The 60948-nt window shown below is 42.4% G+C and overlaps 1 protein-coding gene and 1 pseudogene across 2 annotated transcripts; both read right to left on the bottom strand.

The window, feature by feature from the left end:
* Positions 1 to 4697: 4697 nt before the first annotated feature.
* LOC311525662 (large ribosomal subunit protein uL11 pseudogene) lies at positions 4698 to 9741 on the bottom strand (annotated as a pseudogene). Its single transcript has 2 exons — positions 9703 to 9741; positions 4698 to 5072 (listed from the first exon to the last, which is right to left on the bottom strand). The product of its transcript is annotated as a large ribosomal subunit protein uL11 pseudogene (transcript).
* A 2735-nt stretch (positions 9742 to 12476) lies between these two features.
* On the bottom strand, positions 12477 to 33403 carry ADRA1B (adrenoceptor alpha 1B; the record flags this gene model as incomplete). Its single annotated transcript, XM_084636925.1, has 2 exons — positions 32042 to 33403; positions 12477 to 13042 (listed from the first exon to the last, which is right to left on the bottom strand). Exons 1-2 carry the CDS (start codon positions 33012 to 33014, stop codon positions 12477 to 12479), a joined length of 1539 nt encoding a protein of 512 aa, XP_084493051.1. The 5' UTR covers positions 33015 to 33403.
* Positions 33404 to 60948: the final 27545 nt, after the last annotated feature.

Below are 60948 nucleotides of genomic sequence, written 5' to 3'. Positions count from 1 at the left end.
AACAGATGGGAGGGGGAGCAAAAGTACAGAATGTGCTTGATGATCTTCTAAAAGGAAAAAACACTTATTGGATTAAAGGCAGCTAAAATACTTTGGTTATTTATGGTGATTATTCTGTGCAATCAGTTTCTGCAGAGATGTTATGCCATCATGCAGGGGAGGAAAGGCAGCGTGTACAACAAGGAATGAGGCAACCATCAGAAAATCTCTCTATTCAGATGTACCCCATGCTATGAAAATATTTGAACACCCCGATCTAGGCAATTGTGTAGTGTTGTATGGAGTGGGGTGAGAGCTCAGAGGCAGGGCAAACACACTTAAAATTCCAGCAGCAACAACCTTAAAGTCTGGCAGCCAATTCACAAGGAGAGAAGCCTCCTGCCCAAACCCCTCCAGAGCCTGCCAATGTTTCTCTACATTCTGTTTGTCTCATAACTTTCCCTCTGAGTTCTCAGTATATGCAAAAAATACTGAGAACCTTCATAAAAGGGGTGTTGGGGGGGAGGGGAAGAGGGGGTTGTCATGTGAAATACATGTCTTGGGGGTGAGCCTTCCATGAAGAGGACCCCAATGCCCTGCCATTCTTTGCTCCAGTGGTGTCCCTGGCAGGAAGCCTTCCTGAGCTACATAGGGGTTAATCCCCAGCTGTTCAGAGGCTGTTCAGGGAAGCCATCCTAGCTAGAAGCTAATTAGATGCAGTTGTATTTATTGAGGCTCACCAGCTTCAAAGAAGGATGTGTTCCTCTCAGAGGCTAAACTCATACCTACCCCTTACTTGTGCTTAGAAATCAGGGCAGCAAGCTGTGGGAAAAACGAACACAGGAAATACTCTTTATCACTTGTACTGGGGCTGGGCTGGGATGAGTTTACTGCTTATAAAATTACATGAATGGAATATGCAGCTAGAGGCTTTTGCGAAATTAGATTAACCATGAGATTTGATTACTCCTATTATTTGAGTTTACCTGTAACAATGATTGTTAGTGGTCATAAAATTATCTAGCCCATTAAAAAACAACAGCCACAGTTTTTACCTCAGTTCAGTTCTGCAGCTGAAAGTCCCATGGGCTGTTGTAAATTCCATTTGTGTACTCCCAAAAGCATTTTCAATTTGCAGAGATAGATTAGCACAACTATGATGACAGAGATCATGTTTCTCTTTTGTGTGGATTTCAGACCTGTGCCTATACTGGTACTGGCTGGGAAAGCTAAGTAGCTCAGATGTGCAAATGATTGTTATGGAATTCCCCAGCTCCAGGAATAAACTACCAATGTAAAGTTAACATGAGGCTGCTATTTCATTATGGTCAAAAGAAAACATTCATTAATGGATGAGCGGTAAAAATTAAAACTTCAATCACATTTTCTTTCAGCTAAAAGTTTTAATCAAACTGCACACCCAAGTGGAATGGACAGTTCCTGAGACTGGGAGCTTTTCAAGCAAAAGTCAATAAATTACAAGTGAACATAAATAAAATCTAGATCTACTCCCCTACAACAAAGGAGAACATAAAAAATGCAGGCAAATCTGCAAACACCACAGCAGCATAAGTTGACATAATGTCCTTGCTTTAGGCTACAAAGAGATCCAATGGTTATTACTAACCTCAGCATTGCAGGTAAACAATATCTAAAAATACACCCAAGCTAATGAATGATACTTTTTTCACAAGCACATTCATCAAAGTATCTGGCAAGGGTAATAAAAAACTTGATACATACAAATAAAAGTTTGAGGCAATTAATATCATTCTCAAATATCAGAGGGGTAGTGGTGTTACTCTGGATCTGTAAAAGCAGCAAAGAGTCCTGTGGCACCTGATAAGACTAACAGACGTATTGGAGCATAAGCTTTCGTGAGCGAATACCCACTTTGTCGGAGGCATGCAGTGGAAATTTCCAGAGGCAGGTATAAATATGCAAGCAAGAATCAGGCTAGGAATAACGAGGTTAGTTCAATCAGGGAGGATGAGGCCCTCTTCTAGCAGTTGAGGTATGAACACCAAGGGAGGAGAAACCGCTTTTGTAGTTGGCTAGCCATTCAGTCTTTGTTTAATCCTGAGCTGATGGTGTCAAATTTGCAAATGAACTGAAGCTCAGCAGTTTCTCTTTGAAGTCTGGTCCTGAAGTTTTTTTGCTGCAGGATGGCTACCTTTAAATCTGCTATTGTGTGTCCAGGGAGGTTGAAGTGTTCTCCTACAGGTTTTTGAGCAGATTTAAAGGTAGCCATCCTGCAGCAAAAAAACTTCAGGACCAGACTTCAAAGAGAAACTGCTGAGCTTCAGTTCATTTGCAAATTTGACACCATCAGCTCGGGATTAAACAAAGACTGAATGGCTAGCCAACTACAAAAACGGTTTCTCGTCCCTTGATGTTCACACCTCAACTGCTAGAAGAGGGCCTCATCCTCCCTGATTGAACTAACCTCGTTATCCCTAGCCTGATTCTTGCTTGCATATTTATACCTGCCTCTGGAAATTTCCACTACATGCATCTGACAAAGTGGGTAATGCTTGCTTATAACGAAAGCTTATGCTCCAATACATCTGTTAGTCTACAAAGTGCCACAGGACTCTTTGCCGCTAATATCATACTGTTGCTACAAGGGTGAATTCAACAGACAGAAAAATGAGGAGGTTAACTGATCTATATAATTCATACTCAGTCTTTATAGTCATCAATTCTGCAAACACATGCTTAATTTTATGCACTTGAGTAGTGTTGAAAATTAAACATGGTGTAAATGTTTGCAAGATCGGGGCCTGAATCTTCAAAGCACTCCACAAACATAAACTCATCGTTCCTCACAACAGCTTTGGGAGATAAATATTCTTCTCTCCATTTTTCAGATGAGGAGCTGACTCAGAGGTCAGAGCCAGGATTAGAGCTCAGTAAATTCCTAATGCCAAGACCTTGCTTGGACTAGCTTGATTATGACTTTTTCTTGTGTAGAACTCTCTCTCTCGTTCTCATAAAATATTACAATTACATATCTGCCCATAGATACCAAGACGATGGGTGCCTTTCAAAGGCCATACATGGCCCCAGCTGGTTGATGCAAGAGTTTCTATAGAGGCCAAAGGAAAAGACAAGGCCATAGATTTTCATCCTTATTGACAATAAAAGTCAAGATTATTATTTTTCCTGATTGCTGCACTTATACAGAGAAATTATTTCCCTGTTTCAGAGATGGGGTCAGAAATGGCAGATCCCCAGAGACTCATGGGTATTTTTAGATTTGTATGTACTGTATATGGAAACTTAAGCAAGTAAATAATAGCTAGAGAAAAACTTCAGTGGTTCAGAAAATATGTGCATAGCACCAAATCCATTCCTGTCTTACATATGTATGACATGCTGGCTGAAAAGTTGGCTGCAATGAGCTAGACTCTAGGTTCAAAACCAGCCGTGTGGTTTTGCTTTCTTATGTGAGTCTTTGGAAGTTTTCTCCCTTTCTTGACATACTTACTGAGTTCTCTAACAATGTATTCAACTGTTGTGGGGAAAGCATAACATAAATTAATTGACAAAGGAAAAAAAATATGTGTGGATAACTAAAGAAGCTTGTAGAGTACTGGTCTTAAGCCACCACATCAAACAGGAGAAAATGTGAGTTTCAGAGTTAATAAATCCATGAACCTTGGCTGCATGTATAGAAAAGAGACCCAAGACATGTGCTAACATCCACACATTCCACGGCAGAGTGGTGTAAGTAAGATTCCCAGGAAGCTTGACTCCTTTGAGAATTGCCTACAGGAGGCATTTGTGAGCAGACATTGTGGGGTCTATTCTGTTGATGAACACATGTAAGTCTTAGGCTACACTGGCAATTGAACGACTAAACTTTTGTCTTTCAGAGGTGTTAGCCCCCTACCCCTGAAAGACAAAAGTTTTGCCACAAGTGCCAGTGTGAACAGTACTTTGTTAGCAGGAGCGCTCTCCTGCCGACAGTGCAAACGGGGTTGTCGTCAGGAGAGCTGACAAACAGTGGCTACACTGTGCAACTTTTAGCAGCATGGCTGTAGCAACACAAAAGCTGTGTAGTGTAGATATAGCCTTAGTAATCTGCATGGGCTTCAGAGGAAGAAAACATACTGGAAATGTCCCATATATTCCATTACCTCAACTGCAGAAACACTTACTTTCAGTAGCATAGACCCAGATCCTCAAAACTATGTAGGTACTGTGATAGACCCAGGACAGTTGGGTACAGCAGAATAATTTTTTTTCCTCACAAGGAATACATATATTTATGATGGCAAGTTTTACGAGGGATAGGAGTTAAGCAAAGCCAGTTCAAGTACAGTGGCACTTTAAGTTCCACCTTGTAAGGTATAGTCTCCATTAGAATTAGAGGCAATCTCCACTTTTAACCTTTGTAACATTTATGTAGCATGTTTTCTCCATTCCAAAATGCAGGGGGGTCTCTCAAGGACAACCTGTTAGTGTAGCTAATAGATATTAGTTCAGTGTGTGACCAGAAAAAAATCGTGTAATCTTGATGTGGCAGAATAAAGATTGTCTGGAAGTAACCATGTGTTTAGATTCCAGCATTTGGCACCTTCAGATGACAACCTGGATCCTGTATTTAAACTACCAGACCATTCTCAGACAACTGCAGGTTTTACTGAGGGTTCGTAATTGTCACAAAAAATCTTAATCAGCTTTCATGTTGAGAGTTCTTCTTGACTTCTGTCTCAGCTAGCTGGGCACTCTACTGTGCCACTGTTGATGTCATCGATGACATCATGAGGATGTCTACCATCAGTATTGCAGCCAACAGACTGAGCTGTTCCTAGAATCTCCTTAATAGTTCCAGAGAGCTCCCGGGCCAAAGACCTGTGCCTCATCTGGTGTGCGATGTTTACTATCTCATCAAAGCTGACACTGCCACTGTATTTAATGTTCTTCTGCTTCTTCCTGTCACAGGGAGGCTCTTTGAGGGTTTTGATGATCAGGGCAGAGGCAGAAGGGACAACCTCCATCTGAGCTTGCCTGTTCTGGATAGTGAGTTTCACTGTGATCCTCAGCCCCTTCCAGTCACCTGTTGCCTTGGCGATGTCATCACCAACCTTTTTGGGAGACAAACAGATATACTGTCCACTGGATAAGCAGTTTTCTGTTCCCTGACTGACCAGAGCAGGAGCTGCTCCAGGCTAGGGTGGACTCCAATTAGCCTGCAAAGAGTCAGTTGAAGCCATTAGGCTAATGAGAACACCTGACTCCAATTAATGTGCAAAGAGTCAGGTGAGGCTGTTAAGCTAATGTGAACACCTAACTCTAATTAAGGCCCCTCTGATACTATAAAAGGGCTCACTCCAATCAGACTGAGGAGAGGAAGTGTGGCTGAAGGGCTGGGTAATGAAGACACCCTCAAGCCACTGGAAAGGGAGCCCTAAGATAAGGGTGAAGAAGGCGTTAAGAGAGAGAGAAGCGAGGGAGCTGTGGGGAAGTGGCCCAGGGAAATGTAGCAACTCTGGCAGTGAAAGGTCGGCTGCCAACAGCTACGGCCATAAGGGCTCTGGGCTGGAACCCAGAGTAGAGGGTGGGCCTGGGTTCCCCCCAACCCGCCACTACAGAAACACCTCCTGGGAGGGGAAGACAGGCCCCTTTCTGGACAGGAGGCTAACCTGCTTTGGAATAAGCCTGTAGGAACAACAGAGACTGTGGGAGTTCTATCACCAAACTCCTTGCTGGCTTATGATGAAAAGGGCTCAGTAAACTGTACCCTGGCCCCAGAGAGAGAAGGGCTACATGGAGGGTCACAGTGAGCCTCTGAAGCTAGCATAAACTGCCTGGAAGGGCGGGACCCATGAGGACAAGGTTGGAGCTCTGCCACAGTACCTAACTCCCACTGATTTCAGTGGGAGTTAGATGCCTAAATGCCTTTGAGAATCTGGGCCTTTTCCCTCCTGACTCAGGGCCATTCTTATCCTACTTACACTGGTGTAAATCAGCAGTAAATCCATTGAATGGCAGGATGTTGCCTTGTTTGGTACTCACTGCTACACCTCCACAGCATATATTTTAACTCTGGACTGAAATCTTGGCCAACAGTGATTTTTGCTCTGAACAAGCTTAACCTGGGTTACCTTCAATAAGTCTCTCACACATCACCATGGCTTTCTTTTTCCAAAACTGGCACTGGACACTTCATTATAGACACAGCTCCTCCTCCTGGCAAAAAATCCCCTTTGATTGCAAACCATCCACCATGTTAACTAAAGTACAAGTTGTACCATAAAAGAGAATCAAAGGACTAAATTTTGCCCTCATTTTATGCCTGTGCAACCCCACTGATGTCAATGAGAACTGTAAATGCATAGCTGAGGGCAGAATTAGGCTCAAAATCTTCCTGTTATGGGCCTTGGGAAAGGGATAGCCAGAGAGGAGGAGAGCAGGGAAGGAAATGAGATTTAATCTCTTGTCTCACAGGAGGTCAGAGATAGAGCAAACACACTTAAAATTCCAGCAGCAACAACCTTAAAGTCTGGTAGCCAATTCACAAGGAGAGGAGCCCCCTGTTCAAACCCTTCTAGAGGTTAAAGGTTCCCATGAACATTTTTTCTTGTTGCTCCACCCCTCAGCCTTCTGCAAAGATTTTTTTCTCTGTATTAGAGTGATTCTAAAAATGGCATGATGGGCCTTCAGGGTAGTTGAGGCATAAGTATATTCTCATCAAATCTGCTTTATTCAAAGGCTAAAACAACCTTTCTTCCTAACTGCTAGCCCTGCAAACTCAGCCTGGATTTGAAAGTTGAGTTGGGTTCTCTCTGTCTTGTGTGTTGTCACCACTAGGTCATCTCTGCCTCATTACATCTACCCAGCCCCATCATCTCCTGAGCAGTTTGGAACTAAGTGAGCAATTCTGTTGATGTACAAGCCAGCATAGAATCTAGCTCGCTCTCTCAGAGATAGTTGGTTCTGAGCTTCAGGAGCCGCTACCTCAGAACATTAATTTTGTAAGCAGTGTAATTTGATGCTCATTCACCCCAGATGAAGATCTACTCCAATGACTCTGAATGCACCCAGAGAGCATTGCTGTAAAGTAAGGAAGTGCTAGTTTCACATATCACTTTTCAGACTAGAACTTCACTTTTACAGTATTAATGTGCACTCCCTGCTTTCTCCCTTTCCCACCCCATTTGGAAAGATAACTGACAATTTAATTTCCCGAGAGTAAACAATGCACTACAACTCAGAGTTCCAATGGTATAATCTCATTCACTTGGATTGATTTTACCGTCACCTCTTGCTGAAATAAGAAGTACTCTTGTGATGGATGAAAAGGTTGACACCTAATGGGTTTAACGTAGGTACAGCTAAGCTATAACAATATACTATGAGCCATTACAGCTGTGCTCTTGACTGGATGGGTTTCTGCAGGCTTCTAGTTAGGAATTAGGCTCCATGCAGTAGCTTAACTTGGAGAAGTGTTTCACAAGTGTCTTCTGTGCTCAGTGGCAAAACCACCGAAATGTAAGCAAACCCATTTGGACACCGAGGCTTGTGTATGCCTACACTGCAATAAAAAACCCATGGCTGGTCTATGCCAGCTGACTAGAGCTCAGGCTAAGGGATTGTCTAATTGTGGTGTGGACATTCAGGACCCTGCGAGGGAGAAAGTAAGTAAGGAAGTGTTATTTACTTCTTCTCATAACACAAGAACTAGGGGTCACCAAATGAAAATAATAAGCAGCTGGTTTAAAACAAACAAAAGGAAGTATTTCTTCATACAACACACAGTCAACCTGTGGAATTCTTTGCCAGAGGATGTTGTGAAGGACAAGATTATAACAGGGTTCAAAAAAGAACTAGATAAATTCATGGAGGATAGGTCCATCAATGGCTATTAGCCAGTATGGGCAGGGATGGTGTCCCTAGCCTCCGTTTGCCAGAAGCTGGGAATGGGTGACAGGGAATGGATCATTGTTCTGTTCATTCCCTCTGGGGCACCTGTCATTGGCCACTGTTGAAAGACAGGATACTGGGCTAGATGGACCTTTGGTCTGACCCAGTATGGCCGTTCTTATGTCCCAGAGCTTGGGCTGAAGCCTGAACCCAAATGGCTACACCACAATTAAACAGCCCCATAGCACAGCCCCATGAGCTCGAGTTGGCTGGCATGGGCCAACTGTGGATGTCTAACTGTAGTGTAGACATACCCCTAGTTAGTTTATGAGAGAGGTTATTGGTGCTACAGGCAGAACTACGTGATGGGCTATAATTGCATCCTCCAGGACACCAGAACACGCCAATTGCTATTTTCCCATAGGCTACAGATATTCTATATGTAATCTATGTTCCTTCCTTAACAAAGGGGCTAAAAGGGACTGGTCCCACAAGGCTTGGTGATGATGCTCTACCTTGACTAATTTTTCACCAAAAGAAAGAAGCAGCAATGGAGGGAGGACTTATGGAGGGAAGATAGAGAGATGTGCAGGACCTCTTTTGGGCAGGACTTGACTGGAAGCAAACTTGGAAAAATTCTACTTGTAAAAGAGATTAAAATAAATTTCCTCTGAGAAAGCCAGATGGCCATGGAGGTGAATATGGAGCTTCTGGCCACTTGTTCAAACCCAACCCAAGGGAACAGTGACAGTAATGTAGTCCTGATAGATGTTCCTCCTGCAAGTCTCCCTACTTTCCTTCATAGGTGGCATGGATGGATGTTCTCAAGTCCATTTTGCAGTCTGAGTCCTTCATGCTGGTCTTTACATTGTGTTTGGTAATGGGGTCTCAGATATGTATTGACGCTATGATTAGAGATGAGGTGCTTCTCACTGGCAGTCAGTTCAAACTGTGGCTTGGCACCACTGTACAGAAACCTGTATGTGCAGGTTGCTTCCCAAAGATGCCAGAGTGTCACCGGAGCTCTGTGCAGAACCAAAACATGTGGCCCAAAATGAGACCCTCCAAAAAGCTGGACTTGCGGTTCTCAAGAGATGAAAGGCGGGGAGCCTACAAGTGGGAAGCAGGAAGCTAAGTTATGAAGAAGAGGATCATGAAATATCTAAAGGGAGGTCATAGGGAATCCAGAATGGCAGTGTGGCTGTAAAAAAAGAATTAGATATGAATTGCAAAGAGATGCGAGGAATCCCCACATTTTGTGGAGGAACAGAGTGCCAAATATAGGAACTATAGGATAACAAAAATGAATCAAGCTAATGAGATGTAACAATTTGTTGAAATCATGTCTTATTTACATGTCAAGTGTCACCTCACCTCATTGCTTCCATTGGCATTGTTTGCTTTCACACAGCTCTGCTAAAGCTGTGGGATCAATCACTCTGTAACGCATCTAATGTCGTGGCAATAAGAGGTGAAGCATTTGAACCACTTCTGAATGAGATGCTCCAGGCAAGGCCTGGCTTGCTGAATGCCTACAACGGACTGTAGAGGAAATGTTTTACTTAGGGCATGTCTACATGCCCAGTGCTGCAGTGGTGCAGCTGTACTGATGCAGCTGTGCCGCTGCAGTGCACCTAGTGAAGAGGTTAATAAAACCACCTCTGTGAACGGCAGAAGCTATGTCAGCAGGAGAAGCTCTGCCACCGACATAGTGCTGTGCACATGAGCACGTATGTCAATGTAACTTATGTCACTCATGGCGGTGGTTTATTCACACCCCTGAGCGGCATAAGTTATGCTGACATAAACTGTAGTGTAGACATAGCCATAGAAAGTACAGTATACATTTACTTTTGGCTGGCTGTAACTGTTTGACATTTTTACTACCATGCTGGGTAAGTTAACTTTTCTCTTGTTATCTGCCCAGGTGGCAGGGACTCTAAAACAGAACGTCTTCTGGATTTCTGTTCCTCTTGGAAGGTGGTATCCCCCAACCATCTCACCCGGCAAGCTGCCTCTGATGTGTTGGCTGTGATTATGAAATGGAGGTTTTGGGGAGGTACTGTACAAATGGTATGGACTAATGTGAAACTTAGTTATGGTTTCTTTGATCAGTCTGGGTTTCCTTCTCTGTCACTTGGAGAGAGATGGTTTTTCTGCACTCAAATGACCAAGATTCCCTTTTGTAAATTTGAAAAGCTAAATCAGCAGTGAGGAATCTTTTCTTTGGAAAGTTGTAAGGAGTATCCAATGTATAAAAATGACAAGTGCTTATAGGTCAAATTTCAAGGCTTGCCACAGGTGACTACAGAAATCTCGTTAAAATGAAATACAATTATTTAAGGAGCTTAAATGATTATCAGGGATCATGCAGCTTTTGTTAAGAACCAAAAGTAATAAAAAGAAATGCCAGTCTTTCAAAGCTGCTTTGTTAAAGGATTTAGAGGAGTGAAATGCTGGCTGTGCTGCACCTTCTACCATCAGCTCTGAAAAGTTCTCCAAAGTTGGTTGATGTTTTGGTTTGGGTTTACACTGCGTGAATCACCTGTTAAGCTAAACTTAGAAGGATACTATCACACAGTTAGGCCCAAAATTCTGATCTGTAATCAACAATAATTTACACAACCTAATGTGACTAGAAATGTTTTTATAACATTTTCCCCCAGTGGGTGCCCCTCCAAATATTAAAATGAAAACTTACGCAAAAGAACCCCACACAGTCATCTACACTGAGGGAAACTCAAAGAGAACAGGAATATGCTAGTGCAGCACAAGCGGAAAGCAAAATCATCCAGTCTAGCTTCCTTTTCTGAGCTGAGTAGAATACAAAAAATAAATCAGCGACAAAAAGAGTGGAAACATTTTAAAAATCCTTTCTATTTTAATAAGCAGTGTCCCTTTAAGAAGAAATTGCAACTCAGCAGGAGCAGGATTGGGCCATTGAAACACAACAGGAGATTTGCCAATGACTTCAATGGAATCAGGATCAGACCCAAGGTGCCGTACATTAAGTCTGTATATGTATGTATATGGCTCTCATCATTGTAGTATATGAACATGTGGTGACCTAGACACAAAACTTCCCTATCTTTGCTCACTGAGCTGGAGGATATTTGGCCCAACCACAGATCACATCCATCTTCATCAGCCTAATGAGGGAATATACATATGCAATGAAACCAAGGGAAATGCTCTCATGGGAGTCAACATTGTAAAAACATCTGTTAAGTGTTTTCTGCACATCTGTTCATGGTTCGGCCTCTGTTTCAGTATTCACAAAAACATTGCTAAAATTCCTAATAAGGGAAGCCTTGTGTCAGAGGAAGGAGTAAAGACCAGTTGCCATGGTTTGTACCACTTTATGTAAAACTTCAGTCGTAGTTTCATGATTCACACTTAATTGAAAGAGATGAAAACAACTTCCAAACATGGGTTAAAACATATGAGAAGATGTCCTCAGAGATCCCCTGGTTTAGGATACCATGTTACTGAGCTGAAGGATGCAAAGAAAAGTGGGACTCTCATATAACTGCATCCTTTTGACTTTTCCACTTCTGATTGCAGTGACAAAGAAAAAGTCATTAGAAATGCAATGTCACCTCCAAACACTGCCAAAAGCACCAAGTGGGTTTTACTGAAATCCAGCATATTTGCTCTCAGTCTGGGCTATGGGCTTCCAGCGGTCAGTGCTCTTTTTGCTATGTCTGCAATGCTGTTTATGAAGGATCTGGAGTGATTTATGGGTTTTGCTTTGAAAACCAGACCCTTTGGTTGCCTGTAAGCTTACAGGACAATTACTAATGTGCTGGAGCACGAATACTGAGCCCTGACCATTGCTGATGTTTTTAAGCTTTCAAAAAAATAACATGGTAAAAGATAGGGGAGTTTAGCCAAGTTAGTTCACTCCCATTTTTAACTCATCGCCAACCCATAGCGCTGCGCCAAAGGATATCAGTGGGTATGATGGGAGATACCACCCCAGTGTGTGCGCACATGCACAAATGGGACAGGGAGCAAGGAGGTTCTGCTGGAATGCCAACTGGATATTAATAAATAAAAGTGATGTATAAATGTGAAGTTACCTTAATCTCTGACATTGTTTGCGGTTTCTAAAGTGCTAGTGTTCAGTGAAGTACACCGACAGGTAAGGTTTTTATAGGCAAAACCAGAAGCAGCTGGTGGTACCCTGAAGAGGTACAAATAAAACCACACTTCCTCTTGAAGATACACTCTCTCTCTCTACTTATATTCTCTCTCTCTTTCTCTCTCTCTCTCTCTATAGTGTGTGTGTGTGTGTGTTTGGCTGCTCTACAGCCTTTCCATCGGAGCTGAATATTTGGCTGAGTTCACATCACTGTTTTCATAGGGCCCTGCCCTGCGCTGTGCACAAATTTCTGCAGCATCTCTGGCAATCAACTTGGTCTCCCTGCAATGGTGAGACTATGCCAATATTCTGATATTAGGCTGCCTGCTACTGCCATCCTGGCTGAATTCCCTCCCAGCGTCACGTCAAGCATGTCTAGATGGGGTGCAGGTTCATGTCTTCACCTGGGTTAAATACCAACCAACTTAATGTGTGCAGATGAGCCCAGAGACCAGGCCCTCCTGCATCCAGGGAACAGCGTTTAGAATTCGCTCATTTCAACAGCCATTCTGCAATCAGCTGTGCTGTTCAGGGTGTCACAGATGGTCCTGCAGCCCCCGTTGCTTGAGGCTTGGCTGCCAGCAGCGATATATCCGTTGTGCTCTGAGAGCTTGAAGGTGAAGAGGTGGCATGAGTCCTTTTGCCTGCTGCCTTTCTGTAGGGGGCTCAGGAAGGAGCTGGAGCTCTTCCACTCCTGGAACGTGTACATTTCCATGTGAGGGTGAGTGACTTTGCTCAGGTAGCTGGGGCTAGGGGTGGCTGAGGATAATGTCTTCTGACTGCCGCTTAGGAAGCTCCTGCTGTCTTCCAACGAGTCCTTGCGTGAGTGTTCGAAGGAGCCTTGGTTCCAATTCCTGTAGTTGTAGGCCCACCACCCCAGCCGCCTCTGCTGGTGGCATTGGCACTTCAGGATCCGTATAAAAGCTCTCTTGAACTCTTTGCTCGAGCAGGGATAGATGATTGGGTTCAAGCAGCTGTTGAAGTAGCCAAGCCAAAAAATTATCTTGAAGATGGTTTCAGGTGGCTTCAAAGCAGAAAACAGAGACCCTATCAGGGAAAAACAAGCAGAGAAATCATCTGAGATAACTGGTCCTGACTGCCTTTAATAAAGAGACTAAGGTGAACCCATGATGTTGATGGACGTTCCTGTGAGGATTCCTTTGTTAAAAAGTTCTATCACCCTTGCCGCTTCAGTTAAAGTCGACTTGACATTCTTGATATTTCTAAGGTACAAAACCCACCCTCCCAAAAGCTCTTTTGGATAAAGAAGCCTGATTTTCTTTTTTCATCATGCAGCTACAAAAAGGTGCATAAGCTCAATTTACGTGCGCCCCCCCCAAACCTCTGTATATTTATTTATATTGCAGTAGGGGATCAGGGCGCCCCATTGTTCTTGGCACCGTAAAAAACACACAGAGTTCCTACTGCAGAGAGCCATTTGTAGGTCACTTTCAATAGGGACAGATCTGTTTATATTCACAAGGTCCTTTTGTGCCTCTCATCCTGGTGCGTATCTGTGCTCAGACATAACTTGCCATTTCCACAAACTTGCTATGGCAACCCTAGGTTTGGACACTTGTTCTCTCCTGTCCCATCTAGGTTATCTAAGTCACCAATAGGAAATAATATTCAAAAGATACAAAATCTATTTAAGCCTGAAATCAGTTAAAGGTCACACAGGTCTGCATAGACCAGGGCTTCTCGGCATTTTTATAGCACAAGCAGAGGGATTAGCTCATGAACACTTCCCTTCCCATTCACTATCACATAATTTCCCTGAATCAACTATTGTGGTTGTTACATAGAAAACTAATATTAGCAAAGCATTTAATGTATTTATTAATTCATTAAAATGAAATTTAGCAAAATGGAACATTCTGAAAGAATGCCTGAAGGCTCTGAGTTAACATTATGGGCCCCTTGCACACATTTACTGTATATTTCTAGCTGGAGCAAGCTGAGTAGGTGGATTCAATATGGGAGCTTAATTTCAGGAATTGGAACTAGATTCTAGGTCTTTTGAAAATGGAGAGATGCAGCTGAACCACATGTCAAGGCTCTGAGAACAGAATCCTTTTACACTGGAGCAGTTTCAGATGATAAAAGCACCCGAGTCAGCAATAGCTATCAGACTGCCTTACTGTGGTGGGAGGGATGTGATTGAAGGCATATTTCCCCATCTATCCCAGCAATGCAAAGGCTGTGGACTAGGCCTGAAAGCTATGCAAAACCCTGTTTAATGGACACAGCTATGTGCTATTTAGTAGGGGAGCAGCTGTGTCATGCAGATAAGCATAGCTGCTGCTTTTCCAGTCAGCATGGTAGGCTTGATAGTAACTACAAGGGGCTGAGCAAGCTTAACTCCCATGGAAGCTAGGGAGAGATAAGCACATTCAATACAGCTTATGCCTCAGCCTGCCTTCCTCCATGCACCAACCAGCAGGGCTGAGCTGGTGCAGAGGGAGAAGTAATGTGCTATTAATACTGACAAACTGGAGATTACTTCCTGCCTCTGCCCAAAGCAAGAGGGAATGGTGGCTCCCAAAGTCACCATTCCTTCCCTAGACTGCTTATTGGGTGATGCAGCTAGGTGCTGGTTCTTTCTATTGCTTAGAAGTAAAGTGCCAATCTAGCTCTGAGGGTTTAGGTGGAATTTAAAAGGCGCATAGTGCTTTGTTCATGCCTTCTGCAGTGGACTGCATTTCAGTGCACAAACCAGTCTCTAACCATTGTGCTGCCCCTAATAGTCTGCAGGCCTCTCCCTCCCATCTGATGGAGATCCCAAGGCTCAGCCCTGATTTGGAACTGCAGGAAGTGATGAATGCAGCACAGAGTCTAACACTGGAGAAAAGTACCCAATAGGTTTCCAACGGACAAACCAAAATAATGCAAACACCTTGACTGCGTCTGCTTAGCATTAAGTATTTTTTAATGAAAGGTTCAACAAACATTCATGTGGTTCTAGGGAATAAATCATGAAAAGGATGTGAAACCCTTATACTGTCTTAGTGAAACTTGATCCAGGCTTATGACTTGAGCCAATATGGGCAAGATATGCCAAGTCCTCCCATACACTCAGTCGCAAACTCTTTCAGGATTCATTTTCTAAACAATAATTACAAATATTTTCCTTTGGATTTGAAGAAAAAAGTCTTGTGATTGTACTGCACAAATACAAAACCTGATTATATGGGGAAACTAGTCTGGGGCTTATCCTTTAAAGGGTCTCTATTTTGTTTTCCAGAACCAGCATAAAGTCTAGATGAACTCAAGATATTAAGGACCAGTAGGACTAATGAAGGAACTGAAGAGCACATATTGTTGTTATGCAAGTCCTACATAAACATTGGCTCTTGCCCCACAAGAGAATGGAATATATATATTTAATATTGGAAACATTTAGAATCTAGAAGAAATTCCTCCACTAGATTTTAATGTTTTGGGGCAGGACAAAATTTGAACATAATCCATTCGACAGTGTCTTTTTCTTTAAATAATAAGTAATAGTTAAAGAAGAAGGAAAGGTTGCTGGAAAGACTTTGCCTATGGGTAAGTAAAGCAAGAGGAGTTCCACAGAAGAAATGAGTGGCTATGCATATGGGGAAAGATAAATGGGATGCGTCTGTATGTGCTGTCTTGCATATAAACAGAATACAATACAACATACTGACATACAAAGATCAAAATCTAAAACAAAGCCGTGGAAAAGGTTAAAACAAAAGCCAAGTCATGAAAAATTGGGTAATATTTGAAAGAGCTAATGGAAATGTGTACAGTATACAGTTAAGAAAAGAAGGTAACAGGCATGTCTCTCTCGCACACTTTCAGGATAATCAAGTTTTCAGGTATTTACTGATGAAAATATCCAGTCAGTCAGTTTGAGTTCTTGTATGCAAAAGGGCAACTTCACAAGGGTGAAGAGAATTACTTCCTAACATCCCAGGCTGAGCGAGGTAGCATGTGCTCAGTTCTTATTCTTGAAATGTCACTGAGCCTTGGCAGATAATTTAAAAAAAACCTACAGAGCAACTACAGTACTGCAGTCCATCCATAATTGAGTGCTTAGCAGCAAAGATCTGAAGACATATCAGCTGGAAAGTGGTTTGGACTTAAAAATGATCTATATCTAGCAACATTTGAAGGAGAGTTTTGCATATTTCTCTATTGCTTTTTTAAAGTCGTATGGAAACAAGATTAAAGATAGGTATTTAAAACATTGGTGATTAATTGATTGTTTCCAAATTTATTTATTTTATTTCCCGCAGCTGCTGCAAAAATGAACAAAACCAGTTGTGATAAGACTTTTTAGACCTGTGGAGATAGCACACAAAGCCTAGAATTCATTACCTACACTACAGTGTCCAAGATTATGCTTTTCTGAACAAAGGGATACTAATTTGATAAGTGGATATCCTTCAAGCTATTAAATTATAGAAATGTATGGTAAAAGCTCTTTTTTAGGCAGTTATATAAAAACAGTGACTTCTTAGCTGAACAACGCAGGCCTTACAAATACATAAAAACAGCTCTGGAGGCTAGAGAATTTAATTTAGTATATAACGCAGGATTACTGCATAGTTTTAGGAACATATTAGATGTTAGGATAATTATTTTGAAGGTGAACTGGCAAACAGAGATGTTATCATACTGAAGGAGAATTAACAAATTTGTGAATAGAAACATAACTATTATGCTTTTACACAGCACTTTGCATCTGTAGGTCAACTCAAAGTGCTTTTACAAAGCATTATCATCCACATTTTACCAATGGGGAAATTAAGTCACAGAGAGGCAAACTGACTTGCTGAGCCAGGAATAGAACCCCACCTCTCATGAGTCCCAAAACCATTGTCTTGTCATTGTACCATACTGGGTAGCTGATAAGACTTTGCAATAATGACTCAGATAGGTCCTAATCCCACAAAGCAGAGTTGAGGACACCTGAAAGTAATGAAAATTGAGCACTTTGCTGAGTCATGCTTACCGTTGGCAGTGCAGAGGTCATGGACAAATACAGCAGTTATTCTGAGCTCAGCAAAAACCCACATGCTATCAGACAGAGAGGGAATATTGGCGAAAACTCAGCGATCTTCTGAATGATGATGCCTCTACCATAGAATCCCCCTCTAGCACTAGTCAGTTTGGATTATGAGCCCAAGACCTGGTTTGGGATCTGAAACCACATCCTTTGGCCCAGAAACTGAGCTTGCTATCAGCTTAGCCAGGTTAAACCTGCCACATTTTAATGCTTTATTTAGGTTCATATGGTCCCTGACCTTTGTGCAGGCACACAGGGTGATGAGAGTGCCAATACGTTCCTATGTGTCCCACACAAGGGCAAATAACAGCCTTAGTCCCCGAGCTCAAAGGAGCACTGACTGCTATTTTTGTGTGTCCCCAGAGGTGAATCTAATCCCAAGGAGGGCAAAGATGGAGGAGGAACTCTGCCAGGCAGAGCAGGCTGCACCATCCTTAAGTTCAGTGTACTCTACATTTCTGCTGCACTCCTGGCAGCTGTGGGAAGGATAAACCTTCCTTAAAGTCTCAGTGGAGTAGGGAGCTCCACAGCAGCCCCAAAGCATGACTGTAACGGTAGACACAATCTAACCCTCAGACACTCACTAATGGGACTGAGGCATTTGGTTAATTTACTGCTGAACTTGTAAAGACTGAACACAGTTTCTTCTCTTACTGTTGCCCAAGATCAAATGTAGCATCACTTTCCATTTAGTCCTCTGTGGGGAGCCTGGGGACTGTGTCCAGCTCCTGTGGGGACACACACAATGATCTAGGGCTTGTCTACCTCCTATGTTCCCAACACAGAACCACTGAGAATATTTAAATGGTGGGTTTTTTTGCAACCCAGCAAGTTGCAGGAATAGAGGCCCACTGGCAATCTGGCCCTCCGTAAATATATCCATTATTTAAGTGAGGATTGGTGTTAGAAAGACTGAATTCACTACACAATGAAGCTTCTCAGGACAATCCGTTGCCCTAGGCAAATCCTTAGTCAGCTGCCCCTTCCTGCCTCTGTAGAAAATTGGTGGCAGGCACTGAGTGCCTCCCCCACAGCTGTCATCTCCACCTCCAAACCTCGGGTAGTCAACTTGGAGGCTGACAGGGCAGACAATGGCCTCGGGAGGCAGAAGCTGCTGAGCCCCAGTGACAGATCCCATGGGAGGAGAGCAGTCTGACAGTCAGGCACTGGCCAGAGCAGCTCCCAACCAACTTTGTTCAAGTGCGGATGCCAAGGCCAAAGTGTCCCCTCCCTCTCCATGGCTGGCTGCTCCAGCGATGAGCCACCTGGCCTCTCTTCTGGTGCCACAGTGGGCTCTGGTGGGCAAACGGTATAATTTCAGCATCTCCCCAGCAGAATCTATTCTGCGGGGGGTAAAAAAATCTGCAGGGGACATGAATTCTGCGCTTATGTTTATTTTGTTAAAAAGTAGGGGGTTATGGCCTTCCCACTTTTAAAAGTGGGAAGCCATTGCCCTGACCCCCCCAGTTCCAGCACTGGTGCTCCCAGCCCATAGGGCCCTGGGTAACGGGTACTGCAGAACTCTACCCTGTACAAAGTAATCCGGGCTGGGGACAACAATCCCCCTCACACAGAGGCAGCAAGGTTCTTCTCACTGGACAGAGTGGGAGTCTCACCCCTGGCCTGGACCCACACAGCCAGTCCCTTGCCCAGCACCCACACACTGCACCACCTGCCTGTACCCCCCAGCCCATCCTAGCTCACACCATTTGCCCAGCCCCCCACAGACTCACACCTTCCCGTCTGTGTGCCTTGTTGTCGGGCTCATAGCCCGCACCTCAGCAGTGTCTCCAGAGCCTGGACACAGTGGTAGGGAAGTGATGATACCTGGGCTCAGAGACTGCCTGGGGGCAGTGGGAGACAGGTGTAGGTTGGCTGCCAACATGGACCTGTTCAGGTCATTGCACTTGTGGCCAAAGCCCCGCAGAGCTCAAGCAGCCCCGAGCTATGATGTTACCCATTCTGGGGGGTGGGGAGCATTTGCCTGGGAGCCCGGCTGAGGCTTCCTGCTCCTCGGAGCCCAGCCAGCCCAACAAGCCTTATCTTCTGCAGCTGCTTCCTAGGCATCTGCCAATAGCTAAGGCAGCCTTTAGGGTTACCACCTGACTGGTAGTTGCCTGGCCTGGCTGGTTTTTTAAATGGATTTGCCAGTTGCCAGAAAAATAATTTAATCTGCCGGGTTTTTTTTTTAACGTGGGTTTAAAGACTGGTATTATTATCACAATACACTGGGACATCTAATGTTAAAAGTTTCTGTGTCCAATGAAAAATGCTGTTGTGCTCCCATTTCCGCAGTTTAAGTGATAACAAATCAGTTGAATACACAGCAGCTGTCTGGCCACAAACACGCAAGCTCACCGCACGTGTGCGTGAGAGAGGGTTTGAGTCTTGCAAGAGTGAGGAGACGTGCTGTGTTATCAATCTTATCTCTATGTGTTATTTCTCCACATACTATAAGTGGCTGTTGAAGGGGGCATTGTGGAGTTGCCTTGTGGTGAGGGTTGTGGTTGTAGTGGGCTTGATTTGGGTGTGGAGGTGGATGCTGGTTGTTTTTCATTTCAAAGGTAGTTACTTGTGTGGCCTTTGAATAGGCAAATAGTGCCCTGTGCTCTTATGTTCCCTTCAGGACTTTAGAAAGTGTCTCAGGTTTCATATCCTCTCCCATTTCTGCATGTGGGACTTCCAAAGACATCAATAGATGAATTTCCCACAAAGATAGAAGGCCCTTTATTATTAGGAATTTTAGTTTGATAGGGGCCTCTGTATGAACCACCTCATTCTAAACGTGCAGACCTGGGCACAATTTGGCCACTGTTGCACAGAGCTCCTTTGACACTTATCCTACAGTAAAGATAGGAAAAATATATTTTGATTAGCTTGTATATTTTTAACATCACCTTTTTCGCTGCTCCTTCCTTGGTACTGACAATGCCTTTTATTTCATCATGCACACATACCTTACCTTGTAATTAACTTGCCAGGAGCAAACAACTGTGGGCTATTTTGGTACCTTGATAAAATAATAAAACTAATCCTACCAGGCACAGTCTCCAAACAACAAACTAATATTTCCTACTCTAATCTCTAGCTATTTTCCCATCACAGTCTGATAAACAGATTAAATATTTCCCAGTCCTGATTTAGATTGCCTTTCAGAATAGCTGAAAAAATGTCGCCTATAATTATCTCGTCAGTGATTTATTCCTGATGGGGAAGCCAGAATAACTCCCCCACTCTAAACTATCTGTTTCCTGGCACTTCGTGTTCAATAACTTCCCAGCCAGGGAATGTATTTTTTCTTCTCTTTTTTTTATTTTATTTATTTATATTTATTTATGATGGTTTACATTGTGATTCACTAAATATAGCACTGCATATGGTTTACCTCTGTCTGCAGCCTTGACACCTTTCTCTTCTAGCCATTTTGCAAATCCCCTTATCCAGTAATAATGCAGAACAGTAAATATACCAGGAACTCAATCAGTCTAGTAGTTTTTTATGGCATTTTGAAAAAAAAAATCCCTATCATTACCAACTGTACACACCAGACATGACAGCTATTCAGGTTGGAAGGAGACTGAACAAAAGTGAATAACATAATTAGGAATTCAAAAGTATTTTTTCTAGTGAAAGTTAATTTCAATTAGAATGTCATTAGCATTTTGAACAGTTTTTAACAAACTGTTTATTATTACAGTCAAACTATATAAGTCACCCTCAGTGAAACTGGCAAAGGCTGTGGGAAACAATTTATGGGATTAGCCTGTCATTACACATTTGGAAGCATATAAAACCAGCATAGCATTGGGTAATTGAAATGAACCTATCAAACTAGCTCTTGGGTAACTGTCCGTCATCAAGGGCCTGATTCTGGAAAACACTGAGAGGTAATGAGCACTTCATAGGATCAAGCTCTAAATAACTTATATGTTATGTTCTACTATTTCTATAGGGCTCAGCTTCTGATAATGGTCCCAATCCTGCAGTTTGTACACATCATGGCTCCTGTTAACATCTGGGATTTTGCCTGTCTAAGGACTACAGGACTGGACCCGGGGCTGTGCAATACAAAACATAGGTCTTTTCTTTTTTGCTCTTCTTTTCTTACCTAATTATATTCTTCTTTTTTCCCAGATGGAAAAACAAAGCGTAGAAAATAATTCGGCACACACAGAAGAACACCCAGCCTTCCCCCACGGAACTACTAAGAAATAGCTAGCAATGGACTAGAGCTGAAACAATGGGGGCAAATACCCTCCAACACTGGGAAAGCTTGGATGCAGGTCAGCACTTTGTGGCCAGTCCCATCTCTATAGTGACCCTCCAAATCTGAGCATTCCGAAACACTGGGGCTCCAGTCCCACTCTAGGGACTTAATCCATAGTGCATTGATTCAATGGGAGCCTTTGAATGAGCTTTGGACTTCAGTGGGCTTTGGATCAGGCCCTAAATCAGCAGGGCGAACAGTAGGAAGATCCTCTGGATTTGCCAAATCCTGACATACTTACATAGGGTGACCAGATAGCAAGTGTGAAAAATCAGGACAGGGGTGGGGGATAATAGGTACCTATATAAGAAAAAGCCCCAAATATCGGGACCGTCCCTATAAAATCGGGACATCTGGTCACCCTACACTTGCATAACCAAACTTCACATTGAGGACAGTTCAGATGCAGCCTGCTGCAGAGGAGCCACACACACTGTAATCTCTCATGTTCTCTCTTGCTTTTTTGTTTTCCTTTAATCTAAAGTAAAAGCTATTAACATTAAAAATACTCTGTGTCTGGAAAAACAACACAGACCAGCTTTAAAATCATTGTCTGTTCAGGCTTGGCTGTTCAGGCTTATCCGCACTCTGACCTGTTACAGGGAAAGCCAAATATATAACAATAACCATCACTGCCATACTCTGTGTCACACATTAAAAGCTAGCTGGGAGTATTTCCAGAGTATGGATAATCATAGCTAGAAAAACAAAAGTCTTTGTGGATCCACTGACACCTTAACTAGCAGATTTCTAGGAGGGGCATTTCTTCTCCAAGCTCTAGATCCATTCTCAGCAGCCTAATATGGTATAAATATTTGCTCAATAGTTTCCTGTTACCTCAGTCCACCAGTAACTATATTACTGTAATGTGTGACAGCAAGATGGCAAAGTTAAGACTCTTCATTTAAGTATAAACTTATTCTGATGAGTACAGTACATCTGAAAGGGTCCTGTTCTCATTTTTGTAGGAAAGAACTGAGCGTAAATAGTTAGACTTGCCAAACTAAACCAAAAAACCCTACCTCAAACAGAGTTTTTACCCTGAAAAGGAGGATACGCCAAAGACTCCATGAAGCTCAGTAGGGTCTTTGCTATTGCTATTGATTTTATATGGTTAAGGTGCTCAAATGCTGCAGTGATGGGCAGCAGTTTAAACCCCTAAGATATAGCACGTGCCTGGGAAGGAAATGCTGTTGAAGTTGGCTTTGGTATGTTTATGTCAGGCAGTTAATTATGCCATTTCCATTCATGCAAAAGGAAATAAATTGTGAACACCATGTAAATCAAACTGTGACAGATTTATGACATCATGGACCTCAGTTGTGTGGCTACATTTCCTTTCATCTGTCCTGTTTGCAGGGAATATATTTTATTTCTGCCGTAATGGGTTTGAGTACCAGGAAGCCTATGGGTAATATCAATTGATTTACACCTTGTTTTAATATAAGTGGGTTGACAATCTTCATGCGTGGGTGTTCTTTGAATATAGATTTGCTGGGAGTGCTTATATATTTCTCATTTGTGCCCAGCCAGTGGGAAACTGTAAACCATTTTTATTCCAAATTACTGGCAGTCTCCTCTTTTCCTTTCCTCCTTCTCTTTACCTCCCCCTGGTGTTTCTTTGTCTCTTTCTATTTTCTGCTTTCTGTCACTTTTCTTCTCTTATTCCTTTCTTCTCTTCATTTTTATAAGTTATTCTTTCTCTCCTCTTCCTCCCTCCTATCTAATTTTTCTCTCCATCTTCCTAGTTTTCTATTTTCTAATCACCCTTTTCTCTTTACAGTTTATGATTTTCCATTAGCCTAGCACCCATCTTTAATTACATGTTGAAGTGGTATTAAACATATAGGTTAATTACTCATTATTACACTAGAAATACCTGCTCTGGCCAGACAGATGAAGTACTGGACATTAATCATTTTGCTATTTTGGCAGATGTATGATCACACAGTAACAAAGTTTTGGTGGATGTAGGTTCTCAGATGTCACCTTTTCTAGCTATTAGTGATAAAGGGACCATATTAAAAAAAATGTATACATTTGGTTTTATATACCTTGGGGCCCACTTAGAGGAAAATCTATCTGTTGTCATTTATAGGAACAAATGGGAATCATTTGTTCATACAAAAGTAGGATGATGATCTAGAATTGCTGTTATGGTAATAGCACACTACTTACAGAGAAATGTAATGTGAAAGTGAAACTTGATAGTGAGAAAGTTCCACTGGATAGATTTTTTAAAAGATTAAATCAAAGCACACAATAGTATTTAGTAACTACCTGAATTGAAGTGTAATCCAGTATGAATGAAAAACGAAGAGTTCCAAAGTTCCAAACACTGAGTCAGACCCAGCCACTCCCAGTCTCATATTGAATCTCTTTCCCTATGTTAAGTATCCTCACACCTTCTTGTCAACTGTCTAAATGGGCCATCTCGATTATCACGACAAAAGTTTTTTTCTCCTGCTGATACTAGCTCATCTTAATTAATTAGCCTCTCACAGTTTGTATGGCAATTTCCACCTTCTCTGTATGCATATATATATCTTCTTACTGTATGTTCCATTCTGTGCATCCGATGAAGTGGGCTGTAGCCCACAAAAGCTTATGCTCAAATAAATTTGTGAGTCTCTAAGGTGCCACAAGTCCTCCTGTTCTTTGAACTTTGCTAGTTTGCTATAGTCCTTGTTACAATGCACGTGGCCAAATCAATGTGCCAAGGTTTCAGGGTTAATTGGATTCCTGAAGCTTCTGATTTTTTTTGCCTCCAACCTTCAATATTTGTTTACATTCCTCTAAACTTATTTAAAACAGACAATAAAACCCCCTAGTTTACAAACATTTGGTAATTGAAGTCACAGACAGAGGCTCTGTTATCTGTCTCAGTGGTTTATGAATGATGCATACTCATGCTCCCATCCTGTTATAATTTGGAAATGCAACTCCGTAAACATTGTTAGCATAATTAAATAGCCAATAGCATTTACACTCATAGAGCCTGATCCGTATTCTTTGTGCACACAAACTCCCCAGGGAATTCTGTGGGAGTACAGGGTGTGCAGGGAATGCAGAATCAGACTCTGAAAGAGCACTTCTCTGTACTAATACCTTGGTAAACAGGACAAAAAGCTCTGGCAAGGGTAGTCCCTGCCTTCTGGCAGCCTGGAGTAGCTTTGCTTTTTGTCCTCTTAGCCTAATTAAAATCCACACATTCAGATGCCTTCTCTTATCATCCACATCATCTATCTGTGATTAATGGTATGTCAAATTCCAAGTGAACAACTCACCCTTGCAAACACAGTATGATTTCATTCTGCACTATACAAGGCTCTGGCTCTTGTTTACAGACTGGCCAAAATAGGATCCATATTTCACCTCCAGTGAAACTTCACTGGAGGACGCAATAGTGGAAGCTATAGTGTAGACAGGGTTCAGGCCTTTTTACCATTGTGTTGTCTAACCCTGCCCAGAGCAGAGCCCTGTCTTTACTTTTCTGTGGTGACTGACATGGTCCTTGTATGTCCCATATGCTGCAGGCAGTGATAGAATGGAGTAGATAAGATTCTACTCCCACCCATCTACATCTTTAATGGTCAGTCCCCTGCCACTCACCCACTCAGTCCTGGAATGTAATAGGGGCACTGGGAATGACCAATGATAACCCTCCTAACATGACAGAGAGTCATTGGCTGGCACATTCCATGATGCCATCTAGGGATTGGGGCCATCTCTGAGGCCCCACCCAGCAATTCATGCCGCTTGGATGACCAGTCCACGTATGTAGATCTTCAGATGAAAGATGTAGTCAAACTACAAAGCATTATTGTATACAAATTACAAAGCATAATACAAGACTTGATATCTGAAGTTAAGATTGGTGCAATCTATATGAGGGCTGAAGGTGATCATATAGATCAATCAAGGTGATGGTACAATAGCCCATTTGAAAATAGGTACTAAGAATGATTTTGTAACAGGAAGGACAATGAGAGCTTTATCTTCTGGAAAGAAAGAAAGAAAGAAAGAAAGAAAGAAAGAAAGAAAGAAAGAAAGAAAGAAAGAAAGAAAGAAAGAAGAGGAAGCCAATATCTTAAATAAAATACCACTTGGAATTCTTTGTGACCCATCTGTAATATTGTAACTATCAGCAGAAATACAGGACATTTCGTGGATAGCAGAAATTCTTTCAAGTTCATTCTCCCTTTTATTTACATGCTGTCAAAACAGTCCTTTAAAATGCATATAGGGAAATTCAAGCAATAACTTAAATGCAAATAGAAATCTGTCAGCCAGATCCTCAGCTGGGGTAAATCAGTATGCCTGCATTGAGCCAATGGAGCCATGGTGATTTATACCAGCTGGGAATCTGGGCCTTTATGTTTAAGTTGTCTTCCTCTCCCATTATCAAGACTTTCATTTATGGTATTTTTATATTTTAATATAATGTTCTTAAGTCCCAACCTTTCTCCCATTGAAGCCCTTGGGAGTTAATGATCTTATTGTTTTTGGCCAGAACAAAACAGTTTTGCAGCTGGCTAACTGCATAGGATATGGCCAGGGCTTGCACTTGTTTTGCAAAGGATTAGTTGATTAGGAAAAAGCTAATCTAAGTCTGCAGACATTTCATTTATTACACTTATGCATTTTCAAATACTGGGCTTGCTTTATAAACATTTTTTTTTAAACTTCTTATTCTTGATGTATGGCCTAAACATTCTTTCTTGGATACCTTTGGTAAAGGATAACCCTCTACCTGGGGGACCTAATAGGAGAGCTATAGAGAGGCTATCTTGGCTTCCATTCTAAACTCTGATATTCATGGCTTTTTAATTAAGCAGGTTAGTGCACAGGGTTTTAGGGCTCAATCAAAAATCCATTGAAATAACAATGGACACAGCTTTGCAATGGGTTTTGGATCAGGCCATTTGTTCAGATGCTGCTAAACCCTGTACTCTTGCCCCTGCTCTTCATTTAATAGATTTGTCCATTTTTGCATTAAAAAACACCTATCCCATACAGCTACTATGGCACTGATCCTGTAGGCACTTGTGCATGTGTATACATTTACTCTTATGAATAATCCCACTGAAGGCAATAGGATGTGAGTAACGTTACACACGTTCACAACGTCTGCAGGATCAGGACATATGTCCATTGCTCTGCTGAGTGTTGATAGATAGCAATGTTCCCCACTAGAAAAATCAATTCCTTTCTCTGTTTAAGGGTAATAGCTGCTAAATCCCCATATTTCTTCTTTGAATCTTCTGGCTCAATAAAGTATGAGTCTTCCCAACAACAAAGAAATATATTGCCCTAGAAAATAAGAAGATATCCATATTACCTCCCTTCCTGAGATTCGTTAGCATTTTTACAGAGGCCGGTTGGTATCACTGGAAATCAGAGCCTCTTTTGTCCTGTGATGTCTGTTTAGAATTTGTAGTGTTTAGTGCTGATGGTTATCTTTAGGTGACTAGTTACTGTCAATACTTTTCTTTGTATTCAAACTGTTTTTGTATTTTACTTGCATATTTACTTCTGTGTGATGATGTGTTTTAACATTTGCCTGTTTGCTTAAGCTCCAAATTTAAGTTAATAAATAAAAGAAGCATCCAATCCCCGGATGTTCATACAATTTCAGGTGTTTTGACAAACAGCTTTGCTTTGAAAAATAAAACATTGCAAGGAAAGTAACTAATTGCTTTGGGTATTTTGGATAAAATTCACCCCTGTGAATAGGACTTAAGTGGAACTTGAGTGGCACGTAGGCCTTGTGCTGCAATTAATCCTTTTGAGAAGGGTGAGTACTCCATACGTGACAACATGTGCTGGGCCTCTGCACGAACTGTCCATCATGATCTTTGGCCTCATGTACATTGGTCAGAGAATAGACTGAACTGTTTCGTCCTGCAGTTTGAGCTATTGAACTTTGTTCCAAAGATTTAGGCTGAAACTGAGCATATGATTAAATTGCTAAATATACTTTTCTAAAGGGCTGAAATGCTATCTGATGCTGAACTGGCAACTTGAGGGCACCAATCTTAAACAGCTAGACTAAAGAGGGTTATAGGAAGAAATAGGCTTAAAGTCTTTAGGAGCCTATACATACAAAGGCAGGACTAGACCTAAAACCTTTGATAAAATGTGATTTCCATGGAAAGATATGAGGCCTGATCCTCAATTCCTGGCACACCGGGAATGCTGAATCAGGCCCCATATAACACAAACTTACATTGTAACTTTGTACTTATATATTGGTTGCTTGTAGGACCCCTAATATTATTACTTATTTTATTGTCAGATTAAAAAATACTAAAAATAGTAACATTTTTTGAAAGTAACATTATTGCTGTTTTCTTTCATACATCTGATCTCTCATGCTGCAGCCACTGATGTCAATGTGAATTTTGCATCCAATTTCAGTGGTTGCAGAATCCGAGTTTATTTAGGCTGCAATGGGTAGACCCTGGTACCTGTCTGGAGCCCCAGTGAAGTCAAGTTGCAGGACTTGTGTCTTACATATTAATAATTTTTTGTGGTGGTGGTGGCTTTTCCCCCTGCAATGTGTGTTATGTCGTGTATAAACTTTATGGCTGGGCTTTTCAAAGGAGCCTGCAGGTGCTGGGTGCCACACGTGTATTGGTCAAATTGTGAGTTGGATGCCTAATTCATTTACACTTCTTTGGAAAGCTCTGCCTAATAATTCACCTGCTAGAAATAACATTGAGTTGCAACTTGTAGCCCTGCTGCACCATATATAGCCTTTTCACCCTGGATGCATTTCTTTTTATACATGTAATGGCTCAAAATTGGTTCCACCTCATGTAAAAGAGAGTCTGGATTGCAAATGGTTTCAGACGTCTTTTCCCATTACTCTAGCTAAAAATCGTCTATTTTTATTTGACATTTTTCAACAGTGTTTAATATGTTCCAGGTGCCGTTGAATATTTTTGGGTGAAAAAAAGAAATATTTATTTTGAAATAACCAAGATATTTACATTTTGAAATTATGTTGCTGAGTTGGTGGAGCTACCAATTGCCTTGACAGCATATATGCCTTAATTTTATTCATTATACTGCATCACACATAATTTTGAATAGCAGGATAGCTGGCTGTATAAACGGAGTGATTATAAACATGCCCAAGAGGGGTATAATGTAGGCCTTATTTACATAAAAGAATAGCTGGTACCTCATGGGGGAAAAAGAAACTTTGCACATTATTCTGTTTGGAAACAATTCTGGTGCATGCATCATCATATGCTTAATTCTGGAAGCAGCATTGCCCAGTGGTTAGAGCTAGGCATGGCCATCAAGCAATCAGGGTTCTATAATGACTGGTTGTAGGATGCGTAACAAATCGCAACCTCTGTATCTTAATTTCTCTATTTGTAGAATCAGCACAGTACTTTTCCATCTTTGTAAAGTGCTTTGAAATCTTTGGTTGAAAAGCACTAGGTAAATGCGAAATATTATTTCTCTTCCCTTGTTCTTTATTACAAGGAGCACATTTATGAAACCAAAATCTTTGTTTCTCAAGAATTCGTCTGACCCTGCTGCATATTTCCACCCCCGGAGCCCTAATGTTCTAATCCTTTGTTTGGAACAGCACCACAGGTAGCTGTGGAAATTATTGCAATGTCACAACCAAAGGATTAGAACTTTAGCTGGGGAACAAGCCGCAGGAGGGGAGGAACTTCTGAGACGAAAAGAACTTATTTATATACTAGCAGAACCATTCGCCAAGGCGATATTTTTCAGCGTCCCAAGATTCAGGCATAACTGTACAGTTGTAAAATGTTTCAAGATGCATTGGGTCAGATTCTGATCATTCTCACATGACTGCAAATCTAGAATTGCTCTTATTTTACATCCATACACATTGTGGGGTCATGTCATCACTGAATGAATCAGGAGGGGAAAGCCGGATGATTGCAAAGGAGTGTGCATGTAGATATGACTAGAAATAATGGGCTGGATTTCGGAAAGGGAAAATGTAGACTGAACTATGAAGAGAAACTTGCAGGGAAGTAGAAGAAGCCACTTTAAAAACTAGTTTGGACCCAACAGCAGAAAACGTACCATAGATAACAATCCTGTATTGATGGGGATGTGGCTGACATAACAGGTCCTTTCCACCTTTAACTTTTATGCATTTTCAAAGCATTGCAGAGGTGAATATAAATGACCATCCATCAATGTGGAACAACTATGTATTGTCAAACAAATAGGATTGTGACATCTCTGAATGAATTAAGGAAGAAGATCAGGTGAATTAGGACCTGATACACCTCCTGTTCCTGGTGATTAGCAACAATTGAAAAAGTAATAAGAGGAAAAGTACATAGCAGTTAAATAGGCTTGGCTAACATTTTTCTGGGGATCAGAGCATTGAACAAGGATTTGGGCTCCTGCAGTGGGCTGGCAGAGATATGAGATTGCAGACACAGAAGACTGGATTGCTATTCTAATGTACTGATGAGTATGTACCCTCTAACAGGAATGGATTCTGATACCAAAAAGCATCTCATAACGGACCTAAGTAGCAGCACTTTCAGTATCCCAAAAAAGGTCCAATCCTGTGAGGTGCCAAGTTCTCTCAGTTCCTCATTTTGTTCAATGGGAGCTGTGGAAGCTTGGCACCTCACAGGGGCAGGCCTTAGACCTCAGGTGCCAGAACAGCTGTTTTCAGCCAGATAGCTTCTCCTCGGCCCCTGCTGCCAACTCTGAATCTCTGTGTCTCCAAACACAGTGCTGAGACTTTTTGATCAGTCACTCCACTTGCAACATCTTGGGCTCATGGTTGAGGAGACAACAGGTGAACTGATGTTTTAAATTCCTCACTCAAGTGTCTTAAGCAACAATTCATTAGCCATCCCATGCGTGAGCAGGGAGCCTGCAGCGGCTTTTAACCTTTCTCAAGGCAAAATGAAGACGTGTCAAAATATGGCCTCCTTTGACTCCATATCTTGTTACTATGATTTTGGGGTAGGTCCTCGGCTAGTGAAAATCAGCAAGTGAAGCTACTGACTTAAAAGGCTACACTGATTTATGCCAGTTGAGGATCTGGCCCTTTATATTTAAGTATGCCAGGATATAACTGTGATTTTTTTTACGGTTGCTACAGCAATCTAAGCACAAAGGGACTGAACTAATTTACTTTATCAGAGGGTCCTGAACCACTGGATTCTACTGCATGGGTTTGGAGATTCTTTATATCTAGACTGTAATGTTGTACTTTGTAAACATGCTTTGCACAACACGTCTATCCTGTATGGATGAAATACGTATTTTCCCAATGATCTGTAGCGTTATCCAGTGTGGAACTTTCTCTGACAGAGGACAATGTTTGACATCAGGGGGGCTGAGTTCCGGAGACTTCAACTCAGAATTTCACTGCTCTTGCGGGTTTGTCACATCTGTAACATTATGTTTTTGTAGGTTTTTATATGATTAATTTTAGACACATCGAGCCAGATCTTCCTGATTTTCACCAGTTGAGAATCTAGCACAAAGAATAGCACATCCATAGTTTGATCCAGTAAAAATGATAAACTTAAAACTTTTAACCAGGACCCCTAGATCTTTGAGGCAGTTTAGAGACAATTTGTTCAGCGGGAGTCAGGGGACCATAGGTGAAATGTATAAACAAATTCTTTAGCTTACCACAATGACTGGATTAGAAATATTTTGTTTTACAGTGACTAAGTAAATAAGAGACACAGAACACCGAGAAGGCTATGTTCCATTTTCTTTCATAGTTAGCCAGTGGGATCATTTGCTTTGCGTAACAGCTGATTTTGGACAGAGATTTTAGAGAAGAAGTTTTAAGAATTCTGTGCTAACAGGTTGTGAGATGTGCTGTGATGCTGATTCAAGGTGGTGAATAATATTAAGGACAAAAAGGGAGAATGTCAAAAGGATTTCAGGAATGCAGCCCTGTGTAAGATTATGTAGGATGCTTTGGTAACATTTCAGTTAAATGTACATAGTTTGAGAGCATTTAAAAATGAAAGAATTGATTGCTAAAAGTTCCAGCTGCAGCCTCTTCAAGGGCCTGATCCAAAAGCCCTTTGAAATCAATGGGAGACTTTCCCTTGGCTTTGGATCAGACCCCAAAAGAAGAGATGCAGTCAGGTCACTGCGTATGGATCCATATCTAGATTTTGAATGCCCCATAGTTCAGAAGTGTTTGGATCCAGAGCTTCGGATCAGGCCATTTTGACTAAAAATGTTACAACCTAGTCTGTATTATTAACAGCTGACAGTATAACGTGTTAAAAAGCTGCGTATGACATCTGAATGGGCTGCCTGCATCTGTTTAATACATGGCTTTTGCTATTCAGCATGCTACAAAAGTGTCCACAAAACATTTAAAAATAAAACACGTATAAATGGAACCTTAATATAAAGTGTTAAGAAAAAATATGTGAAGGTTTTATCCATGTGCCATCTGTCTACCTGACAACTGAGCTGATTTGTTGCAGGCTGCAAACACTGCAAAGTTTTTGCATGACTTTCAGCAAGAACAGTGTCAGAGGGAAATTATGATGTAGTTTTATCTATCTATCTATCTATCTATCTATCTATCTATCTATCTATCTATCTATCTATCTATCTATCTATCTATCTATCTGCATTTCTAATGCATCCGTCTTTATGGCATCTAGACACCATTCAGCTGATTTTTATCTGACATTTCTGTAATAAACAATTGACCCTCATTCCTTGATCCCCAACTTACCTAGAGGCAGAGCTATGAAGAAAGGTAACCAGCACAAGATAAACATGCCAACTACAATTCCCAAGGTCTTGGCTGCCTTCTTTTCTCGAGAGAATTTAAAAAGTTTGAAAGCTATGGAGTTCCTGGGGTGGTGCCCCTTGGCCTTGCTGCTGTTGAAAGTGTCCTCGTGAATGTTCCGGGAGTGAATCCTTAAGGTCAGCTCCTTGGAATCACACATTTCTTTCAGGACCCCAGCTTCCAGGTTTTTAGTTGTCCTTTTGGCCACTATGTAGACTCTACAGTACATCACCAGGATGACAATCAAAGGAATGTAAAAGGACCCCAAAGAAGAAAACAAGGCATAGAAAGGTTCTTCAGTGATGCGGCACTCTTTATCGTCCTTGGGTGCTGGTTCCTTCCATCCCAGAAGAGGTCCAATGGAGATTATTGTGGAGAGGACCCAGACACTTAGGAGGGCAAGAATTGCTTTCCTCCTAGTTACCAAAGTTGGATACTGAAGCGAATAACTCACCCCTATATATCTATCTATAGAAATTGCACACAGACTTAAGATAGAAGCAGTACAGCACATCACATCAACCGCTGCCCAGATATCACAAAATATCCTCCCTAATACCCAATAGCCAAGAATTTCTAGTGTAGCAGAAAACGGAAGGACAGTAAAACTCAGTAACAAGTCTGCTATTGCGAGGTTAACTATGAAGTAGTTTGTAGGGATTCTTAAATGCCTATTGCAAGCTACAGAGAGAATTACCAAGATGTTACCTACGATAGCAAAAAGTATGAAGGCACCTAGGACAAGCCCCACTATTATAGCCCTAGTGATATCCAAGGCAGGTAAACTGAGATTGCTTGCTGACTGATTAGAGTTGTTTGCAGTGAGACTCCCATTACTTAGTACAGAGTAGTCCAAATATCCAGGTAATGATGAATTGTAGTTATCATCAAGGTAGGTATTCATCTTAAAAATCATGCTCCATAGCAAGTTGTAATTGGATCCCCTGAACAATGCACAAAAGTACTTCAGATCTGTTGAAAGTTATCTCTCCACCGAAGAATGTGCTGCAAGGCAAAACCCAGTTTCAGCTTGAGAACTCATCGCCACTGTAGGTTACGAGCCACCAGCATGCAGAGTTTGCACAGCATGAAATCCTCTGAAGTGTGTCAAAAAGTAATAGGATGCTCAACTTGGTTAATTTTCCATGTCAATTCATTGAAACAGAAATTAGCAGATGGAACTCTTGGACTGAGTAGCTGTTTGGATCATGAGGTCTCTGAAACAAAAGGCAGGTTTACTATCCTCTCTTGTGCATTTGTTGGAAGGGTGCCCCTGCCCAGCTGTTATGACATGCATCTCCAAGAAGCGTTTGTAATCATTTAGGCAGCTCTGCATGGAGTGGCTGCCTTTGCTTACGCTGGCTGCTCTAATGACATCACTGGAGCCCTGACACATAACAGCACTAGAGGGCAATGCAGTTTAAGTTAAAACTTCCAAATCCAAGCTTCAAAACTAAACAAATGGAACATATGAATCTTAATTAAAGCATTTGCCACATAGAAATCTGGATTGGAAACCTTCAAAAAATAGTTTCATTATGTGAGAAAAATATACTCAGTGGGATATGGAGAAAAAGCAACTGCAGTACGAAATGATATAGCACCCTAGGACTTTCACTCACTAAATACATATCTTCTAGTTTATTTTGTAATCACAATGAATCATATGCTGCTTGACAGATCTAATGATCCCCTACCTTGTAGCGATGAATACAGCGATTTGGGAAATGCAGCATTTATGTTTTTTATGGTAAAATATAGACAGACCTAGTATTCAAAAGTGAAACAGAATTCTGCATGAGCTAGTTTCATTCTGAAGGTTGTTTTCACCTGTAAATTAGGAAAAAAGTACCAGATGATGACACTCAAAATCTGTGGCATGATCTTTGATGATGATTCTGTATTGCATTATTCTGGATCTCTCTCTCTCTTTAGACCCCAGTTTTGCAAGGTGCTGAGTGCCCTCAACTCCATATGAAGTTAATGGGGGTTGAGGGTCCTCAGTACTTCTTAGCAAGCATTCAATATGCTTAAATACTTTGCTGCAGCTGTGCCTTAAGACTGTGAGGTCTTTGGGTCAGGGACTTGTTATTTTTTAGCCACAGTGGTGTGCAGTGTTTGCTTACAATACCACATTAAGAAGAATTTGAATAATAAGTGATTTGTGCTAAGTTGTGGAACTAGCATTTACTGCTAGCATTGCAATAGCGGTAAGATCTTTATTCTGAAAACTGTCACCGCCTAAATTTGTGTATCACCAGATACAGGAAGTCCTGCAGCTTCACAGCCTAATACCATTAAAAGGTAAAAACATAAAACTGCCAAAATACTGTTCTCTACTTTCTATCATTATATTATATCCTACAGCTGTTGTCTGGAGAACTCTGAGTAATCATGTATTGGTTTTTTGTTACAAAGTGTACCATGTTTAAAATAAAAGGTTTATTTTCAATAAGGCGACAGCGAATGAACAGGGATGTTGTTTTGAAAGACATATTTTGTAAACACAATCTCTGCTTGAATTTTCTTTCAGTAAGTGTATGACATGTTTGCATTGCACTTAATAATGGCAGTGACAATGAGAAATAACTTGTGTTTAAAAGCTTTTCTTTGAAGCACCTATAATAACAGTGAAAACATGTCAAGAGACCACTGGAGTGATGAAAAAACATTCAATTATTTTATGAACGTCTGTTTTCCTGGTTAGACTGAAATATCTTAAGTTCAGCCACCTTGGCATTTAGGCTCAGCATTACAAAGCCAGACTATAAGTGCCTTTCCACCTAGTGGAATCCACAGCCTGGAGCCGGGCGCTCAAGATCCCTATACAATGCCAGGGGAGAGTTAGGTGGCTAAGAATGAGATCCACAAAAGCCAGGATGCTGAACAGGGCGCCACCAAAGTTAGCCAATAGGAAATGTCAAGGAGAGAGGTGTGACCTAGGCCCCACCCTTCTCAGGGACTTAGATCCCTAACTCCGGGTTGAAGGGAAGCACCTATTGCCACTTGGGATTCCCAGCTGTGACCGCTGTCCTGGAGTTAGGCGCCTAAGCCAGGTCAGTCCTTTCTTGCAAAAAAACCAAAGAGGAGATGGTGCATCTTCTGTACCCACTATCCACCAGGGGTTAGAGCACTCACTGAGGGTAGGAGTGACCCAGGTTCATACCCCCGTTCTGGTCATGAGCAGGACACTTGAACTAAGGTCTCCCCCGGGAGTACACTAAGTCCCCGAGCTACTGAAGCTGTTCTACTTTGTATAAAGCACATGCTTGGAGCAGGGACTGGAACCTGATTCTCCCACATCCCAGGGGAGTGCCCTCCACTGGGCTAGAGAATCATTCTCATGGTCTCACTGGGCTATAGAGCCATTCTGACTCCAGCTATATTTTGTGCAGGGCCTGATCCTGGGCCCCTAGGTGAGATAGACTGGGGGAACACCTACTGTGAGGTTCCTGCTGGGGCTTAGGCATGAGCTAGGCACTGGCATCAGGACTTAGTTATGTGCGTGCCCACTGGGAAAAATTTAGGTAGCCTAGGGGACTTTATCAGTGGAAATGCAGATGCCTAGGGAATGTAAGTGCTTACAGGGTTAGGCAGCAGCTGAGTAGGGGTGTTGGGAGTGGCAGTGAGCTGCATCAATCCCTTTGTGGACCTAGCCCCTTGCCACTGCTCTTCCTTGATAGCAGGGAGCTGTCTTGGCTATAAAAGCAGGATTTGTAGCCTTTGCTGCCGGACAGACTTATATTTTTCATTTATTCCTCACATTTTGCTCTATTTCACTGGAATCCCATATCATTTTTCTCAAGTTTATTTGTGATTTCTGATTCTGTTTCCCACCATTTGTCTTGTCCATTTAGATTATAAGCTCTCCAGGGCAGGGACTTTCTCGTACAGTGTGCATAAACAGTGTGTAGTGTCAAGGGGCATCACTCTCAATTTGTTATTCATCAACAGTAATAATGAACTTGGCATGCAAACAGTAAAAATCAGTGTAAAATGAGAAGAGATCAAACCAACAATAGTAAGGGAGTGAGTTTGGTCTAGTGGTTAGAGCAGAAGACAGGACTATTTTACTCTGTGTTCTGCCACAGAGTTACTGTATAGCTTTGAGTGAGTCACTTTACCTATCCTTGTCTCAGTTTATTCATCTGTGTAATAATACTTACCTACCTCAGTAACTTGTGAGGTGTAACTGATTAATGTTTTCAAATTGCTTTGAGATCTTCAAAGACGGGTTCTTTAATAAAGCATTGTTAGTGGAGAATGTGCACAGACATGGACATGAACATTAACTCTTTACCATCCTTTGCATGGATAAGAGGAACAGGTACATTTAGGAAACAGGCTTCTCTTTACATCATGGTTAAGATAGTTTTTTATGTTACTGCAACTGAAGACAGAGAAGGCCAGAGAAACATAGATCCTATCAATTGCAAAGTTGCTTTTATCCTGTAATTCAGATATGTCATGTTCTCTGAAAAAAGGTTCTAGAGTTTGGAGATTCTATTCAAAGCTGTTTCAATCACATTCTACTGTAAGACAAATTGCTGTTCCTCTGAGCCTTTCAAAGTGAGTGTGCTATGGTCAAATTGCCAAAGCAACAAGAGACTGAATATAGAACACTTATTTGTGGAAACAAGGAGTACATCTTTAAAGGGACTAGTCTGAAACTTGAAATGTGCTGAACTCTTTAAAATATATTTTACCTTATCAGATCCGTGATGCAAAAAGATTCCCATCATCAGGGCCTAGCTTTGGAATTAGTTGAGTAACTTTAAAAAAAAAGTTTTACAAAGTGCTTTTTAAAATGTATCAGTCTTTTGTTCACTTTGGGCCAGATTTTTAAAGGTATTTTAGTGCCTAAATATAGTTTCTATAGCTCTGGAATAGGCTTGCAAGGGAGGTTGTGGAATCCCCGTCATTGGAGGTTTTAAAGAACAGGTTGGACAAACACCTGCCAGGGAAGATCTAGGTTTACTTGGCTCTGCCTCAGTGAAGAGGGCTGGACGTGACATTTTGAGGTCCCTTCCAGCTTTACATTTCTATCATTCTAAAGATGCAGAGAGGCACCTAGTGGGATTGTCAAGAACATCTGCGCCATTTATCTCCCCTAGGAGCAGTGGTGGAAGTAGGGCGGTACGGTCTGGTACACTGTACCAGTAAGTTATTTATAGCTGGTAGGGTGTACCGGAAAGACACAGGAGGAGCAGAAGGTGGGGCTTCCACGCAGCTGCGTGCCTGCATCTCCTGCCCGGGGTCTGTCCCAGAACCACAGCTGCTAAAGGAATAGAACCTCACGCTGGCAGCTCCTCCAGCGCGGCTGTACTGCCCCCAGCCTTGCCCCCCCAGCTCTGTCCTCCGGCGGGGCTGCTGTACAGACCCCGGACAGGACTCAGGAGACACAGCTGCGTGGAAGAACTGGGCGCGGGCCTAGGGGTGGTACAGCCCCACCAGAGGAGCTGCCAGCGTGGGGCTCGGTTGCCAGCATGCCTGAAAAAAATATTCTCTGCTGTCAGAGGGAGCTGTCTTGAAGCTCTTCTGCCAGCAATTCCCAAAGCAGGTGTGACTGTGAACTGGCTGTTGTTCCAGAGAGCAAGCCCTCCTCTTCTCTTAGCAGCTCATACAGCAGCTCTGCCATGTCCACCCACTGGGAGTGCTCCTCCCTGTGATGGGTTGGGTCACGGAGACCCCCTTGGGACTGCCACCTGATGTGCTGATACTATCTCTGAGCCCGTTTTGGGTACGGGGACTTTAGTACCCTGTCTTGTTGAGCCAGACACGCTAACCTGCTGCAACCACAGACCCAGGTCTGAACCATGCCCCTCAAAAGCTGCAGACGTAACTGAAAACAGCTTAAGAAGTGCTCCTGTCTCTAGCTCCCCAATGCCCAGTTCCCAATGGGGTCCAAACCCCAAATAAATCCCTTTTACTCTGTATAAAGCTTATACAGGGTAAACTCATAAATTGTTCACCCTCTATAACACTGATAGAGAGATATGCACAGCTGATTGCTCCCCCCAGGTATTAATTACTTGCTCTGGGTTAATTAATAACTAAAAAGTGATTTTTATTAAATATAAAAAGTAGGATTTAAGTGGTTCCAAGTAATAACAGACAGAACAAAGTAAATTACCAAGAAAAATAAAACAAAAACATGCAAGTCTAAGCCTAATACATTTAAGAAACTGAATGCATGTAAATCTCACCCTCAGAGATGTTCCAATAAGCTTCTTTCACAGACTAGACTCCTTTCTAGTCTGGGTCCAGTCCTTTCCCCTGGTCCAGTCCTTGTTCCAGCTCAGGTGGTAGCTAGGGGATTTCTCATGACTGCCTCCCCTTTGTTCTGTTCCACCACCTTATAGAGCTTTGTCACAAGGCAGAAATCTTTTGTCTCTCTGGGTCCCCACCCGTCCTTCTAAATGGAAAAGCACCAGGTTTAAGATGGATTCCAGTACCAGGTAACATGGTCACATGTCCTATGAGACCCCAAGCCTTCATTCTTGACCACCTGACTCACAGGAAGGCTTGCAAGTAAACAGAGCCATCTACAGTCAGTTGTCCTGGTTAATGGGAGCCATCAAGATTCCAAACCACCATTAATGGCCCACACTTTGCACAATTACAATAGGACCTCGGAATTATATTTCATATTTCTAGTTTCAGATACAAGAATGATACATTCATACAAATAGGATGAACACACTCAGTAGATTATAAACTTTGTAATGATACCTTACAAGAGACCTTTTGCATGAAGCATATTCCAGTTACATTATATTCACACTTATTAGCATATAACATATTTTCATAAAATCATATGGAGTGCAACGTCACACTCCCCTCCCCCCCAAAGTAATGTGGGATGGATCATGGGGAGGGGAGAGGGAGAGCAAGGGACCCCCAGCTGGGGGTAGGGGCTGGGGTCTCGTGAGGAGTCACATGAGGGGTCACATGGGAAGGTCACATGCCCCCCACCCTTTAGCTAGTGTAGCGTACTGGTAAGAAATGAATTCTACTTGCACCACTGCCTGGGAATTAGGCACCTGGTGGGATTTTCAAAAGAACGCCTGGTCGAAAAGAGACCCTGGTGGCTCCAGTCAGCACCACTGACTGGTCCGTTAAAAGTCTGGTCAGTGGCGCAGCAAGACTGGCAGGCTCCGTGCCTGGCTCTGCGTGGCTCCTGGAAGTGGCCGGTATGTCCCTGCGGTCCCTAGACACGGGGGTGGCCTGGGAGGCTCTGTGCCCCTCTCCGAGTGCTGGCTCCGCAGCTCCCATTAGCTGGGAACCGTGGCCAGTGGGAGTTGCAAGGGCGGTGCCTGTGAGTGGGGGCAGTGCCCAAAGCCTCCTAGCCATGCCTCTGCCTAGAAGCTGCAGGGACATACTGGCCACTTCCAGGGAGCTGCCTGATGTAAGCACCACCCAGAGTCCACACCCCAACCCCCTGCCTCAGCCTGGAGCCCCGTCCCACACTCAAACTCCCACCCCTCCCAGAGCCTGCACCCTGTACCCCTCCCGCACACCAACTCCCAGCCTCAGCCCAGAGCCCCCTCCTGCACTCCCAACCCCCAGCCCCGGCCCTATCTCAGGGCCTGCACCTGCAGTCAGAGCCCTCACCCCCCCCACACACCCCAACCCCAGGCCAGATCCCCCTCCTGCACCCTGAACACCTCATTTCTGGCCCTACCCTGGAGCCTGCACCCCCAGCCAAAGCCATCATCCCCTCCTGCACCCCAAACCCCTCATCCCCGGCCCCGCCCCAGAGCCCACACCCCCAGCCGGAGCCCTCACCCCCTCCCATACCCCATCTCTCTGCCACAGTCCAGTGAAAATGAGCGAGTGAGCAAAGGTGGGGGAGAGCGAGTGACGGAGGGAGGAGTGATGGAGTGAGCAGGGGGCAGGGCCTTGGAGAAGGGATGGGGCAGAGGGCAGGGCAAGAGTGTTCGGTTTTCTGCAATCAGAAACCTTATTCCAGCTCTGAAAAGTTTATAATCTAAGTATAAGACAAGACATAACAGATGGATACAGCTGAAACCTTCGTAATATCGGACCTTACTGCAGCACTGTCTCTGCTATTACATTTTTCCTGAGAAGTGGGGTAAGCCTGCTGCTTTTTGTGAGACATTGCAGATTTGTGGCTAAGGGAGAACTAGTGATATTCTGGTGTCTGACATTTGACTGCAGCTTAAAAAAAGGATTCTTTATAAACAATGTCAGCAATTTTACTCACATGTGTAAGTTAACATTTAAACAAGATATGTAGAAAATGATAAAACTTTTGTCTGTTATCATTGGACACCACAACATTACTCATCTAAGCTGTCTGACATTAGATTCTGTCCTTTTATTGCTTGCTTTATTAATTGCAGGTGGTGCATAAAATGGTTTGATACACTTGTTTTACAGTGTTTTTGAGATCTGTTTTCTTTCCATAAAGAACCCCTGACATGTTCAGCCAAACTTTTAAAAGCCAGATACAGTATTTTGCAAAAACTTCATTAAACTGTCATATATCTTTTCCTTTCCTCTCTTTGCCAATTAATAAGATGTTGAGTATAGAAAATCACTTGGCATTAGCTAGAGTTGTGCAAAAAATATCCACTGATGTCCCAGTATATGAGTGTTTTTGTATTTCACTGTGAAACTGAAAATTGCTCCATTTTGCATTTGTTTGGACTGATGCTCCTCAAAAAAGAATCCATTTTCAAGATGAGCTGAGAAAAACTGCGTTAAAATGGGTCACATTTCAAGAAATATTTGGCCTATTTTTGAGCAAAAGCAGATTCACTTGCACTTTCTCCTGTTTTGGGCATGAAAAAACATTATGAATAAAAGCAAAATTTGCTGGCTTGAAATAAACTGAAACAAAATGCAAACAATGTTCAAAATTTTGAACAGTCTGTATTTTCCAGTGCCTCACTCCAGTGCTGGTGACATCACAGTCTTTCCCATGGCACAATAGTTAAAAAAACCCCACCTTGACTAGTTAATTTTTAAAGTTATTAATCATTTCAGGCATCATCTCCAGCCCAGAAGTCCCCTCTCAATTTTTGCTTTTACACTCGCATTTTCTATTTTTTAAAATATTTTTCTCTCCCCTGTTGCTGTGCCTAAGACCTACACAATTAACAGAAGGCACTAATACAGACCCCACTAATACAGACCCCAGTCCCAAAACGGGTTCCATGCAGGTGGAACTTTTCAGATGTGCTGAGCCCATTGACTTCATCGGAGCTCTGTGTGGGCACAGGCATCGACCCTTCTCTAGTCAGTTGCGGAATGGAGGCCTAACTGAATAACAGCACAGGGGAAGGAATGAATCTGACTCTACCCAAAGTAGCAAACTACAAAAACATTTTAAATTGTAGGCAGCACTTTGAAGGTCAGCTATGAGTATTGTGTCATGAATGGAACAGGAGGGTAAGGTGATAATAATAATAAATGTACAGCGCCTAGCACAATGGGGTCCTGGTCCATGACTGGGGCTATACTGCAATACAAGTATAAATACTACTACTAGTAGTATTTTTGTATTTATATAGTGCAGGGATTGGCAACCTTTGGCACGCAGCCCGCCAGGGTAAGCTCCCTGGTGGGCCAGGCCGGTTTGTTTACCTGCCGCGTCCGCAGGTTCGGCCAATTGCAGCTTCCACTGGCCATGGTTCGCCGCGCCAGGCCAATGGGGGCTGCGGGAAGTGGCGGCCAGCACATCCCTCAGCCTGCTCCGCTTCCCGCAGCCCCCATTGGCGTGGAGCGGCGAACCACGGCCAGTGGAAGCTGCGATCGGCCGAACCTGTGGACGCAGCAGGTAAACAAACCAGCCCGGCCCGCCAGGGAGCTTACCCTGGCGGGTAGCATGCCAAAGGTTGCTGATCCCTGATATAGTGGTTCATACTGAGAGGTATCAAAAGACCCTACAAAGGGTACAAATCCTTTGATGAACACCAACGCTAGGAACAGAAAGTCAAAAAAATATACGCCTGTATATTGAGGTTGTGGTAAAAATCTGCTTGAAAGTTTGCCTGTGTGTGACAGTGGGTCTTTAAAAATAAAGGGAAAAAAGACTGCTTAGCCCTATACCAGCACTTGCAGGTATGTGTGTGTGTGTCTTTAGATTCACAAACTCTATGAAAACTGATGGGCAAACCTAATGCATTTATAATTCTTTGCTCACCTCAGCCAGTCATTGAGTTAACACAAGAATATGATGACATGACAAAGTGGAAATATTCTCTGTACCTATAAATTATATCTATATTCAAATTCAAAAAGAAAACACACTTATCACAGAAACATAGAATATTAGGGTTGGAAGAGACCTCAGGAGGTCATCTAATCCAACTTCCTGCTCAAAGCAGGACCAACATCAACTAAATCATCCCAGGTAGGACTTTATCAAGCCAGGCCTTAAAAACCTCTAAGGATGGAGATTCCACCACCTCCCTAGGTAACCCATTCCAGTGCTTTACCACCCTCCTAGTGAAATAGTGTTTCCTAATATCCAACCTAGACCTCCCCCACTGCAACTTGAAACCATTGCTTCTTCTATCATCTGCCACCACTGAGAACAGCCTAGCTCCATCCTCTTTGGAACCCCTCTTCAGGTAGTTGAAGGCTGCTATTGAATCCCCCCTCACTCTTCTCTTCTGCTGACTAAATAGCCCCAGTTCCCTCAGCCTCTCCTCATAAGTCTCGTGCCCCAGCCCCCTAATCATGTTCGTTGCCCTCTGCCGGACTCTCTCCAATTTGTCTACGTCCCTTCTGTAGTGGGGGGACCAAAACTGGACACAATACTCCAGGTATGGCCTCACCAGTGCCAAATAGAGGGGAATAATCACTTCGCTCGATCTGCTGGCAATGCTTCTACTAATACAGCCCAATATGCCATTGACCTTCTTGGCAACAAGGGCACACTACTGACTCATATCCAGCTTCTCACCCACTGTAATCCCCAGGTCCTTTTCTGCAGAACTGCTGCTTAGCCAGTCGGTCCCCAGCCTGTAGCGGTGCATGGGATTCTTCCTTCCGAAGTGCAGGACTCTGTACTTGTCCTTGTTGAACCTCATCAGATTTCTCTTGGCCCAATCCTTCAATTTGTCTAGGTCACTCTGGACCCTATCCCTACCCTCCAGCATATCTACCTCTCCCCATAGCTTAGTGTCATCTGCGAACTTGCTGAGGGTGCAATTCATCCCATCATCCAGATCATTAATAACCAAAACCAGCCCCAGGACCTGCGGCACTCTGCTTGATACCAGCTGCCAACTAGACATCAAGCCGTTGATCACTACCTGTTAAGCCTGACAATCTAACCAGCTTTCAATCCACCTTATAGTCCATTCATGCAATCCATACTTCTTTAATTTGCTGGCAAGAATACTGTGGGAGACCGTATCAAAAGCTTTGCTAAAGTCAAGCTGTATCACATCCACTGCTTTCCCCATATCCACAGAGCTAGTTATTATGGCATAATCTTTCATACACATTAAGGTAAAACCACTCTTTTACTGCACTCTGCACTTTATCAGAATCACTGCATGCAGAAAACTGGAACCAGCAGCACATACAGCTCAAATCAATCAAAATGCAATCTTGTCATGTGCCTTCATGTAACTGTCAGCTCTCTGATCAGAGGCTTGTCACAGACATAAACTGTTTTTTGATGTCTAAATGTATAGGAGTGTGACTTGCCTTTCAGAAAGTGCCTGAGATGAGTCCAAATTCTGGGACCTAAGCAGACTAAAGAAAAACAGAACAACAAAAAGCCTCAGAGATCACAGTAATACTGTGTCAGGGATTTCCACTCACTGTCAGATGGGCCCAGTCTCCATTTGGACAAGCTCCGGCTATCCTCGCCTTCCCCCAGCATCCCAGGGCACCACATTAGATTCCCAGAGAGTGTCAATAACATCGGGCTGTCTTGGCCACCCCAAACTGGGAGCTGTCAAGGCAAAAGAGGTGCTGCAGCTAGGTCCTTGCTCTAGAGATCTCACAAAAGAAGGGTAGTGTGCACTTCCTGTCTACTGCAACAGGGTGCTTTGCTCCTACCATGTATTTTACAACCTTACAAGCCACTGCATGCTGTCATCACATGTGCCCCAACATCACCAGCCCTTCTGAAACAGCCACATCTCTCTCCACAGAGGAGGATTGTAGCCAGAGAGCCAGCCCCCCCCCCCCCCCCCCCAGCATTGCTGGAAACACAGGAGGAAGCAGGAACAGGGCACTTAACATATATTCCAGCACAGCCTTTGAAGCTGTGAAAGCACAGGTGTGCTGCTACAATGTGCCTCTGGGAGCAGATACAAGGATTAAGCTCACAGCAGGCAGAGGCCCTGTGACAGACATGGCTCTTAGCCCCTACTAAATAGCGTGATGCACACACACCAACATCCTAGGTGGGAAAATATTTACCCTGATAAAAGAAATGTCCAGTAGTCGAAACTTATTGTTTCTCTCCCTTGCAAGTGTAAACTACTCTTGCAAAAGCTGGCGTCACCCCGACAGACCAGCCTCAATTTGGCATAAGAAAGGAGAAAGAGAATAAAGGAGTACAGAGGTATAAGTAGGGGACCTATAGCACCATGATTTTTGAGTGCTTTTCACTATCTATCTGCTGGTCAGATAAGTGACAGCCTCCCAAGGCTTCTGCAGCTAAGAGGGTCCCTACGCCTTGTCCCTTATTCGTCTTTCCGCGGAATTGAGTGACCGATCCTGGCTTGGCACCGCTGGAATCGAGAGATGCAAGGAGGGTAAGAAGCACCCACACCTGATCTCCTATCTTTAGTGTACACATATTTTGAAATAGAGCTCTATACTTTGTTTTCTTTCTTTGGGATTGTGGCTTCAGTTTTGTAACTTGTTTGTGTGTGTAACATCTCTACATTTAAATAAGTAGGCACTAGCAATTTTGTAACCACATGATTAGAATCTAGCTTAATAAATTTTGGTAACCATTTATGCATAAGCCTGACTTGTTTTCTCTGGTTTACTGTAAAGCAGCCAACACAATTAAAGAACCTCAGCCGTTTTGGCTCTAAAGCCTGGCCATTAGGTGAGAGTACTAAGAGCCTAGCGTTGAGTTGTGCCGCCTCCACAGGGCAAACTCTTGGGGCACCTGTCAGTCAATCCTGGCTGCCCGCTGCGAAGGAGCTCTGAGCTCTAGCAGTTAAAGTCACGGGTGTGGAGAGGCTCTTAGTGCTGCCATTGGGGCACCTGTCAGTCAGTATTGACTGCCCGCTGCGAAGGAGCTCTGAGCTCTAGCAGTTAAAGTCACGGGTGGTTAGGACCTTGGGGCATCCGTCAGCCTAGCCCGGGCTGCCCGCCGCGAAGGGACAGTGCGTCCTAGCGGTTAAAGTCACGGATGGTATAAACGGGCATAGCTGGCACCTCACCAAACATCCTTGGCCGTCGGCTAACAAGGATGCACTGGAACTGTGAAGAGCCAGAGCCAGTATCCTTCAGCTGACTCCTGTGGCCCACAAAACTCCACACCAGAGCAATGTTCCTCCCTGAACACAATCCTGATATCAAAGGAAAACATCCAGAGGCCAGGAGCACCACTGAACAGCTGTCAACACTGCCCTTCTTCAGCCACCCCTGAAAAAGCCAGATCCGGCTTCTGACCTTTAAAAACTCACCCCTTCTCCCTGCCCCAAGGGAATGTTATCTGCAGCTGGCCCTGCAGAGGATGCAGCTACGGACAAGCATCAAAAGGCAAATGATGGGGGCAAGGCAAAGACATGAAAGATGGTGAAGTCCTGATCTTTCCTGTTGCCTTGCTGGCAGACTGGCATTCAGCATGAGCATGTCATTCCTTTATTATTTACATCCCTCCCATCAGATAGAATCATAGAATATCGGGGTTGGAAGGGACCCCAGAAGGTCATCTAGTCCAACCCCCTGCTCGAAGCAGGACCAATTCCCAGTTAAATCATCCCAGCCAGGGCTTTGTCAAGCCTGACCTTAAAAACCTCTAAGGAAGGAGATTCTACCACCTCCCTAGGTAACGCATTCCAGTGTTTCACCACCCTCTTAGTGAAAAAGTTTTTCCTAATATCCAATCTAAACCTCCCCCACTGCAACTTGAGACCATTACTCCTCGTTCTGTCATCTGCTACCATTGAGAACAGTCTAGAGCCATCCTCTTTGGAACCCCCTTTCAGGTAGTTGAAAGCAGCTATCAAATCCCCCCTCATTCTTCTCTTCTGCAGGCTAAACAATCCCAGCTCCCTCAGCCTCTCCTCATAACTCATGTGTTCCAGTCCCCTAATCATTTTTGTTGCCCTTTGCTGGACTCTCTCCAATTTATCCACATCCTTCTTGAAGTGTGGGGCCCAAAACTGGACACAGTACTCCAGATGAGGCCTCACCAATGTTGAATAGAGGGGAACAATCACGTCCGTCGATCTGCTCGCTATGCCCCTACTTATACATCCCAAAATGCCATTGGCCTTCTTGGCAACAAGGGCACACTGCTGACTCATATCCAGCTTCTTGTCCACTGTCACCCCTAGGTCCTTTTCCGCAGAACTGCTGCCTAGCCATTCGGCCCCTAGTCTGTAGCTGTGCATTGGGTTCTTCCGTCCTAAGTGCAGGACCCTGCACTTATCCTTATTGAACCTCATCAGATTTCTTTTGGCCCAATCCTCCAATTTGTCTAGGTCCTTCTGTATCCTATCCCTCCCCTCCAGCGTATCTACCACTCCTCCCAGTTTAGTATCATCCGCAAATTTGCTGAGAGTGCAATCCACACCATCCTCCAGATCATTTATGAAGATATTGAACAAGACTGGCCCCAGGACCGACCCTTGGGGCACTCCACTTGATACCGGCTGCCAACTAGACATGGAGCCATTGATCACTACCCGTTGAGCCCGACAATCTAGCCAGCTTTCTACCCACCTTATCAAACAATGTTTTCCCCCCCTTCACAGCACTGCGACTATCAGTGGAACAAATGCATGGCTCTGTGCTGCTGCACCCCCAATCTGCTAAAAATAAATGTTAATAATCAAAACGGATTTCTACAGAGACACTAACTCGTGTAGTGCTTTTATGTAATGCACTTCTGCTCTTAAGTATTCCTACTTACTGGTGTGGAAAAATTGTACATGTTTGGGTGCATCAAAATGAATTCTTGTGGATGAGAATTTCACTTTTACTAGATCTTCTCTGGCATGTTCCAGGAAGGCACGTTGTCTTGAAGTTAGCTGAAAACTGTGAAGAGATCATGGAGCTATTATAAAACCATATTATCCAAGTGTAAATCTGGTCTTCTGACAAAGAAAGCAATGATAATGAACTACAAATGTTTTCCTAGCACTTTGCTCATCTCGAGCTGTGGGGTGTTAGAAGCTGTAGAACATTAGAATCTGGGGGCCATGTTTAACATGTGTTTGCAGGATTACTAGTACAACACACTTGTTTTTGAGGATGCAAACTGTTGAAAATTTTGCCTAGAAGCCTGGGTACAAAGGTGTCTGCAAAAATGCATTCACTCTCATTGAACTTGTGCAACTAACTACTCATTTATATGCACGGTTACTCAATCTGTTTACCAATCGTTTTTGTTGCATCGTTTCTACCCGTATTTGAAAGTTCAGGCATCACTGTTGCTGTATAAATAGCTCTGTTTTGGTAATTAATTTGCTAATTGAATTAAGAACCTAATATAAACCAAACTCCGAAATGTATCGGCAAATCATCACCTCACTGTATTTGTTGCTTGAAATGTGGATTATTGAAAGGAAAATAAAATAAAACAAAAATCCAGACCTTGAAATTAAAAAAGACAAAGAAGGCATGCGTAATACATGGGGTCTCCTTGCTAGTTTCATGAGACATATAGTTTGGAGCCTAAATTTGACCTTCCCTTACCACTGAAATAAACTGACAATTTCTCTGTTTTCTGGGTTTCCACAACATTCTAATGACAACCCAAGCAGTGGGAGTTAAAATGCAGTTTATTAGTACATGAAGCGTACTTAGCTTTGTCTGCAGTGAGCTCATCTTGCGGTCACACAGCTGTACATAGACTAGTTAAGGAGTCATGACTGAGGCACAGGGCACTAACTGGTGGTGAATTCATAGCCTGCAATGAATTCCCAATTAATTGACTGGTATGTTGGCTAGCAAGAGTCCAGTTCAATTATATCTCTTTCATCTCCTCACCTCTCAACTCCATTTATGATAATAAATTCTTCTAACCCTGACTACAACTTCTTCAAATATGTTTAGATGATTTTATAAACATAGCAATCTCGGGGGATTTGAGGGTGAGAGTGAATTAGCAGATTAATGTCCAGCAGTCCAGCATTTAATAATGCTGAGTTTTGCAGTATTCAGGTGGAAGACGGACAGGAGCAAGTTCCACCTATTTCCAGGGAATTTAACTGTAATTATTGGGATCATTACAGATGTAATGAGGCTGGATACATAAAGGAGGACTATAAAGCTTCTGTCATTTGAGGGAAAAGCATTTTAAACAAACAATAACAGAACAGCTAAAAAGTTTTCTACAATGATAATATTAAGAACTAAATGGTCCTAGTTTAGTGAGCATCAGTAAATAAAATTGTCACTGTGTAATAGAGCAGTGGCCAAGCTAATCTGTTTTGTATCTTGTCTCCTACAGTAGCTAATACAGGATACTTCAAAGGAAAATGTAACCCCTCCACCCCACATACTTCACCACACTGTACTGTACTGTACCAAGGAAGAAGAATTTCTTCCAGACCTCAGCTGGAGAGCAGTCCTCAACTTGAGGACTGAAGGATGATTAGCTTTGTGATTTTTATCTTAGCTAGTGTCCCTGAATGCACTATTTTAGTCAAATTAGTGGCCAGTCCTTTTATGAAATATACCAAGCTGCTTACCTCAGTTACAATGATTCTGTCTGTGTGTATAATTACACACAACAAACCTATGTTAAAAGAACATTAAAGTCAAGCACTCAAAAGATAGGAAATGCCAGAATTAAGGTTGCTGCCAAAGGCATGTTATAAGTAACTGTCCATCAAGTCCTAAAAGTTCAAGTTGCAATTTATAAAGAATGAAAGGATGGTACCACAATTAATACCCATCAGCATGGTAGTATGGAAAACAGGTCATCAAACAAACTCAATATCATTTTTTGGGATGAAATTGCAAGTTTGGTTGACAAATATAACGGAGTTGACATAATAGATTTGTATAATTCATTTGACTTAGTACTTCATGACATTCTGATTAAAAATTAGCATTATACAAAATCAATGTAGCACATATTAAATAGATTAAAAACTAGCTAACTGATAGATCTCAAAAAGTAATTGCAAATGGGGGATCATGATCCAATGGAAGTGTTTCTAGTGGGACCTCAAGGGAATCTGTCCTTGGCCCAATGCTATTCACTATCTTTATTAAGGATCTGGAAAAAATATAAATCATTGTTGGTAAAGTTTACAGATGACACAAGAATTGGTGGAGTGGTAAATTATTATAAGAACAGGTCAGTCCTAGAGAGTGATCTGGATCTTTTGGTAAGATGGGTTCACTTGAAAAACATGCATTTTTAATACAATGAAATGCAAGGTCATACATCTAGGAACAAAGAGTGTAGGTCACATTTTCAGGATGGGGAGTGTGGTGACTGTGAATGGGACTTAGAGATCGTGATGGAACCAGCTGAACATAAACTCCAATGCAGTAGAGTAGCTAAGAGACCAAACACAATCCTTGGAAATATAAGCAGGGGAACATCAAGTAGCAGTTCACAGGTGGTATTACCAATGCTTATGACATTAGTGGGGGACTGTTACTGGAATACTGTGTCCAGTTCTGGTGTTCACAGTTTAAAAAAGGATGTAACAAATTGGAAAGGGCTCAGAAAAGAGCCACAATAATTATCTGATATCTGCAAAACCTGTTGTGATGAACTGGGAATCATCAGTATTTTTTTTAATGAATGTGGACAATGCCTATGTGTTTGTTTATGATGGGCTACTTGGTGACAAGTATGGAGTGAAATCAAAGTATGGAGTGAAATCAAAAGGGGTTGCCAGAGCAAGCAGGAAAGGTAAAACAATAGCCTAGATAAGGAGCATCCCAGCAAACACGCAAACATAATAGCCAGGTTTATTGCTGTGAAGAGGAAACTCCTTGGCCCAATGCTGGTGACAGAACTGTTTTGCCAGAGCTGAGAAGAGAGATCCAAGGGAACACTAGAACATTAGAGGAACTTGGTGCCTAGAAAAGGGTAGGAGTTGAGTGAGTGATGAGCGGCTGCCCAAGGAGTGTCAGTGAAGGCTGACAGGCTGGCAAGGAATTACACAGAGATAGAAAGAGCCTGCTGAAAGCAAAGCAGTCTGTTTCTTCAACCAAGATATGGGGCTTAGCTGGGCTGAGGGAAACTTACAAAAGCTGGCAAAGAAAGATTAAGGGAAAAGAAAAATATAGGCCTTTTTATTATTGTCCTTTGCTGTATGTTCATTGTACCTTTTGGGGAATGAATAAATAGTGCTTTGAAGATGCTGTTTTGAAGTCACTTTAATCAACTCACTGGTCACAGGTCCCCAGAGTGAAAGAGTGTACAGTTACCCAATGCAGTTGGGTCTGTCACATCAAACAGGGGCGTTGTAACTTAGGGATCCAGTCTAAGAGTGGTTGCACTGCATGGTCTACCTAGAATGAGGTGCCTGACGCCAGGTCTGTCACCAGAGAGGTGCACTCACGAGGAGCTAAAAGGGGGCTAAGGTACATTTCACCCTGGAACCATGATACCTGTCTTTCAGTGAGAGACTAAAGCAGCTCAGTCTATTTAGTTTATCTAACAGAAGGTTAAAAGGTGACTTGATCACCATCTGTGGACAGGGTTTCTCATAGTAGAAAACTCTATAATTGAGCAGACAAAACATAACAAAATCCAATGGCTAGATGCTAAAGTTAGACACATTCAAACTAGAAATAAAGTGCAAATTTTTATCAGTGAGGGTAATTAACCATTCAAACACCTTACCCAGGGGCATGACAGATTCTCCATTATTTGAAGTCCTTGAAATAAAGATTGGATGTCTTCTAAAATATATGCTTTAGCTGAACAGAAGTTATGGGTTTGATGCAGGAATCACTCAGTGAAATCCTATGGCCTGTGTTATGCAGGCTAGATGATCATAATGGTCCCTTCTGGCCTTAAACTCTAAGAATGTCCACTGTGTGACCAATCAGATCTCCATTAGCCTCCAAACTGGGTAATCTGTGTTTGCTGCTTAAAGTCCAGCAGCCCTTTGCTAGAGTATGCAGTCATACTGCTAAATCGCTGGCCTGGGCAAGTTATGTGGGTGTAACAGGGCCAAGAGGTCCAGGGTAGCCAGTCCTGTTTAATAAGCCCCATTTTGCCACACCTGTGCTGTGTGTAGGACTTAAAAAAAGAGGAAGCCCATCATTAAGGGCTGGCCATGGAGAAGAGAAGTTGAACTGGGTGAGAGCTGGAGAGCTGAGCCACTGGGGTGGAACTGACTCCTGTGATGGCTCCTAGAACAAGGGACCTAGCTGTAAGGAAGCAGTCCTGGGGCCTGAAAGATGGTCTGGTAGTGTTTAGTTTTGTCTGTAATGCTGGAGTTCTATTGGGGGGCCCAGGAGAAGCACTGGGACCTGTTGCTTTGTGAATGAAGAGTGGGATTCTGTTTGATTTAGATAGACTTTGTTGGTGGCCCAAAGGGGAAGCTGGGTGAAGGGACGTTGAAAAGGCCACCCGGGAGAAGTTAGCTTAGGGCCTGAGCAGTTACAACTGGACTTGGAATCTTGGATACTCCAGAAAGAGATTTCACTTTTAAGAGGGCTAGGCCACATGAGGCCCAGACAGAGATGACCAACAGGAGGTGATGACCCAGTGGAAGGCACAGCAACTCTGCACGCAGCCTCAAGGGAGTTCTATCTGGTGAGTCACTTCTGTGCACAAGTGGCTTGCTCTGGGGTGAGACCTGTAGCAAGGAGTTAAAAAAACCCTCTGAATCATACAACTGGATTTAAGGTTCCATTGGTTCTTTCTTTTGATATGACAAAATAGAGCGATTGCATGCCATGGATTGTTGCTCCTAAACAGTAGATTGTAAAGTATGATTTAACAGGACAATTATTTTAATAAATCCCACTAAAGCCCTCCCTACAAAACTTGCTAGGACTGTTTTGCTTGTTGTGGTTTGCCAGGTAGGGGAGCATTAAACCAAACAAACAAAGCCACACCCAAAAATCTACCCACAACTACGGATTCAAAAACACGAAGAAGTTTATATCAAAGCATTAAAAATTTTCTACAATCTTATCTTGAGTTTATTTTGCATGAAAACATTTTTTTTTTTTTTAAAAAAAAGGACAGAGAGAGAGAGAGAGAGGTCATCTTTTTGACTCCTAAGTGGGCTTTTGCAGGACTGCTGTCTCCTAGGTCCTCTCCTATCTCTGATCTTTCAGTGAGTTTTCTCCTGCCTTCTGCTACTTGCATGTGGGGAGGGTGCATCCCTAGGAGGTCTGTCCTTGTCCCCCTGCTCTTTTCAATTTACACTGTGTTTCTGTGCAGTCTCATCCATTCACATGGCTTTACCTGCCCTCTGTCTGCTGATGACTCATTAGCCTACTCATCTTCCTTATGCTGAGGCACAAGGCCTGTGCATCACTTCAATCCCACTTGAGTCCTATTTTGAGGGTTTAAGTGGGCTTCTCTTTCCATTCATTCCTGCTTCTCAGCCTGATTCTGACCTCTCCTCTCAGCTTAAGTATTAAATGTCCAAAACTGAATTGTTTCTCTTCTCTCTTAACCCTGCTCCTCTTTGCCCTTTATCTCTGTTGACAAAGGCACCATTATCTCAGTCACTTAAGCTTGTAATGCAGGGGTTATCTTCCTTTCCCTTGACCACACAGCAAGACCATGTCCACATCCTGTGAGTTCTTCTTCCAGAGCATTGGTAGGAGCCATTCTTTTCTTTCTCCACTATAGTGTCTCATTCAGGCCCTCATTTCCAGTGTTGACTACAGCAACATTTCCTCTCCCAGACTCTCATATTGCCCCTCGTCTAGACAGAACATTCTCACTAAAGTTCTCTCCCTTGCTTGCTATTTTGGCCCTCTTTGAATCCTTCCACTTCTGCTATCACATCAGATTCAGTCTGTAAGTGGTATGGGGGCTGTATACTGAGTATTAATGCCCTGTTTATCTCCTGCAATCTATAACACGAAGCAGCTAGAGGGTGGAAACTGGTCACCCATACCTCTCAACCAATGAAAGACTAAATGTATAGCAGGGCCCTGATTTGTAGCCAAGGACTGAAACATGAAGACTGAATATAAAGGCTCTGTCCCTGGTTTCAGGTGAATGTCCAAACACTAAAGTTGGAGATAGAATAGAGAGCTGATTTACCCAGAATCCACTACCATGTTAAAGAGTTTCTTGATCACATAGGGATTCTTGCTGCATAAGAAGACTCCCTGAGTGGTGTATAGCAGCTCGCTGTAATCCCCTTTCATGCCTCTGAAGTAGGGAGCAGCCAAAGGGGGCACAGCAACTGTGCTTTTGCACTGGGACAGTTGCCAGCCGCTGGAATGGAACTGTGTGTATTTTAAAGTAGGCTGAGTTTGTTCTAAGTTGTGCTGGGGGCTGAACTAGCCCCTGATGAGCCCAAGGATCAGGAAGCCGCACATGTGGCACAAAGCCTTTTCCTCCATTTATCTGGCCTGTACTGAATCCAGCAAAGCTGGGCCAGAGAATCTGGGCTTTTGGCTCTAGAGAACTGGCAATCCAAAGGAAAGCCAAAGAAGAAAGAGAATCTTCTGCATGAAGAGGTATATTCTTTCTTTCGGTAACAGAGGAAACAATCTTGGAGCTAAAGTTATGGAAAGCCCCGAATTCTAAGACCTGGTTTTAGCTTCTAATGGTTTTTGTCAAAGTATACTATCACTCAGTGTATTGGACACTCAGAATATGTTTGATCCTGTGAAGACCATGGAGTGAACACCAGGGGCCCTGGATTGATGTCAAGGATTAATTTGACCTGGTCACTGTCCCCAGGAGCTCACTATATAGGAAGTATCCACATCTCAAGTGCAAATGATAGATTGTTGATGAGATAATTTATATTCCCCGAGACAGTAATATAATTAGTAACATATTTGACAAAGGGTCCTAATGCAGTTTTACGAATACTATTGTATTTACATACCATTGGCTTTCTAAATAGAAAGCCACTAACTGTATTCGCTCAGAACAATGTACCTCAATTCCTCAAATGAAAACCTCCCTTGCAATTTTCCCTGTGCCCTAAATTAATTATTTTAGGATTAAAATGAACAAGAACAGTCTAATCCCCTGTAAAATTTATGACTGCACTAAATTAAGGAAAGGTTTGTCACTGAAATGTTTGCCAAAATGTTATTGGTTTTAATCAGGGGTGAAAGTAACTTAAAGGACTTATTGGTACGCCCGAGTCCTGAGTGGGCGCATGGCCTCAACTGGAAGAGGCGTGGCCTCAACCGGAAGAGGCGGGACCTTTCAAGATTTAAAGGCCCTGGGGCTCTGGCTGTGGCTGGGAGCCCCAAGGCCTTTAAATCACCCTGGAGCTCCCAGCTGCAGATTTAAAGGGCCTGGGACTCCGGCCACTGTGGGGAGTCCCAGGCCCTTTAAAGTGTTGTCAGAGCTCCGGCAGCGTGGCTTGGACAGCGCTTTAAAGGGCCTGGGGCTCCCCGTAGAGGCCAGAACCCCAGGCCCTTTAAATCACCGCCGGAGCCCTGCCGCCGCTGCCCTGGGGTAGCGGAGGCAGGGCTCCAGCCGTGATTTAAAGGGCCTGGGGCTCCCTGCAGTGGCAGGAGCACCGGGCCCTTTAAATCCCTGCCCGAGCCCGGCTGCCGGAGCTCCGGCGGTGATTTAAAGGGCCTGGGGCTCCCTGCAGTGGCTGGAGCCCTGGGCCCTTTAAATCACTGCAGGGGAAGCTGGTCCAGTCCGGCATGGACCATACTGGCTTACTTTCACCTCTGGTTTTAATGGAAAAAGTTGTCTTGCTTTGCCAAAGATTTAAAAACCTGGCAGTTGAACAATGCATCCTGTTCTGTCGACCAATGCCTGACATGGCTTTGTTTAGAAACCTACAGTACAGTTTTCATATACTTCATTTCAAGAACTATTTTCTTTGTTTTTTAAAAGTAAAGAAGTTGTGCTCCATCCTGCCGGGTTCTGAGTAGACCTGCGAGAGAACCCGATTTTCATTTCCTGGGAAATTCTGATTTGTTTTGAATTTTTTTTTCCATTTTGAAACAAAATTTCCCAGGAAATGAAATTTAAAAAAATTAATTTCAGGTCAGCCAACATGTTTTCTTTCAATAAAAGTGAAACATTTTGTTTTGATTTTGACTTCTTAGACAATTTAAACATGTTTTTCATAAAAAATTCATTTTGAAAAGTAATTTCAAGGCAAAAGAATCAAACAATTTTAACCCAGAAATATTGAAATGGGGCATTCCAACATTAGGAAAAAAATGAAAATAAGCATCTTGATAAATGAAATTTCATCTAAAGCCACACTTTTTGCAAAACATCTCAATTAAACAAAAAAGGCATTTTTTTTATCAAGAAGTTTCATCAAGATATTTCCATCCAGCTCCAGTTCTAAGTGTTCTTCACTCCCAGCAGAGTCAAGGGCAGATGAGAGTCCAGTATTAACACAGGACCAGGCTCTGTAGGTTAAGTAGTTAAATGGAAAAAAATTCAGGAGAAATCTCTCTCATAACTTGAATATTTGGTAGCCTAATTACTATGATTTTTGATTGGGGTTTTAGTCTCTGTAGTAACATCTGTTCTACATCATAGAGCTAAAGAGTGATATATTTTCTTTAAAAAAAGATCATATTGCTCCGGTATTTTACTGAAACAAACAATCTCCATCTGAAATATTTAACATGACATTGAAAGGCAACAAATTTAAAATTGAAAAAGGGCATACTTTTATTTTTTTAAACACAATACATAATTAGCTGGAATTACTCGTCATAAAACAAATCAGGCCACGATCTCAGTAGGAAACTGGAACAGTTAGACATTTATATGGATAATGAAAACATCCACAGTTAGATTAGATCAGAGGACAAAGTGGATGTAAACCTTCATGCTTCAGGGCACAAACCTGCAGCTACACAGAGGTTAGGAAAAAAACGTCCCTTATTGGGAATTATTGCATAATTATTCACTACTATGTTCCTTGCACCTGCTGCTGAAGCAATTACTAATGGACACTGTTAAAAACTGGATATTAGGTTAGGAGTAAAATCTTCAAAAGTGACTAAAAGCCAGACTTTCACAGGCATTTAGGCGTCCAAAAATGCAGATATGCACTTACTTGGCATTTCAAAAGTGCCTAGGCAGGTTATGTGCTTACTCCCAATTGAAATCAATGGGAATAAGGTACCCAGCCTGCTTAGGCATGTCTGTAAAACCTACTAGGCTCCTATCTGCATCTTAAATATCTTTGAAAAATCTGGCTTTTCGACAGTGAAAATTTTATCCCAGATCTGTTATGATGGAGCTGGGCCAGCTGCTCTTCTCTAGCCATTCCTCTGTTCCTAAGAAACCAAATCTGAATTTTCCCAATGGTCTCTGTATTTACAAGGAACCAAACCCAACCCACCCCGGGGTTTAAATGCCCCTAAATTTTGGGGTGATTGACATCTGGATCTGAATTTTGCAGTTCAAGCCATTTAGTGAAACGGGTGGCTGATATTTTGCCAATGGTTAAAAAAATAATAGATTTTGTGGTTTCTTTCCTGTTGTTGCAGACATGTTACTTTCCAGGCCTGCTGTGTACATTAGCATCACATTCAGAATTTGAACCTACAATCTAAATATGTTATCACTGCCAATTAACTAATGAAGACTCATTGTTGATAGTGAACTGCAATTTGCCATGCTTGCGTGCTGGCTCATTGGATGTTTTGCCTTCATGCATACACTTATAAGTGCAAGAGACTGAGTTCTGTACATTTAATATTATAGTTTCTAAAATGACTGTAGGTGACATACAAATCCTAATTTAAACTAGTCTTGGCAATATTTCAGTCTAATTTGATTTGTCATTAGATATCTTCCAGGATGTCTTTCTTGGAGCCAACGAACTTATTTATTCTTGAGGAAGCATTTTGGAGTTCCACTTGTGTTAAAATAATACAGACTCTGAGAAAGCAAATATCTCAAAGCACTAGCTACGTGTTCTTTTGGTTTCCTGGTCCAGGTAGGAAACTGGGAAGGATAGATTGTGCTTCTCCTCCAGGCCCCAGTGATAGACTTTCCATTTGCTAATGATGCAAAATTCTCAGGGAGTAATTATCACAGTGGAAAAGGGTAATAACACAGCTCAGAATGATTGAGACCAGGAAAACAAGCTGATGAGCCTGTGCAATTCAATGTATAGAAAATTAAGGTAATAATGAGGCAAGCTCAAAACACAAGGTGAGGGAATGCTTCCTTCAAGGTCAGACTGCATAACATTGGGCCAAAGGATGAAACTCAACCCTTCCGTACAATGTTTAGCAGGAGATAAAATACAAACAAATTCTAGGATGCAAAAATACGTCATATCTAAGGTGGAGAAAGTCATCCTGGCACTGTATAAGGGACAAGTAAGAACACGTTTGTAATGCTATATGCACTGTCAGCCAACATAATAGGGGGATTCAAGGAACACTATGGGGGGAAGAGAGGAAGAGGCAACAGAATGAGGATCAAGGTCTAATGGAACAAGCTTCATTGTGTGGATGGTTTGCAGCAGAGAAGTGTTTGGGAAAACCCAAGCAAAACAAAATAATGTTAAAACAATCCGTCAACATCTGCAGAACTGCTACATACAATAGTTCATCTAATTTTAAAACTGACATTTAGCCAAAGCCAGAGAAACGAGTCATGCATAAGGCTAACCCATTCCTTTTTTTGAACTGGGAATAGCAAAAAATTCTACAAACTCAATGGAAAAAACCTGAAAAATGAGCCATCTCACAACACTTATTGCCTCCTTTGCTCTGTGGATAATTACAGCCCCTTGTTTAAGCAGTGAACAGAATTGTTTCTCATAATACACTTTTTAATGAATTCACTTAAAGGTGCAGTGTGTGATTCAGATATTCAGGTAGGCCTAAAACACCCTTACTCATAGAAAATAATACTTTGCACTTATGTATTGTTTTTCATCTAAAGATCTCAAAGTGCTTTACAAAAACATTCACTGATTAACTCCCAACACCCTTGTGAGATATTACAGATCAGTATTACGTACATTGGAAAGGTGAGTGTAAAAAGAGGCACACACAAATAGGTTAAGTTTCTTGCCCAAGATGACACAATGAGTCAGTGGCAGAGTTAAACACATAACCTAGGAGTCCTCTGCTCTAATAGACCATAAGAATTTCTAGAAGAATCCCAGTGTTGGATCTGAGAGGTTCCAAGAAAGGAATTTAAACTAACGCCTTTCATAAAAGACACCCGGGCTTATTTTGTATAGTTCCTTTGAAATGAACATGACTCTTCTTTGCATTAATGCTAAATCATCATGAAATTTGCTACTTTCCACAAAAGTTTTATATTGTTTTCTTATTAAAGCCTGTCAAATATATTAATTTTTATTTCTCTAGAAACAATTAGGTAAATATATATATATATTCCTCCCCTTCCTGTCTTATTCTTATTCCACATCTTGATGGTATAATATTAGTCAGCATGAAAGCCTTTATATTAATTCTCAACATAAGCAGAACAACAGATAAATATAGAAAAGAATAGGAGCATGCATTGCCTCAAAGTTCCTCAGTAGTGTCAGATCAATGATATGGAGCTTTATTCTATGCTCATCAGCAGAATGAGAAAGATCTCTGCTCCTTAAATATTACTTTGGCTCACCTGAAAATGTGCCTTATTCTTTATTTAACAGGGTAGCATGCCATATATGACTGTTGCTTATCCAAGCACAGCCAACTGTAAATGAAAATTGGATGAATGCAATCTGTTTCAGCACAAATCTGGGTACAAGCCTGGGAATCCACATGATTTCTTTGTATTGCAAAGGGGGAAAAATCCATTTTAATTACCATAGAGTCAGAAATCTCTCCTATTTATTAACCATTTTTCAGTTTGCTTTATGATCATGTTAATATTTTTACAAGAACCTAAGTTGTCTCATTTGATACCAGCTCCCACCAAAATACTACATCTAAATGTTTATTATTTATCGCCTACATTTATCTGACACCTATCAGTGAACTATCGGGGCTTGCTCTACGTGGCTTAAATTAAAGCAAAACCATTTCCCATGTGTACAGAATTGACACACCATAACCCTTTTTTAGCACCAGGAATTTAAAAACACAAAGAGAAGATATACTTTACAAGGAGGGAAAATGAGCTGTTCGTTATTAAGAAGCATTGGCCATGCTTCCTAACTATAATGACCTGGCTCAGGATTAGGCAATTTCTATATATAGTAACTTCCAGATAGGAGAATCTGCTCCCTGGCTCCTTTGAGCCTCATTTTTGAGATGGTGAATGTAAGTGTTCCAGTGATGAGTGCAAATTGTACCACAGGACATAGAAGGAGAGCTAATCCCTGGGATAGTTGGGCCTCAGGGCATTTGGGACTCTTACAGACTGTAACCAGCAGAGGTACAGAATTACCTTAAATTTCACCTAAAATTTTGCTGGCAGCATCACAGTTTCGTGTTTAGAATACATTCTGTAGTTCAGCGACACCCCCGAATTCTCTCTCTCCACAGAGTTGTTGACATGTCATTACATAACCGACAAAAGCTAGGGCACCAGATATACAAAATACGTGTGTGATACTGCAAAAACCTGGAACCACATGCATATTTAGTCTTATACAGGCCCCCTTTGACTCCATGTAAGAGTGGCACATTGTAACACTCCGGAGATTCCTGTTGTATGAGAATACAGTATAGATGAGGCAGTGTAAGGCATGGGTTATAGTAAATAGGGTTTTCAAGGTCTTCCCTAAAATACATTGTTGTTATTAAATTGGACATTTAAAATTATGACTGTTTATATTTTGTTTTATTTTGCTCAAGAAAACGGAAAAATTTCTAGTCCCTAGGGAGAAGGGTCACATTTTACACACACATTCCAAGTAATGTTAATGGGAATGATGTATCTATATGGAGAGGAAAATAGACCCTCAAGTCATTATGGGCCAGATCGATATGTGGGATGAGGCTCTGCAGGTTGAGATACACCGACGTGGGCCCGTCATTAATAGCTTCACTGGTACCTTGCAAGATAGTTCTAGGAGCTGTTATCTTCCCAAGGCACCAACTGCAGTCTGATCCAGGAAGAATCATAGCCACCAGCCTTGGGGAAGATCAGATGTCTTTTGTCCAGACTGGAGGAAAGTCACTGTGGTGGCAGAACTTGTAACGTTGAGAACTAAACAATCAATGACTGACTTTGTAACAGAGGGTGGGTCATAGACAACACAAGCTAGATGAAGGCAACGTTAATAAGAGACTCTGCACAAAGGGCCAGCTGTGTAAAGGTATTTAGGGACCTAAAGATGCAGATAGATGCCTAATGGAATTTTCAGAAGTGTCTACACACCTAATTCCCAGTGACTTCAATGGGAATTAGGTGCCTAGGCACTCTCAAAAATCCCACTAAGCACATATTTGCATCTTTAAGTACCTAAGTACCTTTAAAAATCTGGCCTTAAAATCCTTTAGTTACATTCTCAATTGATATAGCTCCACTGAAGCCAAGAGCTAAGCTGATTCCCACTGACTTAAATGGAAAGTGCCTAGACCTTTTGCAAATCCTACTAGCAGGACCAGTGTTACTGGGGTGA

The sequence above is a fragment of the Lepidochelys olivacea genome, assembly GCF_965140295.1.
Source record: "Lepidochelys olivacea isolate rLepOli2 genome assembly, chromosome: 8".
NCBI classification, from domain to species: domain Eukaryota; kingdom Metazoa; phylum Chordata; order Testudines; family Cheloniidae; genus Lepidochelys; species Lepidochelys olivacea.
This window is presented reverse-complemented; position numbering and strand designations above follow the sequence as displayed.